Source organism: Callorhinus ursinus, unplaced genomic scaffold, assembly GCF_003265705.2.
Source record: "Callorhinus ursinus isolate GAN/ISIS: 27379988/994484 unplaced genomic scaffold, GSC_fseal_2.0 scaffold10, whole genome shotgun sequence".
In the NCBI taxonomy this organism is placed as follows: Eukaryota; Metazoa; Chordata; class Mammalia; order Carnivora; family Otariidae; genus Callorhinus; species Callorhinus ursinus.
In genome coordinates, this window is record NW_027397072.1 from 21,221,647 (window position 1) to 21,291,956 (window position 70,310).

Below are 70,310 nucleotides of genomic sequence, written 5' to 3' on the forward strand. Positions count from 1 at the left end.
TCCCCTGGGAGGTGTAAGGCGTTGGTTGGGCTCTGGGGACTCTGGTTGCCGGGAGAGGCTGGGAGTGACGAGCGAATCTTCCCTGCTGCACTGAGGGCAAAATCAATTTATTCCTCTAAGTCATTTTCACTGAGTTGTTTTTATTACCGTTTCCACTGCATCTCATCCTGCTAGAACAAAATGCAATTAAATATGGATTTAATTTGACAAGGGGAAAGGGCCATGAACACCTGTAAACTGTCAGTGCTGTGGCAGACGACAGCTCTGATCTCTGCAAGAACAAAGATGAGTCAAGCAGCTTTTGCAGATTAAAGAGAGCTGTCAAACTGCTCCAGGGAGGAAGCTTAGGTGTGGGGGGAAGCATATGAAACACAAGTCACTCCTTCAAATGCTAGCAAAACATTGAGAATTCCCTGTTTAAGAAATTCCATTGTTTTAGCATTCAGCCATTGTTTTAGCATTAAGTTTCAAAAGTTAAATAATAATAATAGAAGGAGAAAGCCTATTTTTTCGTTGCAGCGGTGACATTGAGATTCTTGCACCAGTCCAAAGGATTAAAGGTCAGCTTTAACTTCCTTTAGCTCCCAAGACCTGGAGGGCTCGTGTGGGGCGTGAGCACAAAGCACTTCCTGCTGAGCTCCCTCTCATCTCCCATCGAGTCCTTGCTTGCCGGGCGTTGTCCTCTTCAGATCCTGGGCTTTCTAGCTGAGGTTCCTGGAGAGCTCTCTCGCACCTTTTTTTTTTCCCTCTCTCCTGCAAACCCATTTCTCTCTAATAACGTCTCTTAACCAGGCAAATACAAAAGCAGCCAAGTTGCAGAACTTTAGTAGTTTTTTTTTTAAAGATTTTATTTATTTGAGAGAGAGAATGAAATAGAGAGAGCATGAGAGGGGGGAGGGCCAGAGGGAGAAGCAGACTGTCTGCTGAGCAGGGAGCCCGATTTTTTAAAAATATATTTAACTATTAGTTCTATGTTCTCAGTTCCTCATTGAAAATGTACATAAGTGGGGCGCCTGGGTGGCTCAGATGGTTAAGCGTCTGCCTTCAGCTCAGGTCATGACCCCAGAGTCCTGGGATCCAGTCCCCCATCAGGCTCCCTGCTCCTTGGGAGCCTGCTTCTCCCTCTGCGCCCCCCGCCCCGCCTCTCTCTCTCATGAATAAATAAATAAAAATCTTTTTAAAAAATGTACATAGGGCACCTGGGTGGCTCAGTTGGTTGAGCGACTGCCTTCAGCTCAGGTCATGATCCTGGAGTCCCGGGATCGAGTCCCACATCGGGCTCCCTGCTCAGCGGGGAGTCTGCTTCTCCCTCTGACCCTCTTCCCTCTCGTGCTTTCTATCTCTCATTCTCTCTCTCTCTCAAATAAATAAATAAAATCTTTTAAAAAATGTACATAAGTAAAATGTATTAACATTCTCAAAAATAGGGAAAAAATCTTTTTTTTTTTAATTTATTCTTGTCTTGTTTTTAAATTACGATTTTATCCCCTGTGGGTCACTGACTGGGGCGGGGGAGGGGGGGAGAAAGAGAGGTGGGGAGGGAGGGAGGGAGGGAGGGAGGAAGGAAGGAAGGAAGGAAGGAAGGAAGGAAGGAAGGAAGGAATGGAAGCTCTATGCACTTAGATTCCTTTCTGTGGGGGCCGCCTAATTGTGTCATCAGACTTTATGCCTATTTTTAAATAAAGATGTTATTTAATCATCTACAATCCAGTGTTGGCACTAGCTCAGGAAAGGGAGGTCACACAGACTGGGCATCAAAAATGAACGTTTGTATGAATATGTAGCTCTAGAAATTGTTCATCCTCCCCTTTGGAGAAAGACCAAACAGATGGCTGGGTGAGGAAGCATGTGTTCAAAGGGCATCACGGAAAGAAGAGTGCTAGCCAAAGAGAACACACTCCACACGGTACCAGATGCGTGGCCAGGTGCCTATACCTGTGTGGGTGCGCAGGAGGGCCTGCGCATGCGCACCCCTCACCCCTGCCACAGGCTCGGCCGCCCCCCACCCCCGAGGGCTGGAGAAGGTCCGCCTGCCATGAACGGCAGCCTGTGAACTGAGCACAGCCCCGGAGTGGGTTGGGCAGCTCTTAGCTTCCCGTTCTCAATAGTCCCCCAAATACATAGATCAAAATGTTAAAATTATTTGTCTAGGTATCGCTTAATTTCTTGTGTATATGTGTGCATGTATGTGTATGTTTATTTATTTCAAATTTTCTGACTTGGCAGGTATTGATCTTTATAATTAAAAAACTAATTTCTGGTGCACCTGTCTGGCTCAGTTGGAAGAGCATGCGACTCTTGGTTTCGGTGTCGTGAGTTTGAGCACCACATTGGGTGTAGAGGTTACTAAAAAAAACCTAATAAATAAACAAACAAAAAAAATAGCTTCACATTAAGCAATTTTTCCATGGGGATACTTGCCTCTTTACGTTTTCTTTATCCGGAGGAGAGTGGTCTTTGGAATGGCAGTTGGGGGGTGAAGTGCTAAAGAGGGGAGGGCAGAAAAACCAGGGCTAAGGTACCAAAGGGGAATGCAAGGTTGCTTTCTAACTTGAATCACTTTGCCTTTAAAAGCTCTGCCCTATGGCTGCAGGGACTGAGGAAAATTTATTCAGAAGCTGCTGAAGCTTAAAACCCTAGGACACCCCTGCTTGCAGGGCCCAGTGAGGAGCCTTAACAATGTATTTATATGGTCATATGAACCTTAAAAAAATTCTAAAAGATGGGGCACCTGGGTGGCTCAGATGGTTGAGCGTCTGCCTTTGGCTTGGGTCATGATCTCCAGGTCCTGGGATCAAGCCCCACGTGGGGCTCCCGGCTCCCGGCTCCCGGCTCGGCGGGGAGTCTGCCTCTCCCTCTCCCTTTGCTTGTGCTCTCTCTCTCTCAAATTAATAAATAAAGATTTTTTTTTTTAATTTCTAAAAGAAATTTTAGGGGCGTCTGAGTGGCTCTGTCGGGTAAGCGTCTGCGCTTCAGCTCAGGTTATGATCTTGGGGTCCTGGGATCCAGCCCATGCTCAGCGGGGAGTCTGTTCTCCCTCTCCCTCAGCCCCTCCCCTGCTCCTATTCTCTCTCGCTCACTCTCTCTCTCTCTCAGTAAATAAAATCTTAAAAAAAAAAAGATATTTTTACTGGAGTTACTTAAACCACTGTCTCTTTCTACTCCCACTTCCTTCATACCTTCATGGCATGGCTGCAGGCATTTTTGAGATCTAACTAAAGAGAAGTTGAGTTGGAGACAAATTTAGTTTGGTTTAGTGGGATCTATTTGTATGGTTCACAGTCACATGCATGTATAGATACATTATTGCTTGCTGACCTAGTGCAGGAATGGCTGCCAGGAATATGCCTATCATCCACTCCCAACTCATCTGGTAGCAAAATGTGAAGGTGCAAGGCCAGACATTATAAATGGATAACGAAGAGTCATGCAGTGTCTGGCACCAGACGTTGGTGGGTAGTGAAGGAGAGACAAGGCTGACATTTACAGAGCCAAAAGCTAGTCTGCAGAAATTTCTTCCAACTCTCAGATGTGCAAAACAGTGTAACTGGACTGTTGGGTTCTCTGCAATGCCTGATCAAAATGGAAATTCCCTCCTGTTAGGAATGTACATGACAGTGTATATAATCATAAGCATAGGGGTGCCTGGGTGGCTTAGTTGGCTAAGCATCTGCCTTTGGGCTCAGGTCATGATCCCAGGGTCTCTGCTCAGCGGGGAGCCTGCTTCTCCCTCTCCCTCTGCTGCTCCCCCTGCTTGTGCTCTCTCTCTGTCAAATAAATAAAATCTTAAAAAAAAAAATCATAAGCATAAAATTCATTATTTTTCCTTTTTGATGGAAATTGTGCAGAAGAGAATTTATCAGGATTCTTGTGTTTACAGGCACAATCTTGTAGCCATACTAAAAGAGCTAGGACATCTGTGTACATGTTGTATTTTTTCAGCAACCCCACAGATACTGACATGTGCAAATAATGCCAAAAATTCATATGAAGCCATCACAATTAGAACATTGTCAACAAACTGGTTAATAAGCATTATTATTGGGGCGCCTGGGTGGCCCAGTTGTTAAGCCTCTGCCATCAGCTCAGGTCATGGTCCCAGGGTCCTGGGATTGATCCCCACATCATGCTCCCTGCTCCGCGGGAAGCCTGCTTCTCCCTCTCCCACTCCCTGCTTGTGTTCCCTCTTCCGCTTTGTCTTTCTCTGTCAAATAAATCAATAAAATTTAAAAAAAAAAGCATTATTTCAAACAGTGTTTAAGATTAGTTACTGCACACACACAACTTGGAATACCCTGAAATCTTATAGCTCATAGATGAAAAGAAATTTGATAGAGGTTTTCCCAAATTTAACCATAATTCTAAGAATTTACATGACATTACCGATAAAGATTTGAAGTGGAAAGAAACTTCTAAACTCTCAATTAGAGAAAGACTGAATTATTTTTCTATTTTTTGGCTAGAAAACATTACAAAATTGCTGTCAAAGGCAGAGGCATCCAAAAGATGCACAGTAGAAAAATACAGGGCAAAAAGTTTTAGAGAGGTCTGTCAGGTATTTAAATAATACCAATATTGTATTATTTTTCTAAATTTTGCAATGTGGTATTTGTCAGCTCTTAAACTGTAATACGTTGTGATTTATTTTCTCATTTTAAACAAATATTCACTTTGATATCTAATTTTGTTTCATAATATTTGTTCTTTTTCTTAATAAGCGCTCTCCTTCCTCTCCCCAAAATTGTATAAGGTCCAAATCCTGCAAACTTTGTCTCTGCTGTTCCTGGCAGAGACACACCTGGACTTTGTAGAGGCCCTTATGAAAAGCCCAAAGAATACAGGGCAGGGGCTCCTGGCTGGCTCAGTTGGTGGAGCATGCAACTCTTTTTTTTTTTTTTAAGATTTTTATTTATTTATTGAGAGAGAGAGAGAATGGTAGAGAGAAAGCATGAGAGGGAGGAAGGTCAGAGGGAGAAGCAGACTCCCTGCTGAGCAGGGAGCCCGATGCACTCGATCCCGGGACTCCAGGATCATGACCCAAGGCAGCCGCCCAACCAACTGAGCCACCCAGGCGCCCAGGCATGCAACTCTTGATCTCAGGGTTGTGAGTTCGAGCCCCACATTGGGTGTAGCGATTACTTAAAAATAAAATCTTAAAAAAAAAAAAAAGAATACAGGGCATACCCTGTGAACAGGAACAGGGCCAATACATGCAACAGTACCATAATAAAATCCCTGATAATTAGCCTCTTAGAATAAAGACAGATTTCCACCTTGAAGGTAGGTGTGGCAAAGTTCTGGCCAATAGGATTATGCAAATTCCAGGTTCCTGTAAAGGAACAGGGCATGCCCTCTACTTCTTTTTTCCCTTTCCAGTGACTGGAAAGCCGATATGGTGGTGAGCGTCTCAGCCACGTGGACAAGGACAACACTCTAAAGATGTTCAACCAACAATATGCAAGGAGTATTGGTCTCTAGTCCCACGGAACAGCCCTATCAGTCCCCAAACTAGCCTTGGTCCACTTAGACCCATAATACTATGTGAGGGAGTAGTAAAGTTTCTATCTTGTTTAAGCCCCAGTTATTGTGGATTGCCTTTAGGCAGCTGACCTTATATCCTAGCTGATAGAACAACCATAATAATAACATAGGGTTCTTTGGGCGCCTGGTGGCTCAGTCGTTAAGCGAATGCCTTCTGCTCAGGTCATGATCCCAGGGTCCTGGGATGGAGCCCTGCATCGGGCTCCCTGCTCAGTGGGAAGCCTGCTTCTCCCTCTCCCACTCCCCCTGCTTGTGTTCCCTCTCTTGCTGTGTCTCTCTGTGTCAAATAAATAAATAAAATCTTCAAAAAAAAAATAACATAGGGTTCTTTATTCTTTATAAAATTCTGGTGTCTCTCATGATCAGTAACTGCTGGCGAGGGGGTGGGGTAGGGAAAGGTCATCACTTTGACCTTTTCTATGAGGGTCCTGAGGCCCAGGTTGTTGACTGACTTGTCTGGGAACATAAGGGAGGGTCCCTAATACCACTACCTCCCCAATGGGGACAAGTGCCAGGTGGAAGCCCATGTGGGCACATTGGGCCTCAGTGTGGGTGATGAGCACGCTGGCTCTTTGCCTTTTTCTTTTCTTTTTTTTAAAATATTTTCTTTATTTATTTGACAGAAAAAGAGCGAGAGAGGGAACACAAGCAGGGGGAGTGGGAAAGGGAGAAGCAGGCTTCTTGCTGAGCAGGGAGCCTGATGCGGGGCTCGATCCCAGGACCCTGGGATCATGACCTGAGCTGAAGGCAGACGCTTAACGACTGAGCCACCCAGGCGCCCCTCTTTGCTTTTTTTAAGATTTTACTTATTTGAGAGGGAAAGAGAGAGAGAGAGCAAGAACAGGAGGAGGGAGAAGCAGACTCCCTGTTCAGCAGGGAGACTGCCCTGGGACTTGATCCCAGAAAGCTGGGATCAAGACCTGAGCCAAAGGCAGGCACTTAACCAACTAAACCACCCAGGTGCCCTGGCTTTTTGCTCTTAACATTCACACCTATTTTATTTGTAAACCCCTAGAGTAAGGTCAGTTTACATCCTTGCTTTTCTCGTCTTATACTTTTGGAAATTTGCTACAGCACATGGAAAGGGATGTAAAATCGAGGAGGGTTCCTGCTTCAAATATAATATGTCTCTCCCCTTGTCCTTCTTTATTCCCTCCTTTCCTTAGGGATTCAGTTAAAAAACCACCCGGCATGGCTGCAGAGCAGGGCGTGGCAAAAGTGGATACCCACAGGAGGAGCGCAACCGCATGGTGGCAGTCCTGCGGGGGGGCGTCAAGAAATTAGCCCCCTACAAGGGGAATTGGGCAAATAAGTAAATACACTGGGGTTAATGGGAGGCAGGTGTCTCATCTGTCAGGGAAAGGAGTTACAAATATGAAAAACGGGAACACCAAAACCAAGCCTGAGATGTTGGGTTGAAAGCGGAGGAATTGGGGGCACCTGGGTGGCTCAGTCGTTAAGCATCTGCCTTCGGCTCAGGTCATGATCCCAGGGCCCTGGGATCGAGTCATACGTCAGGCTCCTTGCTCAGCAGGGAGCCTGTTTCTCCCTCTGCCTGCCAGCTCCCCCTGCTTGTGCTCTCTCTCCCTCTAATGAATAAATCAAATCTTAAAAAAAAAAAAAAAAAAAAAGGAGGGCGCCTGGGTGGCTCAGTTGGTTAAGCGACTGCCTTCGGCTCAGGTCATGATCCTGGAGTCCCGGGATTGAGTCCCACATCGGGCTTCCTGCTCGGCGGGGAGTCTGCTTCTCCCTCTGACCCTCTTCCCTCTCATGCTTTCTATCTCTCATTCTCTCTCTCTCTCAAATAAATAAATAAAATCTTAAAAAAAAAGAAATTGAATTATTAAAAAAAAGGAAAGAAAGAAAGTGGAGGAATTGGTGTGAACTCATGATTAGACAGATATAAGGTAGATACAATTGTAACTGTACGAATAGACTATGTGAATACAACGTGTATATATTTCCAAGCTCTGTGCACTGAGAGTCTGGGAGTAGAGACCACCATTAATAATAAGGGCACAACTCACCACTAAAAGGAATTGGGTTTTCTTGGGTGAGTCTGGAACACTTTTTTTGTGCCATGAAGTAGGGAAGTGCACAAAGAAGAAAGGGAATATTTCAAAAGAACACAGAAGCCTGCTTGAAGGCACTGCTGCTGACCAAATCTGGCATAATTTGAGCATCGAAACAAATACAACTCTTGATCTTGGGGTCACGAGTTCGAGTCCCACGTTGGGCATAGAATTCAATGACAATAGTGGATTATAACCCATTGAATAAAACAGGAATCCATGAGGCCACATTGATATAAACAAGCAAAAAAAATGAGAAGAGAAAGCTGTTTCTCACATTAATGTCAACTAATAAATGCAGAAGAAATAATGGAATTAAAAAGCCACCATTCAGCAGCCGTATAACAAGAATTAATTCAAGCAGGAAACATCAATGTGTGTTAAAACTAGTGAGTGAAACAAAAGAGTGGGATATTTACATAGTTCACAGTATCTCCTCACAAAATGCTATTCATTACAAAAGGATAAGGAGGAATTACTTTACAACAGAGAAGCCTGGTAGACACACTGCTTTAATAAATGATCAAAGTTAAGATCACTAGTAACAGGACAAAGCAATGTCATTACCTGCCACCTGATGGGGTACAGTGAGAAGGCCACAGCGTCACGTCTGTCTGTGCTTCACCTGGATCTAATCATGAGGAAACAGCAAACCTTAATTGAGGGATGGTCCACAAATTAACTGGCCTGAAAGAACGAAAAATGTTAAGGGTGCAAAGGTCAAGAATGGACTAAGGGGGTGGGGTGCCTGACTGCCTCAGTCGACGGAGCCTGTGACTCCAGATCTCAGGGTTGTGAGTTTGAGCCCCATGCTGGGTGTAGAGATTACTTAAAAATAAGATCTTAAAGGAGCACCTGGGGGGCTTGGTCGGTTGAGCAGTAGACTCTTGATCTCCCCTCAGATCTCGATCTCAGTCTTGAGTTTGAGCCCTGCATTGGGCTCTGCGCTAGGCATGGAGCCTACTTAAACAAACAAACACATTTAAAAAAAACAAGAGTATATATATGGCTGTTCTTAGTACAATTCTTGCAACTGTTCTATGAGTTTCAAGTTATTTAAAAAATAAGAATAAAACAGGGGCGCCTGGGTGGCTCAGATGGTTAAGCGTCTGCCTTCGGCTCAGGTCATGATCCCAGGGTCCGGGGATCGAGTCCCGCATTGGGCTCCCTGCTCCTTGGGAGCCTGCTTCTCCCTCTGCCTCTCTCTCTCTCTCTCTCTGTCTCTCATGACTAAATAAATAAAATCTTAAAAAAAAAATAAGAATAAAATCAACACGCAACAGAAAATATAAACAATGAATTAGATTAGTAAATCCTATGCCTTTCAGGCCCATCTCACCTGCTAACCATTTGTGTGACTTTGAGAAATCATTTTCCTTTTCTGGGTCTACATTTGCTTATTGGCAAGTGGGAGCTTTGGATGTGAACAAATAATCACTTTGGTTTTCTAGCCCAAAGGAGGTAGCACCCTACCCCTCCCTCTACCCAGTTGTGAAGAAAAAATGATGCATGACTGAGCACAGGGGCTCCAGGGGCTCTGAGGGGCCTCGAGTGGCTTTGAGCCTTCCTCCTCTACCATCCTTGAGCATGGTCCTGGTGTCTACACAAGCCCAGGATCCCAGTGCCGGCAGGTGTTGAAGGGCAGGCCCACTGTGAGCGTGACTTGGAATTGCAAATGGTTGAAAGGAGATTCTCACACTTTAGTGAGTATTCACTGCAATCACCTGGAGGTGCTCATTTCAAATGCAAATTCCTGGCAAATCCCACTAATACTGGCTTAAACCTGTAGGGATTTGTCTGCCACCATTCTTTTTTTAAAAGATTTTATTTTTAAGTAATCTCTACACCCAATGTGGGGCTTGGATTTAGAACCCCGGGATCAAGTGTCGCAGGCTCCACTCCACCGACTGAGCCAGCCAGGCGCCCCCATCTGCCGCCATTATAAATCCGGAAGCGGAGAGACCCAGGCTGGTAGAGCAGCACAAACGTCATCAGGAACTTGGTTCTCCGTGTCTTCCCCTCCATCAGCCTTTACATGTTGTGCTCGCAGCCTCAGGGTGGGAATATGGTGGCTGCTCCTTGAACAAGCCTGACATACTCCCACCCACGAAGTTTGCATTTGCTTTCCTCTCCTGGAGTCCACTTCCGTACCTCCAGAAATGTGCTCAAATATCACCTTCTTAGTAAAGGCTTTAAAACTGCAACTCCTCCCGCCCCACCCCAACCATCTGGGAAACCCCCGTCTCCCTTCTCTGCTCACACTATCACCATCTGACATGCAATGTGTTTTTCTTGTTCAATGTCTTTTTCTCCCCACCCTAAAGTGTACGCACGAGGCGGAGGGGCGGCGGAGGGCAGGGGCTTCTGTTTATTCCATTCACTCCTGTATTCCCAGCACTTAGAACAATGCCTGGGATGAACATATGGGTAACAGGTGCTCAATAAATGGTTGTTCAGTGACAGAATGCACTTCCAGGAGGTACATGTGAGTTTTAGGAAGGAAGAAGAAAGGGGAAGAGGAAAAACATTTCCAGAAATTCCTAACCGACTTCCATTTACGTCTGCTTAGCCAAAACCATGTCACATGGCCACCTGTTACAGCTGGGGAGTCTAGGAATATGCTTATTTTTAGCTGGGTACACTGCTCTCCTTGAACAATTTTTGTCAATAAGGAAGAAAGGAAGAACGGACATTGGAAAGACAACCTATCGTGTCTACCCCGTGGATCTATCGTCGACCTAATGAAGTAGACTCTCTGAGGGTGTTAATTTTGATGCAGGTGAGCCATGGACCACGTTGTAAGAAGAATAGCCAGAATAATAGGATGAGCCCAGGGCAAACTTTTTTTTTTTTAAAAGATTTTATTTATTTGTTTGAGAGAGAGAGAGAATGAGAGATAGAAAGCACGAGAGGAAAGAGGGTCAGAGGGAGAAGCAGACTCCCTGCTGAGCAGGGAGCCTGATGTGGGACTTGATCCCCGGACTCCAGGATCATGACCTGAGCTGAAGGCAGTCGCTTAACCAACTGGGCCACCCAGGCGCCCCAGGGCAACCTTTCTTAAGCCTTCGTGGGTGATGGATGCACTGGTCATGGACGGCTGTTCTGTTGGCTGTGCAGAGCATACTCCATCCCCACTGCCACCCCCACCATCTTTCTTGAGAAAAATCTTTATTTCCACCCTTCCTCCATACACATGGTTACAGCAGCAGAACTTTCGAAGGTCTTGATCAGATATCATGTTTCATCCACCTGACCCAAACCACTGAACTGGGATCGCATTCCCTTGCATTTGGCACTGGGACTGAGATTCGCAGTCTCTCTGGATGAGCTGCTGCTAGCTGCTCGTCTTCTTCTTTTTTTTTTTAAGATTTTATTTATTTATTTGACAGAGACACAGCGAGAGAGGGAACAGAAGCAGGGGGAGTGGGAGAGGGAGAAGCAGGCCCCCCGCTGAGCAGGGAGCCCGATGCGGGACTCCATCCCAGGACCCTGGGATCATGACCTGAGCCGAAGGCAGACGCCCAACAACTGAGCCACCCAGGTGCCCGCAGATGTATTTTCTACACCACGAACTGGAGTAGCCGAGGCGAGCACGAACCCCACACGGAAAGAAGGTCGGTGAACTAGAGAGGGTCTTTGTGGTGTTTGAGTGCCCGGTACTCGATTATTCCCGAGGACTGGTTCTGTCCTTGCCCCTGGGGTCCGTGGCACACTTTTCATTCAGGCCATCTTAAATGAACCTTTAGTAGTGGCCAAGAGCTTCAACTAACACACACCCCAGCCTCTGGAGATCAGGTGCCCAGCCTTGGAGGAAGAAGTGAAACATGGCAGCTTCTTTATCAACAAACAGATAACAAAAGACCTGGGCACCAAGGGAAAGTTCCTACCCTCTGGCTTTTCTGTGAAGCTCTAGAAATCCACTGGTGTCAGCCATACAAGTGACCTCACTGCTGACAGGAGAAACGAGTGGCTTTATTTATTTTTTTATTTGACAGAGAGGTAGCACAAGCACGGGGAGTGGGAGAGGGAGAAACATTCCCCCCCACCCTGAGGAGGGAGCCCAATGCGGGGCTCGATCCCAAGACCCCGGGATCATGACCTGAGCTGAAGGCAGACGCTTACCGGACTGAGCCACCCAGGCGCCCCGAAATGAGTGGTTTTAAAAGAGGACCTCTACGTTCAGGTTCTGAAGATTTGGTTTTATTTCCGACCACTGCCCTTCTGTCCCTGGCCTTCACTACTTATAAAACACACAGGGTGCCCATCAGTTTTCTTAAGGTACGGCTGGGCTCGAGGGGTGGCCCGGAAGGAAAAAAAGCGGGCATTAGGGTGGGGAAATCCAGCCTCGTCGCTAACCACACGTCTTTAGCCTAGTTAGTTCATTTTCCTAAATCCCGTCTGTAAACCAGTGACAATACCTTCCACGTGGGAGGATGAAGTGAGTGTGCATGGGGTAAGTGCCTGACACAGCACCTGGCAGATCTCAAATAGCAGAGCCACTCCAGGCCTGGCCCTCGGGGCAGGGCACCCCTCCAGGAGAAGTGTCAGTGTCCAAACCTGCTGCGTGCACCAGGCCAACCACAGCACTCCCCTGGGAGTCAGGGGCTTTGTGTTTGTTAGCAGCAACTACTTTTCATTTCCCTTAAGACCTCCCGGCTCCAGGGAACCAACAGCCAGAACCCAGAAGGAGGGGAAGAAGAGAGCCCAATGGGATGTTAAGTCTTTGAAACTGTTTTAATTCAGTGCCCACCATGTGCTGGGCACATCTATGTGCTTTACACACATTATTACGCACTTTCATCTCTCCTGGCTGATCAATGCAGGAGCAGAGCTGTCAGAGGATATCGACAGCTAATCTGGACATCTAGGCTGTCTGGACATCTGCTAATAGCTCAGAACGAACGGGGTGGGGACCGTTCGCCCAGAACACAAACAGCTGTTGCCATGGGTCTGGCACAGACTTCAGAGCCTGGGACCTGCTTCTCAGCTCTCCTGCGCAGAGGAGCCCCTTTTAAGCAGCCCGTTCTTCTCCAAGGTCCTGATAGCTGCCGTTGAGCTCCAAATACTCTCCCACCCCGCTTGGAAAAACAAGGAAGAGAAAGGAGAAAGTGCATAGGAGAGTATAAGTAAGAACAAAGGGAAGAGAAGGCAGTCAACCAATTCTGTGACGATACTCATTCCTTTATTATCGACTGTGTTAATTTGAGCAGGGCTGGGCTGCAGGCTGCAGGCAGCACCAAGCTGCAGGTGCATTTCAGCTCAACAGAGTGGCCTCATCTGAAGCCAAGGAGACGGAGGGTAACTTTTTTTATATATATTTATATATTACATATGTCCCCGTATAGTCATATGTATAGAGTGACAAGAATGGGCCACTGCATTCACTGTTGTCCTAAATAAAGACCATAGCAACAGACATGGAAATTTGGTCCTCATCAAGGCCTTCACTTTGTCAATCAAATGTTTGATACATCACAAGGGAAAGGAGAGAGACAGAGAGACAGATCCAACCGCCTCGGTGGTCCTGTTCCCAGCATATCTTACACCGAGTGTAGAGTGTCCCCCGAGTGTAGAGCGGAGGTAAACACACACACAAACACGCACACACAAACGCACATAACACACGTACAGAAAGCCGCAGGCAAGAGCTCCTCCTCTGACACACCTCGGGCCCAGCCCTCAGACTGGGGGTGGTGGAACTGGGTATTTTGTGCTCTAAGACTGTGAGGGTCAAGTGACCAGATGATGCAGTCGATGTGTCCAAGTGATGAATGGGGGTGACACGTGCTGTTTCATCCACAAACAAGAAAGGTCAGTGGGAGAGGTTGCTCAATGTAGGCATGAAGTCCCCCGGTGTCCAGGCCACCTGGGGGATTTCTACACATAATTCCTGTCCCAGACACAGCCAAACCTCTGATCTGAATCCTGAGTCTCAAATAATCTCTTGGGCTCTGATGAAGAATGGTACTTCCTAGGACAGGAGTAAATGGCAATTGAGTTGTCCAACCATCTAGTCCAGTAACTATGGCAGAAAGGACAGCATCATTGAATTAAACCAGACCATAGCTTGGTCCTTAGAGCAGAACTTGAACTGTGCAAGAAGGGTCCACTTCCTGATGGAAAGAGAAGAACCAGGTAATCAGCCCCCACCCCTCGCCCCCACCTCCCACTCACCAAATTCAAGCAGCTCCATCAGTTTCATGCTTTTCTCCCAATGACTAAAATCCTTATATTTCTGGGAACCAGAGATTCCCACTCTTAGGGCATTTTGAGATCTTAAATCACTGGTTTCTTTCATGATTACCTCTTCACTCCTCTACCAAAATATACACTTAAAAAGTAAACCAATGAAAATTCATCTCTCTCTCTCCTTTTTTTTTTTTTTTTTGGTAGAAATTTACTTATTACTTGAGATACCTGGAGACATCTTGGGATGTCACAGAAGGAGGTGGGGAGTACTTCCGTAGGGACCAATTTTCACAATGCTGAAGAAAGGATCCGTTTTCAACAAAATAGTGCTCAACAAATGTGATGCAGAAACAGGAGTAATAAGCAAAGCTGCCAGATTGTGCCTGGGTCTCTGTTGCCTGTGCTAAATGAAGGGGGAAGCAACAGATTCCAATACCTTTGCGTAGCCAGGGGGAGAATGACATTGATTCCTCCCACTATGAACTGGGATCCAGGCAGCTGCAGAGGAAAATGACCAAAGCAGGAAGGAGCAGCATCTCAAAAATGGGCAGTTGGCTTGATCACTTGTTGACCCAAGTTACTTCTCCAAGGGGACAGAAACAAAGGGACTCAGAGAAGGGACTTCCTTTGATGACTGTCCATGTTGTCTCCATTACTGTTTCATTTTCTGCAGGTCCTGAGGAGGCAGCAACCGTCTGGTTCACAATTCCCATCCAAAGGTTGGGAAGGTGGCCAGGAAGCAGAGTTGGTAAGCCACGAGTTCTTGCCAAAGCCGAAGAGCATGGGCTGTGTCGGTGAGGTCATGTTAAGTCCTTGAAAAGGAGCCCAAGAGGCCAAAAGAGGTTATCTGAGGTCCAGAAAGTGAAGTGTAGGGCTCTTTTCACTGGGAGCATAGGCCCAACACTGGCAGGACATCTCTGGTCCTTTGTGGACATCTAGCATTTTTCTAGTCCCAGAAAGTGCTTAGGAACTGCTCACCATCAGCGTAGGAGGAGACGGATTATGGAGTGAGACAGGAAGAAAAAGTACTCTCTTCCCAGGCACTGGCTACCTTCCCTTCTGGGAGCAGCTGACAGGGAGGAGCTTGAGGTCTGACATGGGGGGGCGTCTAAAGTCAGAAGGAAAGGAGGCTATGCAGTGACCACGGCGGGCTCAGGCGAGGGCGTCTCCCCCCAACAACTGAGCTCCACAAATAAATAACATTAATTAAATAAAGGAGGCTAAGAGGAGCAGGCTGACGCATGGTCTGCCAGACTCTCACCCCCTCGCACACACGCACGCGCACATGCACACACGCGCACACACACTGAGCGTCAGGTGAGATGATCCAGGGTTGGCTCCCCATCCCAGGAGGCTCTTGGATGGGCAGCCTGACTGAAGGCTGTCACTCATGGTCTAGCACTGTTGTGGGGCGCCGAGCAGCGGAGGCCAGTGAGGCCTGTGTGGTAGAGGGTGGAGGCCGCTGAGGACTCTGGCACCTGCAGAGGGTCGGGATGAGGTGGGTGAATGGGGAGGTTGGGAAACAGCAGGAAACAGAGAAGTGAGGACTTGCTTTTCCCTCATCCTGTTGCTGTGGGAACTCCTCCCCGACGCCCCCCAGTTACCCCCCCCCACCCTTAATGTCTCGCAGGTACAACCCAAACCCTCTTCAGCCTCAACCAGCCCATACGGTCTCCCTGCCTCTTAAGTCCACTGCCCACTCTGACCACAGTGGTACTGACCAGGACCTGGACTTTCGAACTTTAGATGTGGAAGGTCTTTCCAGAAAGCTGTCCAAGCGCATGAGCCTCTCCATGTGTAGCGCACGGGGGTCTTGTTCTTGGTCATGAGAGAATTCCATCTCAAAGACAGCTGGAGGGGACACATCCAACTCCAGAAACATGATGTTTTCAGCCTGTGGTGGGAATGTCAGACCAGACGTGAGCAGTGGTGCGGATGATTCTGTGTCTTGGGCACTCAGTAAATATTGGTTTACAGCAAAGGTGATGAGGTGGGAAAAGCAAGCAGAGATTATGAGCATCGCCTCCCTTGGGTTCTCTCTCCTTTCCCCCCTTCTATTTCCCAGCTTCTTACCCTGTACCTGGGGTGGGACCCCATTGCCATAGCAACCCGAGCATACTGGCTGATAGGCCTCTTGTAGCCCACTGCAGACGTTGGCCGCTTCTTCATTTGGCTGTTACTGCTGTGGGGAAGAGCCTATATTAGAGCGGATTTCTTTGGAAGATGGGGAAAATATCGTGAAGAATTAAGTATCGTTCAAAGTAGGCAGGAGGCTCTGCAGCTGGTTCACAGGAATTTTCTTCTCATTTCTTCTAATTCAGCTGGACAACTAAAAACTATTGTAACACAAGAAAGCATATATTTCTTTACTCTTATTTTTTTCTATTTTCTTTCCACAGTAAAAAGGTTTGACTAAGGGCTGAAATGAAGAAAGGAAATCCAATCTTCTTTTAGCTTTCAGATTCATATGCTGATTTCACACACTATGCAAAACCATTGATGATTAGTGGTTCCTCTTTTTATTTTTCTTAAGAGTTAGGACAAAAAGAAATGATTAAAAAATCAAGCTTGAAATGCAAGGGTCTCAAAATAGCCTAAATAATCCTGAAAAAGAACAAAGTTGGAGGGTTTGCGTGTCCCAGTTCCAGAACATAACACAAAGCCTACAGTAATCAAGGCTGTGTATTAGCATAAGGACAGACATATAGACCAATGGAGTAGAATTGAGAGTCTAGAAATAAATCTTTATATCTACAATCAGTTGATTTCCTATAAGGGTACCAAAACCATTCAATGGGGAATGAACAGTCTCTTCAACAAACGGTACTGGGACAATTGTTGGATGTCCACAGGCAAAAAAATAAAGTTGGATCCTTATCTTGTATCATCTATAAAAATTAACTCAAAATAGATCACAGATTTAAATGTAAGAGCTAAGAAAAAAGTCTGCATATTCAACAAAATGTTAATAGTTACTATCTTTGGATGGTTTCATTACAGGTAACTTTTATTATCTTTATGCTCTTCTGCAAAATCTGAACTTTTTTGATAATGAAAATATATCACTTTATATTTAATTATCTCAGACATTCAGAAAAGTATAGAAAATAACATATATGTAAACTTACCATTCAGCTTTGTCAAATCATCTTTTTAACATTTTGTTATACTTACATCAAAATTTTTTTTTTCCTTAAGATTTTATTTATTTATTTGACAGAGAGAGAGACAGCGAGAGAGGGAACACAAGCAGGGGGAGTGGGAGAGGGAGAAGCAGGCTTCCCACGGAGCAGGGAGCCCAATGCGGGGCTTGATCCCAGGACCCTGGGATCACGACCTGAGACGAAGGCAGACACTTAATGACTGAGCCACCCACGTGCCCACACCAAAATTTTTTTAAGAAATAAAATGTAGGCAGTTTTTAAAACTCCTATCTCTCCCCACCCCCCCCCCCCCGGCAAGTTAATTACTCTCTTGAGCTTGGTGCTAATCAACGCAGTGCATGTTTTTAGCTACTTATATATGTGGATATTCATAAAACAATATACATGGGTATTTGTATGCCTATTTCTAAAATTTGAACTGTGTGGTATACATACTGCATGTTTTTTGTGCTCAACAAACTTTTTTTTTAAAGATTTTATTTATTTATTTGAGAGAAAGAATGAAAGAGAGAGAGAGCACATGAGAGAGGGGAGGGTCAGAGGGAGAAGCAGACTCCCTGCTGAGTAGGGAGCCTGATGCGGGACTCGATCCCGGGACTCCAGGATCATGACCTGAGCCGAAGGCAGTCGCTCAACCGACTGAGCCACCCAGGCGCCCATCAACAAACTTTTTTTTTTTAGATTTATCCATGTACCTCTAGATTAGATTATTACAGTTTGCTTATATGAACTATTTTAAGGTTGCAACATATCATATATATATGTATATGTATAATATTATCTTGTTGATGGCCACCTGGGTTGATTTTTTTCTTTCTTTCTATTAAACACAGTGCTGTAGGGCCCCTGGGTGGCTCAGTCATTAAGCGTCTGCCTTCAGCTCAGGTCATGATCCCGGGGTCCTGGGGTTGAGCCCCACATCAGGCTCCCCGCTTGGCGGGAAGCCTGCTTCTCCCTCTCCCACTCCCCCTGCTTGTGTTCCCTCTCTCTGGCTGTCTTTCTCTCTCAAATAAATAAAATCTTTAAAAATAAATAAATAAATAAACAGTGCTGTTGTGAACATTTCTGTACAGGTATCTTCAAGTACATATCCAACAGTTTCCCTGGGGGATATATCTAGGAATGGAATGGTTCCACTGTAGGGTATGTACATTTTCAACTTTACTAGATATTGTCAAATTGCTTTTCAAAGTGGTTATATGGGGCGCCTGGGTGGCTCAGTTGGTTAAGCGACTGCCTTCAGCTCAGGTCATGATCCTGGAGTCCCTGGATCGAGTCCCGCATCGGGCTCGCTGCTCAGCGGGGAGTCTGCTTCTCCCTCTGACCCTCTTCCCTCTCATGCTCTCTATCTCTCATTCTCTCTCTCTCTCAAATAAATAAATAAAATCTTAAAAAAAAAAAACAAATTGGTTACATGTATGAAAGCTTCCATTGCTCTCTATCCTAGCCAACTCACAGTATGTCAGCCTTCTTCCTTTCAGCAATTTGATGAGTGTGGTGTATTGCTTTTATTATCCAAAACAAAGAAAGATAGGAAAGAAATCAAGAAAGTACTTCCACTAAAACAAATTAACACAGGTTTTACAGTAAGACATATCTGAGTTTGAATGTTGGCTCTGCCCCTTAAAGGTTTGTTACCTTGGGAAGTGGCTGGCTACCTCTGAGACTCAGCTATGACCCGTCCACCCCCACCCCCCGCCCGCCCGCCCCGGGTCACCCAGAACTGCGGAGATGAAGCAAGGCAAGCACTTAGCACAACACAGGGCAAAGGCTCAAACACCCCCCCATCCCCACCCCCCCGCCCCCGCCCCCGCCTCCGCCCCGCAGCTGTGATGATTATTCTTGATTCAACTTGCTAATTTCAAGCAGGGATACAAAGGAGCAATGCAAAAAAAAAAAAAAAAAAGCCAAAAGGCAGACAGAAGACGGAAGAGAAGAAGCAGGCCGAGTACTTCACAGATAGGACATCCTGTCTTTCACGAGTGGAACGAGTGGAACGAGCAGAGCAGTGCAGGGGCTGAAGGAACAGTGCCTGCCTTCTGCAGCAGAGTACCGAGAAATCCATTCTTGTGGTTCATTTTAAAAAGCACACGAAAGAGTGCTGGACCCCACCTAGGGGGTCCCTTCGAGCCCACTTTATGGATAAAAACAGGGAAGGATGACACTGTAGAAGGCCCAGCTCCCTCTGCAGCTGTGTGGTCCCTGGAGCAGGGGAGGGAGGGGGGAAGTGGGAGGAGGGGGGAGGGGGAGGAGGGGGTGGGGGACATGGGAGGCTGTGCATGCGCACAGCAGGCCGGGACAACTCAAGGGGAGAGGGGGAAATTAGTAACATCACCGCTTATCATTTGTAAGCTGCATCTACACATCCCGTTTGAACTTTGCCACAATCTCCCGAGGTGTAGACAGGGCAGACAGGGAGCCTGAGGCTCAGACAAGCAAAATGCCTTTTGTGCCTCAGGTCGACCGATTAGGAAGACACTCGGAACTCGACCTGCCCAAATACTCTTTTTAGGATATGCTGTACCGTCTCTCAGAAGCACACCCCGCCAGGGTGCAAGCTCTGAGAATAGGACCGGGGGACAGGGCTGGGCGAGCGGAGCAGTGGATCACTGTGAATTGGCAGCCTGACCCAGTAAAGATGCCAGGGCTATTCTGGGTGGCATGCGGGAAGAAAGGTTGGGGGAGGGGAGTCTGTAATTGGGACACCAAACTTCCCATCTATTCCCTCTTCTGCCCCAGGCCTACTTTCCATGATTGATCTCTCTCTAGTAAGCAGATTGTGGCTGACAGCCCAGAGCAGGGGCCTGGCTCTGCCTGTATCTGCCCCTCCCAACAGAGACCCACAATAGTTTCGGGCTGAACAGATCCCAAGAATTGTCATATGACCCACCCTGGCTGCTCTATGGCTGCTATCACAATAAATTTTTCCCCCTTAATATTAAAAAGTGATCTCTCAGCTCTGTCTTAGGGGCTGACCCCAATGTCATTATTATCGGCTGTCTGATCTCCCTCTTTTGCTCTTCTGTGCTGAAAACTGGCATCCTACATCATAGGGGCAGAGGAAGAGGGAGAGAGAGAAAATCCTCAAGCAGACTCTCCACTGAGTGCAGAGCGGGACTGGATCCCAGGACCCTGAGATCATGACCCAAGCAGAAATCCAGAGTCAGGCGCTCCTCTGCTTACTTTTCTCCTTCCCTCCGCACTGCCCTACCCTGCCTGGGGAGGCTGCAACTTCTCCCAGTGTCAGATTCAACTCAGTTGTCACAGACCTGTGAATCAAGCTATGGACTCAACCCAGAGCTGAGAATGTTCTTACTGAGGTAAACTTTGCCTCTATCATGAACCCAGTTTAACTATCTTGATTCTATTTAGAGCAAGGAATGCTCCCTCTCTAAACTTGGAGACAGCCTGAATAAAAAATCGCAATCTAAAACAAAAACAGTAAACCAAACTGCCCTTCTCTGGCACTTCTAAGGGATGAAGGCAAATTGGCTTCTCTGGAGTCCCTGTGATTATAATATTGGCTTATTGGTATGATTGCAACCATTTATTGATCATCTCTTCTGTGGCCTGGAGCCTCCCATACATTATCCCATTTCAACTTCAACAACCCTACAGGGTACATGTACTATCCCAACTTTACAGGTGAAGCAATTTAGGTTCAGAGAGGTTTAAAAACCTTTTCTGGGGCGCCTGGGTGGCTCAGTTGGTTAAATGGCTGATTCTTGATTTTGGTGCAGGTCATGATCTCAGGGTCCTGGGATCCAGCCTGAGGCCAGGCTCCACGCTCAGCAGGGAGTCTGCTTGTCCAGCTACCCCTCACCCCACTCGCTTTCGCACTCTCTCTCTCTCTCAAATAAAATCTTCTTTAAAAAAAAAAAAGATTTTATTTATTTATCTGACAGAGACAGCGAGAGAGGGAACACAAGCAGGGGGAGTGGGAGAGGGAGAAGCAGGCTTCCTGCTGAGCAGGGAGCCGATGTGGGGCTCGATCCCAGGACCCTGGGATCGTGACCTAAGCCGAAGGCAGACGCTTAATGACTGAGCCACCCAAGCGCCCCAAACTTTTTTCTTTTCAAAGATTTTATTCTGGGGGCTCCTGGGTGGCTCAGTTGGTTAAGCACCTGACTTCAGCTCAGGTCATGATCTCAGGGTCCTGGGATTGAGAGTCTGCTTCCTCTCCTTCTGCCCCTTATTCTGCCCCTGCTCTCTCTCTCTCTCTCAAATAAATAAATAAAATCTTAAAATTTTATTTTTAAGTAATCTCTATACCTAACATGGGGCTCGAACCCACAACCCCAAGATCAAGATCCAGAGTCGCATACTCTACCACTTCAGCCAGCCAGGCGCCCCTATTAAACTTCAATGGAGGAACTCTTCTAAATACAAAATCAATAACCCTACAGATCAGAAGCCTCACCAGCATCTCCCTCCAGCAGAGGGCACTAGAGTAGTGGCTTTCAAGCTTGGTTTCCTTGCAGAATCACCTGGAAGCTTTGCATAAATTCCAAAGTGACACCATTGAAAAGTCCTCTACTCTTGAACTTGCCCCTTACAAAGCTGCATAGTGTCAGTTTGGGTAGGGTCAGCCTTTTAGACAGTAGACAGATTAAGTAGGCATCTGATGTGAGAAGCCAGAGACCTTTATAGCTAGCTTCCCACCCAGTGTTGGGGAGAATCCTGTGCTATCTTGTCATTAATATTCCTAAGATAGAGAGAGCAAAGAACCTCCAGGGAAGTGCTTTGGTACCCAGCCTCCTAAACAGCTCTGTATACAGATTTTCAATTAAGGGACAGTGTGGCCCAGCTGAGTGAGGCAGTCCCTCTGTTGGGTTTGAGTAGCACCTTATTCTTCATGGCCACCAGCAGAGGGAGCTACATACCGAGCTGGTGGATGCAAACTATACCTAAGAGCTAGGCTATATGGAAACAGGTGGAAATGCTGAATCACCAAGCTGAGCTGCATGAGGTTATAAAGACTGGGTCACACCTCTATCATTTCCTGATCTGATCACTTCCCTGCATTCCTCACTGGAATGGGAGCTCTGACTATGTCTGATTTCCCTTCTGTCTGGAGAGTCCTGTACATAGTGCCCAACACAGCAAGGCAAATATTAACTATTGTTGCTGTTTTGGGCACCCGACGAATGAATATGCATGAATATGCACCAGACTGACCGAATGTTATCACTCACTGGGATTGCCAAGAGGCTGAGATGCTCTTCCCCTCCTTAGGTCCCTCGCGGGGCACCTGAGACATTTTGTTTTGGGCAGAACACCCTTCGTGAAGACCCCTACATTGGAGAAATCCATCCTCCACCTGCATCTTTCCTACCCGTCTCCAAATCTACAGAAACCTCTGTCTCCCTGCAGGCCCTTGGCCACCCCCGACCTGGGGTGGGCCCAGACCAGGCGGCGAGAGACTCACACTCCGGCAGACACAAGTGGCTGGAACTTCCACTGCTCCTCCTCACAGTCCAGGAAAAGCCGGTTCATGATCTTGTTCTTCTCCTCAGGGGGGATGAAGTTCTCGATGATTAGGTACCTGGGAGCAGGAATGAGGTAGAGATGGGGAACTGGGGAGTGAGAGACCACAGGGGTCGGGACACGTGAAGGTTGCAGCAAGAAGCAAAGAGGCAGAGGGAACAGTGGAGAGGGAAAAACCAGAAAGCTGGACGAAGAGAGGATCCCTACGGCAATCACAGAACTTGAAATCCCTGCTTCCAGTGCAAAGGCTGTGGGCTCAGGGCCTTAGGGGTTACTCTTGGCCAGCACCCAGCATGCACTTCGGGGGCCTCATCATTACGGCAGAGCAGAGGAAGGAGAAGGAAACAGAGGAGATAGAAGCAACTCTGGAACTTAGACCTCGTCCTCAACCCTCAGACACATTCTATTCCTAAGGGACGTGGACTCCTGGGGGACTAGACGCCTGGAACGAGGCCTTGAGGAAGGAAATAAGCCCCTCAGGGAGAGGCCAAGCAGTGAAGGATGGCTGTGAGGACCCGGACTGGGATGAGGAGGGGGCCTACTTGAGCTTGAGCTCCCGGGTCTGCTCATTCTGCGCTTCCTCCAGGTCCTGCCGCACGCGGATGTACTCATCATGCTGGTCCTGGATCTCTGCCTTCACCGCCTGCAGCTTGGCGTAGAGCTGCGTGGGGACAGGCGCCGCTCAGAGGCTACGCAGTGTGGCGGCGAGGCCCCTGTCACCCGGCCCGGGGCCCTGACGCTGCAGGCTCAGGCTCCACAGGCCGAGTCCAGGCGAGGCCCCGGTCTGAATCTCCCTCCTGCCCCACCACAAATGAGGGCAGGTTCTTCAACGGGCTGTCCTCTCCCTCCTACCCTAGGGCCTGTTACCTGCTCCCCCTCCGCTGTTGTCAGCCTTGTGGAATGTTCAAACTGAAAGGGACCCGAGAGGCCTTTTAGTCCCAACACCCTCTTTTTATAGAAGAGGTGACTCAGGTACACAGTTGCTCAAGGTCACACAACTTGTTAAGAGAAGAGTCCAATCAGGACCCAAAGACAGAACTGCGGTGCAGGGCTCCGGGGGTGGGGGGTGGGGGGTGGGGGGTGGGGGGAAGGGGGGCCTAAGCCAGTTTGGAAGGTGACCCGCCCCACTCCTGCCTCTCTAGGGGCTCTCAAGTATGGGGGTGTGGAGCGCAGCAGAGAGCCTGCTGTCCGGCTCCTCACCCGCCAGGAGGTACGCATGTCCCTGGAAACTGCCGCTGTGGCTGGGCCTCTGCCTGGCCTGCTCTGGGCCAGTCACGTCGGCGACCCCGTGGGCTTTCCAGGTGCTTCCCAGAATCTGGGCTGGAGTTTGCTGCTTCCTGTCCCTGTACGTGCCCTTCCCTGGCTGTGGACTTTGCAGGGTTCTGGAGATCAGACAGTCTCATCCCTTCCCATGTCCACGGGGGCCTGCAGCTCCCCTCCTGAGCTCCCCCAGGCTTGCGTCTCCTCAGGCCTCCTTGACACTCCTGTCCTGGGCCTGGCTACCCAACCGTGACCCACTGATGACACTGTGCAGGGGACGTTACCCAGCGCCGTGAAGATGGCAACGGGAGACTGAAGTGAAGGCCTTCCCAGCCCACCAGGCCCGGCCTGGCCCGGGAGAAGAGGCTCTCATCCCCTCCAGCACCAGACCCCCCACCTTCCCCTACTCCTCACCCCGGCAGCCCCGGCGAAATCAATCAGGCGTCAGCAGTTCGAGCAACGCGGGGAAGGGGCCCTAAAGCACAGACCCCTCGGGTGGGTAAGTGTCTTGGGCAGAGGCTGCCAGGCCCTCAGCCCCCTGCGGCCCCTCACCTTCTTGAGTTTCTTGGTTTTGACCTCCACCTCCTGCTGCAGGGATGTGTAGGTGCCCCGGAGCTCCATGGTCTCCTCGTCACGGAGCATCATCTCCTGCTGCATTTCCCGCTCACGGCGTTTCTAGGCCAAGGCAGGGCACAGGGGATCAGTGGGGCGGCGTGTACCAGGGAGGGCCAAGGGAGCTCAGGGGACAAGCTCACGCTGCCTATCAGGGAATCTGGCTCCACAGTGGCCACAGAGGCCAGGAAGAAGAGAGCGGCCCATGGCCCACGGCCCCCGCTCCTGCCTGTCATCAGCAGAGCCTCTCTGAACCTTCTTCTTAGCTCATATGGCCATGTCTTTGCCAACACTGCCCCCCCCGCCCGCCGGGGGATGGAGACCCCAGCCCAAATAGCTGGCGCATTCTAGCAGGGTCGAGCCGACATAGATTGGCATCATACTGGCTTCCCAGCTGCCTCACCCTCTCCCCACGTGGTATCACAGACGACTGGTAGGACCAACTAATTGTGGTTCTTGAAGATATAGGACATCATACAGTTGGCAAAGAACTTACACCCTTATGGAAGGCCCAGGAATTAACACGAGGCGCCCTGTATCGGCTGACATCATGGAGAACCACCACTTCCTCTCACCCCTTTGCTGGCAGTGCCCTTGACAGAGGTAGGCTCCTGGATCCCTCCAAGGGATCCAGGGTGGCATGTCTTAGGTTCTTAGCACTATATTCCAGGGATGTTGAGTCCATGATGGCTCACGGCCCTCTGTCCTCCAGATGAGACCTCAAGGCCATGTGCTCCCGTGAGACCTGAAGCCCCCCAGCCCTACCTGCTCTGCAATCTCCTGCCTCTTCAGTTCCAGCATCTTCTGCTGCTCATTGGTGTGATCCATGATGTTCCTGCCTCCGATGAGCAGCTTGCTCTCCATGGCCTGCGGACACAGAGGGGTTAAGAGATGGGCTTTTCAAAGATGGCCAGAGCATCACCAGCTTGAGAGGTTTGGCTTCCCTGCTCTGCGGTCCTTCCAGGAGTGGACAAATGATGTGTCCCAGAGGCGGCCTCGTGGCCCCACTGAGAACGAAGTTTCCCCTCCAGCCTCCTGGGCTCTAGCCCACTGCCCCCATTGTCGATAAGACCATAAGGGAGGGCATCCCTCAGGCAACAGAGGCACCTGATCTGTTTGCTTTGGATACAGATGGAAGGTTGGTTCACCATGCCTGGGAGGGGTGCGCAGGAGGCTTTTGAATCCTGGCACTTAGCTCCCAGCCAGTGCTCAAGAGTGGGGAGCAGAGATACGGTCACTGGGCAGCCCAGCTCTTGAGCTAACTGGCTCCTGGCTCAAGAAGAGGGCTCTCAACACAGGTGTAATCTTCAGCTGACATGCAAAGCAGAAGAAAAGCCAAGGGGACGAGACTCTGCAGCACTAAGGGGCAGTGTAAGGCCCCAGAAGCTGCATGAGCTTTGGAGACGGCCAGAGAGACCGGGGTTTGGCCCACTAAATGCAAGGCCTAGACCAAGGTATCCCCTTCGGCTGTCACATCTGTAATATTGGAACGGCCTCTGTTCCAGGATGGCTGACAACTATTGCTGAGTACTGTTTTCGAGGGGCTGAATTAAGCCCTTAACAAACACTATCTCCATCCTCACCCGAAGAGAAGGCTACTATTACTCTCCCCACTTAAATGAAGAAATTGAGAGTGGCCCAAGGTCATGCTGCTCGTTAACGAAGAAGTAGGATTTGAACCCACCACCCCCGATCCCACTCCGGGAGCCCCTGCGCCGTGTGAAAGGCCCCCAGCCCGGAGTTTGGCACAGACGCGCCACAGGTGCCTGTTGAATCTGGGGCTTCACGGATAATGGATTTGTATAAACTGGGTAAACTGTGACTCCGTAAAATGCATTTTCACTCCTGCTCATCAGAGGGTGCTGCCCCAGGGCACTCTAGCTGTCCTCTGATTTCATTGCCCGCTTCCCGGAAGGTTGAAATCACCTTGAGCCACCAGAAGATACTGGCTGCCTCCCCATTGGAACTTTTCCCAGGGGAACCGGGTGACCTGCTTGAGGGCTTTCAAAGCAGGAGGTGCTGTCACAATGTGGGGCGGGGGGGCCCCCCGCCACCTGTGGAAGCCCCGTCACTGGGGACAGAGCGGGATGGGGGTGGAGGGCTGCTTTTGGGGGTGTCAGATATTGGGCTGTGTAAGGATGCCATGGGCCCCTGCACGAAAGCAGGCCAGCCAGAGTGGTCCCACGCAGCCTCAGAGGCCAAGGGAGGAGCCACTGCAGAGCCCGGGGCCCTTGAGAGCCTCCTGTCCTCCCCGCCACACCACTGCCACCTGCAGGCCTTGCTCTGGGGCAGTGTCTCAGCATCGGGCCCAACCCCCACAGCACAGGCCTGAACTCATCCCAGATGCTTCCTTCTCCCTTAAGACCAGCACCTGCACGATCCTTTGAGTGAACAATTCTTTAAATTTTGTGCCCTATGCACCTTACCTCCTTTGGCCCAGGCCCTGCCCTGCGTGCGTCTCTTGCCTCGGGACTACGCTGGGCCGGTCATCAAATCCCATCCCGTCTTCCTTCTTGCTAGGGCTCCCACCAGTCCCAGCCGCGAATACACCTGCCGACTTCACTGCCGTCCTCGTGAGTCACCTGCACTGTTCCTGCCTTCAGCTCCCCCTTCCATGCATCTCCACATGACACCCAGGGGCATTCACCAGAAACACAAGTCAGAGCGTGCCTCTCCTCTGCTGCAAAGTACTCAATAGCCCTCCATTCCTTGCAGGTTGAAACCCAAAGTCTGCAGCGGCGCTCTGCCCCGTGGGCTGGCCCGGCCTCCCAGGCTCCTCTTACTGCTGACTCCCCATGCGCTCTGCGCTCCAGCTTCGCCTAAAGAATTCCAGCTCCTGGAATGTGCTGGGCCTTTTCACAACACTGGGCTTCTCTTCCCACTCCATGTCCGCCTGGAAAACCACTACTTACCCTGCAAGACCCAGCTGGAGAGACTTGGGATGTGTTCTCCGAGTCCCTCACATCTGCACATTTCCCCCTTTGGGCCTCCTCAACAACCAGGACATGTTCCTATTCTTTTCCCCTCGTGGAACATTATTGCTTATATCCTGTCTCCCCGGTGAACTCCTTCAGGGCAGGTATCATGTCTTACTCAGGTCTTAGGGTCCCAGGGCTTAGCACAGTGCTTGGCACATAGTAAGTGCTCAGTAAATGTTTGAGGACCTGAAAGGAACCCCTGGGGTCATCGCGGTGGGGGGTTCCAAGTCCTTTTCCTGGGGTCTCTCTCTCTCTCTCTTTTTATTTTTTTTTAATTTTTTTATTGTTATGTTAATCACCATATATTGCATCACTGGTTTTTGGTGCAGTGTTCCATGATTCATTGTTTGTTCATAACACCCAGTGCTCCATGCAGAACGTGCCCTCCTCAATACCCATCACCAGGCTAACCCATCCCCCTACCCCCCTCCCCTCTCTCTCTTTTTAAAGATTTTATTTATTTGAGAGAGAGAGAATGAGAGATAGAGAGCACAAGAGGGAAGAGGGTCAGAGGGAGAAGCCGACTCCCTGCTGAGCAGGGAGCCCGATGTGGGACTCGATCCTGGGACTCCAGGATCATGACCTGAGCCGAAGGCAGCCGCTTAACCCACTGAGCCACCCAGGCGCCCCTTTCCTGGGCTCTCTTATCCAGAACAGAACTGACACTTTATCCCAGCTTCTCCTCCTTCAACGGACCAACCCACACTCACTGTTGCAGGGCGAAAGGTCAGAGCAGCAGGGTCTGAGCATCTGGGAAGCCTGACAGAGGGAGGGGATGGGTGTGAAAAGGGAGGAAGGAGACAAGGCAGGAGACCCCCACCTGCTGGGGCCACGGATAACCGATCCCTCTAACTACTGGGGTCATGAGATCTTGGGGACCTGGTGTCTGGCCTGGCTTCCTATTCTGGGACACTCCAGCCCTGAGTCTTTGCACCGCCCTTGGTAATTTACGGCATTCTAGCGTTCTTCACTCTTCGCCATCTCGCAAAGGCACTACTTCTCAAGCTTGGTTGCTGTATTAGAATCACTCGGGAGCTTTGGCTCCCTGCTCAGCGAGGAGCCTGCTTCTCCCTCTAACCCTCCCCCCTCTCATGTGCTCTCTCTCTCTCTCATTCTCACTCTCTCAAAATAAATAAATAAATCTTAAAAAAATAAATAAATAAAATTCCCACTGCCCAGCCACATCGAGTTATTATCTTGGGCCCCTCCCCTCATGAGTGGCTGCAGGAACTCCCATGCCAGGTGCTCTGGGGTGGAGTCTAGTAAGGAAGGCACGGGGCAGCTGCTGATGCCCTGGTCTTTTCTTTTTTTTAAAGATTTTATTTATTTATTTGACAGAGAGACAGCGAGAGAGGGAACACAAGCAGGGGGAGTGGGAGAGGGAGGTGCAGGCTTCCCGCTGAGCAGGGAGCCCGACGCGGGGCTCAATCCCAGGACCCTGGGATCATGACCTGAGCCGAAGGCAGACACTTAATGACTGAGCCACCCAGGTGCCCCTGGTCTTTTCTGACTGACTGAAGGGCTGGGGACTAGGGTGGAGAGAGAATAGGGCGAGGAACCAGGAGGAAGAAAACCATTGTTTTTTTTTTTGCATGTCGGCTGTTTCACATTTACTTCTAATTATACCCTTTAAGAAGTGGGTCTCAGGGGCACCTGGGTGGCTCAGTTGTTAAGCATCTGTCTTCGGCTCGGGTCGTGATCCCAGGGTTCTGGGATCGAGCCCTGGACTCCCTGCTCGGCGGGAAGTCTGCTTCTCCCTCTACCACTCCCTCTGCTGTGTTCCCTCTCTCACTGTGTCTCTCTCTGTCAAAATCTTAAAAAACAACAACAAAAAAGAAGTGGGTCTCAGACTCGGATGCATATTAGAATCACCCGGGGAGCTTTTACCAGGCCCAGTGCCCAGACTACACCCCACGGCTGATCAAACTGCAAACGGGCCAAGGAGTCCGTGATGAGGTCCAGGCATCAGCGGTTTTTAAAGGTTCACATTAAAGAATCACTGCTTTTGGCTCAGGTCGTGATCCCTGGGTCCTGGGATGGAGCCCTGGGTCAGGCTCCCACCTCATCGGGGGCAGGGAGGGGAGTCTGCTTCTGCCTCTCTCCCTGCTTGTGCTCTCTTTGTCTCTCTCTTTCTCAAATGAATAAAATCTTAACAACAAAAAAGAATCACTGCTGGGGCGCCTGGGTGGCTCAGTTGGTTGAGCGACTGCCTTCGGCTCAGGTCATGATCCTGGAGTCCTGGGATCGAGTCCCGCATCGGGCTCCCTGCTCAGCGGGGAGTCTGCTTCTCCCTCTGACCCTCTTCCCTCTCATGCTCTCTCTCTCCCTCTCTCTCTCATTCTCTCTTTCTCAAATAAATAAATAAAATCTGTTTAAAAAAAAAATCTTTAAAAAAAAAAAGAATCACTGCTTTTTGAGGTCCCCCAGAATCAGTATTACCTGGGGACTTGTTAGAAATGCAGGATCTCACGGGCACCGGGTGGCTCAGTCGGTTAAATGTCTGCCTTTGGTTCAGGTCATGATCTCAGGGATCAAGTCCCACGTCCAGCTCCCTGCTCAGGAGGGAGTCTGCTTCTCCCTCTGCCCTTCCCCCCACCCCCACTATTTGTGCTCTCTCTCTCTCTCTCTCAAATAAATAAAATCTTAAAAAAAAAAAAGAAAGAAATGTAGGATCTCAGGCCTTCCGCAGACCTAGTGAATCAGAATCTGCTTTGTAACGAGATCCCCAGGTCGCCTGTGGGACATGCTTTAAGGGGCATATACTAACACCATCAGTTTCCTCATATAAGCTCAGACAGGGTAAGTAATCCATCCAAGGTCACACCATGGCCACTCAATTTAAATGGAGAATCCAGGTCCAGGTCGGCCTGGCTCCAGAGCCCGTGCTCTTTCTACTCCATACATTCTTTCTGTTCAATGTTTTAGGAAACAGAACCTGCTAAAAGAAAAGCAACACGTTTCCAGCAGGAGGAAATCACGTCTGACTAATTAATCTCCACGGTTAGGTTATTCCCGTACTTGGGGAAGCAATGAGCAGCCCTTTAGGGGTTAAAATGCTCCTGGCATGGTTTTACATCAGAGGTTTGTCAAAGTTAGATGGGGGTGGGGTGAGGAGACAGAGACAGGGAAGTACTAGCTCATAATGCAGGTGGGGGTTTGGGGGGTGGATTGGGGAGAGGAAACAATCAAACAGGCATGTCTCTGGATGGAAAAATGTGCAAATATGAAAAGACAGGACTGATCTCCATTAGAAATCATGCAAGAAAGAGCAATGGCCAGACTACCCAGCTCCACAGATGCCCCCAGATCCTCCTAAGTGATGATGTTCGAGAGCATTTCTAGGCCGTGTGAGCCGACAAAAAATGTCAGATGAGCTTCAGTTACAGTTTTATGCTCTGGGAAAAAGTAATCCTAGCTCTACTCGTTAAATGATAGCTGTGAGCACTGTCAGTTATAAGCTAAAAAATAAAATAAAATAAATTTAATTTAATTTAACATTTAAGAAAGAAAAAAGAAAAAGAAAAGCATGGGGTGGGGAGTAATTCGCTACTGTTCCCAGAAGACATTGGCTTAATATGCCGCCAGAGCTAAAAAGGCCGCTAGCATCTGGCCAGCCACCATCATGAAGGCTTTTTGGAAGCAAAACAAAAATCATTCTACCCTAAAATAAATTGGTGATGCAGCTGAATCTGGAGTGCTGTGTGTAGTCCCTCACTGCGTCTCTGGGGACAGGCAGGAGCGAGAAATTCAGAGAAGGACAGCTAAAACCATTCAAGGGCTATTAAAAATTAGGACTCTTTAGTGTGCAAAGACAAAGAAAGGTTAAGAGGATAGACCTGGAAAGTATATGATCAAAATAGGTGTGGGGGCACCTGGCTGACTCACTCGGCAGGGCATGTGACTTTTTTTTTAAAGATTTTTTTTTTTAATTCATTTGAGAGAATGAGATAGAGAGAGAGAGCACGAGAGGGGGGAGTCAGAGGGAGGAGCAGACTCCCCGCTGAGCAGGGAGCCCAGCGCGGGACCGATGCAGTTGCTCAACCAACTGAGCCACCCAGGCTCCCAAGGGCACGTGACTCTTGATCTCAGGGTTGTGAGTTCGAGCCCCAGGTTGGGTGTAGAGCTCACTTAATTAAAAAAATAAAATAGGTGTGAAAAGGAATGATCCAGACTTTTCCAATCAATCCTGGTACACAGAGGAAGAGCTTATACTTTGGACTTCTAGGACAAATAACGGGACGTTCTACTGTTTATAGAAGGTAATAAATTTATGGAATTTGTTATCTCAGGAGGACTGTATTAAATATCTAAGAGTTTATTAAGGGATTCTAGAGACATTTTTTTTTTTAAATGAGTTCTACGCCAAAGTGGGGCTCGAACTCACAACCCGGAGATCAAGAATTACATGCTTTATCGACTGAGCCAGCCAGGAGCCCCACTAGGGACTTTTTTTTTTTTTTAAGATTTTACCTATTTAGGGGTGCCTGGGTGGCTCGGTCAGTTAAGCGCCTGCCTTCAGCTCAGGTCATGATCCCAGGACCCTGGGATCAAGCCCCACATCGGGCTCCCTGCTCAGCGGGAAGCCTGCTTCTCCCTCTCTCACTCCCCCTGCTTGTGCTCTCCCTCTCTCTGTCAAATAAATAAATAAAATGTTAAAAAAATAAAATGGTGTCATTTAAAAAAAAAGATTTTACCTATTTACTTGACAGAGAGAGAGAGCAAAAGCAGGGCAAACGGCAGGCAGGGGGAGAAGCAGACTCCGCACAGAGCAGGGAGCCCGATTCGGGACTCAATCCCAGGACCCTGGGATCATGACTTGAGCCCAAGGCAGAGAGCAGACGCTTAACCGACTCAGCCACCCAGGTGCCCCTGGGGACATATTTTTAACCTTTTATTGTCTTTCTTTTTAGAAAAAAAAATATGAATATCAAAATAACTACAGAAATAAAACAAAATTAGAAAAAAACTTCACATATTCCTCACCTAATCAGGTCTTTTATTTTCCTTGTTTTTCCAGAGTTTTCCAAATGCACACATTATTTTTTCATACCAATACATATGGTATAAATATAAGCTCATGTCCTGCTATTTCCATTTTATCAAATCTCTCCAGAATTTCCTGTTACTTCCTTAAGGTTTATGACTATAAACCTAGTGGTTGCATAGTATTTACAGTGGATAATTTAAATATTTGATTAACCCCTATGAGAAGATATTTTGGTTGTGTACAATGTTTACAATAAACACCCTTATAAAAAAAAACCCTTATACATATAATTTTTTAGATGACTTTTTTTTTAAAGATTTTATTTATTTGACAGAGAGAGAAAGAGAGCACACAAGCAGGGGGAGAAGCAGAGGGAGAGGGAGAAGTAGGCTCCCCGCTGAGCAGAGGGCCCGATGTAGAGCTTGATACCAGGACCCTGGGATCACAACCTGGGCGAAAGGCAGATGCTTAACTGACTGAACCACCCAGGCTCCCCTAGATGACTTTCTTAGAAGGAAATTTCAGGATCTGATGAAGGATTATAAACATTTTGTCTGTCTTAGAACATATTGCCAAGTTACCTCTCTAACAGATTATACCACTTAGGCGCATCCCTTTGGCTGCCTTCGGCTCAGGTCATGATCTCAGGGTCCTGGGATTGAGCCCTGCATTGGGCTCCCTGCTCAGTGGGCAGTCTGCTTCTCCCTCTCCCTCTGCTGCTCCCCCTGCTTATGCTCTCTCGCTCACGCTCTTTCAAATAAATAAATAAAATCTTAAAAAAAAAGATTATACCACTTAAATTACTGCCAGGAATAAATAATGGAACAGCTTTTATTATAGTGTCATAGGCATGATTATCATTATTTAAAAAATTTGCTATAATAATAGATAAAAAATTGAGCCTCCCCATTGATTTTATATTCTCTATACCTTTGAAGTAGACTTGTGGAGGTCTGATCTCTCACAACATACCCCTTTATGCGTTTTTTAAATTATTTTTTTCTTGGTGATTTTTTTTTTTTTTTTTTTTTACGGATTTGACACTCAACTGACGGAGCCACCCAGGCGCCCCTCTTGGTGATTTTTAAGTAAGGAGACAGACCTCTGATTCAAACAATTCTTTGTTCAGCCTCCACCTTCTCCAGCTACCCACACCTGGTCCCATGTTCTTCTCATTCAAAATTCTGGATTCAAGAAACCCATTTGGACACAGTCAGGCAGGATTTGAGCTGCCAATCAGGCCTGGAATCTGATGTATCAGCCAAGACTACCAGGGCCCCCAAGTTCTAAGCCTCTCCCCACCCCCATGACGTGATCCCCAGGACAAGTTTCTCTCTGTTGGCTCTGGCTCATTGACGTTCAGGTTAGATCCCCTCCTTGGACCTGGAACTCTGCTTCAGGATCTCTCCTTCTGGCTGGGTCCTGGGCTCCATGAAGAGAATTCTGGATGATGTCTGACTGTCCAGTATCACCCCATTCCATCTGTCCACTGCCCCTATGCTTCTCTACTAGTCCCGCCGAGACCCAGCACAGACGTGGTCTGAATGACAACTGAATTTGCCTTTCTGGTGACTCGCCAAGGCTTGCCCACTTGCCTAGCCCACACTATCAGCCAAGCCTGCCTGACAGAGCCTGTCTTGTGCTAGAAGAGGGGGCTGGTCCTGGCACGAAATCTGTGGGTGGGCCCCAATCCAGGTGCAAGGTCTCAGCCCCCACTTTCTCCCCAGTCTCAACCCATGCTGTCTGCTTCACCCCCATGCTCTAAAATACATCATGCACGACTTCAGTTCTTTGCTTAGAAACAGGGTTTGGTTTATTTTTTTTTTTTGCTGTTGCTTTTAATTTTTCCCCATTTTTCTGAGGATACCCGTGGCCACTCCTCCTTTGCCTCAGATCTCTGTTCTTACTATCATCTGTGGAGGGCAGGGAGGGACAGGGATCTCAAATCTCTAGGTCCCCCTTCAGGCTGGGGGATACTAAGCAGAGGGGCTGGGAATATAGGGGTCCTAGTCCCCAGGAAAAGTTCCCTGGAGTTCTTAGCCCCCGGAGTTAATGATGCCTTTGTGATCCCTCAAGGCAAAAGATAGGTGGGTGGGGCCTGCAGACAGGACTGGGCTTGGTCCTACTGGTTCTAAATCAGTCCAGTGTAGCTAAAAGGCCAGCAGCAGCTGTGGGGGTGGAAGAGGCAGGGCGGAGAGCTCCGGGGCCGTGGTCTGACTCTTGGGAGACCACCACAAATCACAGCATAACTAAGGCGACCTCAGCGAATCCTCGATCCCAATCCCCTTTGCTTTACAAGAGTAGGAAACTGGCCCAGAGATGGAGTAGTCTAAGCCTGGAGTCTCATAATTAAGGAATTTTTACGTGTATCTGCTCCTACATTGACTATGTTCTTTCCGAATAATTGCCCAATTTGATCAGGGTCTTGATTCCAGGTATTAGAGGTGGGTCAGCTGCTGTGACAATTAACAGCCAAGCTCATTACAGGGACCATGTCAGTCTACAGACCCAGCTTGGGATATCCAGAGGCTCCACCCCTTCCTGTTCCAGGAGCAACTGGGGTGCAAGACCAGGAGAAGGAAGGAGGCCCCAGGACTCATTAAGTGCTGATCTGAAAAGCCAGAGTGGAGACAGCCAGGCCCAGCCAGCCACTTGTCTGAGAAGATACCATCAGGTCTGATTTCACAGAGAAGCCAGACAGGCTCTGCTCGGCCACTGCCAGCTAATTGCTCACACACGGCAGGAGACAGGAGTGTCAGATGCAACTTGTCATGTTGCCTGTGGCTGGGCTAGGTCCCTTTTAAACTAATCATCCTATTTAATCCCCCTAAGAACCACGCGAGATAACAAGTATGATCCCCATCTGATGTAAAAGAAAACCGAGATTCAGACAGGTGAAATGACTCACTCCAGGTTATGGAGCCAGCAAACGGGAGAGGTGATATTTGAACACCAGCCTCTTAATTCCACTGGGGTCCCTTTCCCTGGGCTACAGCTTTCTCCTGGGTTCAGGCAGGAAGGTGCCTTGGAGAACAGCAGCAGCATTTGGTATTTGCACCTTTGCCAATTCAGGAACCATCAGGAAAGCTCGGGGCACCATTTCTTTCTCTGCGCGCGAAAGCAGGCAGATCTCTGCTGAAGATGCTTCTGAACCTGAGGCATCTTATGGGGACCTCTGAGATGAGTGGGTTAGAGCGTTAATCACGTGCTTGGGGGAGGTTGTCAGGATCGCTAGCATCCCGGAGAGAGGCTAAGTCCTGGGATGCTCATGGGAAAGGGCCATGTACCCTGTTCCATAGAGGGGCGACATCTAGAGCACTGGGCAATGTCAGAGAGCCTGAACGCTAGTACACCCTATGTGCTATGAACTCTAGGGCATCAGCCCCTGGAATTCAGTTTTCTTATCTGTAAAACGGAAGAGAAGATCCACTAACCTTGCAGGCTTTGGGTAAGAAGGGTGAGTTGGATAACAGACGTGAAAGTACTTGGTAAGTGATAAAGTACAATCACATGTCAGTGGTTACTCGTCAATCAGTATCTGATTGACAGGTACTCAAAACTCATCACAAAGAGCCAAAAAACCCAATTCGCGGGCCGATCTTTGCTTCTCTCTCTTATTACAGCCACTCCAACTGTCACAGACCTATTTCTCCTTTTGGGGCTCCCTGGTTATAGATCTCAAGGAGCCAGTAGTAAGGGAAAAAGAAACAAAAGAGACAATGGTAAAGGGAAGGAGAGCACTATTTTCAGTGATTCTCTGTCCTGCAGGACAGAAATCGGGAGGCCCAGTCTATTTCCTGCCTTGAGTCTCCTTGGTTGGCTCGAAACACAACAGAAATGATGGGTCTCTCCAATGCTAGGAATTCTCTCATCAAGAAGGAAACAATTTGGGATCAGGAAACGTGTAGGCTGGGGAGTGAGGTGAGCTGGACTCCACTTGCAGCCTTGTCCTGGACAGCGTATGGATGCCCGGTAGCGCTTCGATGCCCCTCGGAGAAAAGCAGGAAGAAAACAATCGGCCCCCCTACCTCGGTGAGAAAACCACGAGCACCTCAGACCCCATTCCTATTCCCTTCCTTCTCTCCTATTCCCCTCTGGCCAGACAGTAGAGTGCTACAGTGTCAGAACTGGCTAAGAACTAAGGAGGCATCAAGTGCAGACTCAGCCTTTGACAGCCTAGGCACAGGGCCCAAGGGCTTAGGTGGGTCATCCGGGGTCGTATGGCCTGCAGCTCCGGGCAATGCTTGGTCATCCCGCTCCAGTTCCCACTGCCCGACATTCAGGCTGACCTCTGACCCTGGGCTCCTGACCTGCTGCTTCGGAGGTGAATCAGCAAATCGTGCAGAAAGCAAGGAATCACCTACTGATGATTTCTTACAGTCTCTGGAGGGAAAGGGATTTGTCCAAGGTCACAGGATTGCCAATAACTGGGTATCACTGAGAATTATTATCAACCCTGGATCTCCCTCAATTATTCATTTTTTTTATAATTTTTTAATTTTAATGTATTATTTTTTAAGATTTTATTTATTTATTTATTTTTTAAAAGGTTTTATTTATTTGACAGAGAGAGACACAGCAAGAGAGGGAACACAAGCAGGGAGAGAGGGTGAGGGAGAAGCAGGCTTCCCGCCGCGCAGGGAACCTGATGCAGGGCTCGATCCAGGACCCTGGGAACGTTAGCTGAGCCGAAGGCAGACGCTTAACCATCTGAACCACCCAGGCGCCCCAAGATTCTATTTATTTATTTGAGAGAGAGAGAGAGAGAGAGAGAGAACAGAGAGGGAGAGGGGGAGGGAGAGGGAAAAGCAAACTCCCCACTGAACGGAGAACCCAGCGCAGGGCTCTGAGCAGAGAACCCAGTGAGGGGTTTGATCCCAGGACCCTGAGACCATGACCCAAGCCGAAGGCAGATACTCAACCAACTGAGTCACGCAGATGCCCCAATTATTCATTTTTTAAAAAAGATTTTATTTATCTGCGAGGGGAGGAGGAGCAGAGGGAGAGGGAGAAGCAAACTCCATGCTGAGCCCGACGCAGGGCTCAGTCCCATAACCCCGAGATCATAACCTGAGCTGAAATCAAAGAGTAGGGCTCTTAACCAAATAAACCATCCTGGCGCTCCAGTTATTCATGATTTTTAAGCCAACCTTCCAACCAGGTGTTAACACATTTCTTTTATATTTTTTCTCCCTTAAATTTTTTAGATTAGTTTTTATTTAACAAAGTAATACATGCTTACGTAAAAATGAAAAGATAAAAGTAAAAAAAAGGATAAAGTGAAAAATAAAAGCCCCCTCCCCCATTAAAATTCCTAGAAACAACCACTATTAGTCAATTCTCATGATTCCTTCCAGAAATTTAAATAATTTGAAGAGTTCGTTAACTATGATTACTGATTTATGTTCTTGGTCATGGGTACTTAAAAAGATTTGCTGATTATATGAATGGATGGAGCCAGGTGAGTCAGAGGCTGGGGGTTTGCATCATATGGAAGGACAGAGATGGGTTGAGTTAAGTATTTCAGCAGACAAGAGCTCCCACTGGGGCCTATTAGCCAGGGGTCTGGTATGAATCTTTCATTTCCGAAGCTGGTATTACAGTGTCGAGGTAAAGATCATGGTTCTGGGATCAGGCACACAGAGGCTGCTATTCTGGCCCTAACACTTCCTAGGCATGTGACCTTGGGTTGTTCCTTCCTTAAGGCGGCTCAGTATCCTCCTTTGTCACATGCAGATTAAAATAGTACTACTTCATGGTGCTATTGTGAGGATTCAAGGAAAACAATGCACATAAAGAAAACAGCGGCATGCTTGGTGTTAGACATGCATTAAAGAAATGGTAGCTGTCGGGGCGCCTGGGTGGCTCGGTTGGTTAAGCGTCTGCCTTCGGCTCGGCTCAGGTCATGATCGCAGGGTCCTGGGATCGAGCCCCATGTCGGGCTCGCTGCTCGGGGAGCCTGCTTCTCCCTCTCCCTCTGCCACTCCCCTCTGCTTGTGCTCTCTCACTCTCACACTCTCTTAAACAAACAAATAAATAAACAAATATCTTTAAAATAAAATAAAAAATAAAGAAATGGTAGCTGTCATCATCATTACCATTGTTGCCATTAATATTCTGCAGGCTCACCTCGAGAAAGGAGAAAACCTGCAGGTCCATTACCTAGTGCTATAGAAACAGACCAGCCCAAGGCCTGGTCCTCCAGGGCTGAGTACATCTGGCAGGAAAGGGAGACAACTAAAAAGTAACTCTTTAGTCTGACCAGGAGTTAATGCCCAAGAATTTCTCAGGATAAAAAATTCTAGATCCACCAAACCACAAGAGCAGATGCCCTATGAACTCTGAGCACAGGGGTGTGCCTTGCACAGAGTGCAGGGCTGAAGGGCTGCATTTGTGGGAAGAGGGACCATTTTATCTTCTCAGGCCACCTGGCTCAGCAGCTCTCGGGCCCATTAGCCTCCAGAAGTGTGCAAGACTGGCCAGGTGCAACGCGCTAGCAGGGCATGGCCAGAGAAGGGTGCCCTTCTCCAGCTGAATTCCAGGCCCTTCCTCTAGTCCTCAGAGCACAAAGAGAACATTATTACAGCCACTTCATCCAGTCTTGTGCTATCTGGGGGCTGGCAATGACTAAGGGCAATGTATAATACACTCCTCCAGCCAACGCACATCGGGAGAAACCCAACCCTGGACCAAAAGGCCTGCGGAGCCTCCACGTAACTTGAAGCCCAAAACCTCTGATGGAAATGTATTAAATGCTTCCTGCCAGTCAAATCTTTATATCACAAAATGCCCGCAACTCGTGATAGTTCTGTTAAATGATCACACTGCCAGTGATGAGTATTTAACTGTCCTCTACAGCACTTTCTCTCCTATTGGGGCTTCTCCCCAGAATCCCTGCTGTTCACCCCCTTACCCACTCTCTCCCTCCTTCTCCCTGCCCGTAGGACTCCACTTTCCCCTTCCCCCCCCCCCCCGCCCCCGTCCCCTTCTGTTTCTTCCCTGTTTTTCTCCCCATTCTCTTCTCTCTTCTTCGTCTCATTGTCTTTCATGTCATTGGCCATGAGAAAGAGCTGGAAAATTATTTATTATTGATTGAATGCATACATGAAAATCTAAACCCTCTGATCTTAATTTTCAAAAAGATGAAGTGAGCATTTTATATTTTGCTCTAAAAAATAGTATTTCGGGGGCACCTGGTTGTTCAGTTGGTTAAACGACTGCCTTCCACTTGGGTCATGATCCTGGAGTCCCGGGATCGAGTCCCGCAGCGGGCTCCCTGCTCAGCAGGGGGTCTGCTTCTCCCTCTGACCCTCCCCCGTCTCGTGCTCTCTCTCTCTCTCATTCTCTGTCAAATAAATAGATAAAATCTTTTCAAAAAATAAAATAAAATAAAAAATCATAAAAAATAGTATTTTGGGGGCACCTGGGTGGCTCAGTCAGTTAAGCGTCTGCCTTCAGCTCAGGTCACGATCCCAGAGTCCTGGGATCGAGCCCCGCATCGGGCTCCCGGCTTGGCAGGGAGCCTGCTTCTCCCTCTGCTTCTCTCTCTCTCTCTCTCTCTCTCTCTCTGTCTCTCAGGAATAAATAATAAATAAAATCTTTTAAAAAAATAGTATTTTGGGGGCACCTGGGTGGCTCAGTCAGTTAAGCATCTGCCTTCAGCTCAGGTCACGATCCCAGGGTCCTGGGATCGAGTTGCGCATCCGGCTCCCTGCTGGGCGGGGAAGCCTGCTTCTCCCTCTCCCACTCCCCCTGCTTGTGCACTTTCTCTCTGACAAATAAATAAATACATAAATAAAATCTTTTAAAAAAATTAAAAATAGGGCGCCTGGGTGGCTCAGTCATTAGGCGTTTGGCTCAGGTCATGATCCCAGGGCCCTGGGATCCAGCCCCGCATCGGGCTCCCTGCTCAGCAGGAAAGCCTGCTTCTCCCTCTCCCACTCCCCCTGCTTGTGTTCCTTCTCTCGCTCTGTCTCTCTCTCTGTCAAATAAATAAAATCTTTAAAAAAAAACTAAAAATAAAAAAATAGTATTTTTAACAATTAAGGATTTTTAGGAGGAGGGGACTTTAAAGACGATCTAGTTCAATGGCTTTGCTGATACATGAATCCCTTTAGAGCGACTCTGACACTCCATTTCTCCTTGAGCACTTCCAGGGTTTGGAGTCTGCTACCTCTAGAAGCAGCCCATTTCTAGGTGTCAAGAAATTCTTTATATTGAGCCTAGTCTGCTCCCATAATTCCCACCCCCTGGCTACCAGGACAACCTAGGATATAAAAACAGTGCCATCAGCAGAAAGGCAGTGAGGTGCATATTAGGTTCAAAAGATAGGGGTAGATCAGCTGGCTGTGAGGTTCTCCTATTAGAGTAGCTTGCTTGGATGGGGAAGATGGAGGAGATATATGGCAGCCTGTCTCTGGTAGGTCTTGAATGCCAGTCTAAAATGTGGTGTGTTTGACTTATCAAGGTGAAGCCAAGTGAAACTGTCCATTAGGCAGTAATAAACAGCTGTGCTTACCTGCTAGGAAGTGTGCAAAGTGCTTTGACATTATCTCATTTAATCCTCTCAATAACACCGACGTCGGTACTGTTATTATTTCATTTTATAGATGAGGTAACTGAGGTCTTAGAGCTAATAAGTCATGAAACCCAAGCCTGTCTGTGTCTGATACACATGATCTGAAGACAGCACTCTACAAAATAAGGTCAGCAGAGATACCAGAATGGGAGACTCTGATCTGGGACTCATTTCCTAGCTGGAGAGTGTCAAGAACAGAGGGCATGGGTCTCATTTGAGCTCTCTTCTACAGACGGGCCTCCAATCTCCATCGCTAGTCTTGTGCTTGCTCTTAAACTCCACCGATCCTTTTCCAGCTGCCCACTGGATTTTGTCACCTCACATTCCACGGCACGAGCTTCTGCCAGTTTCACCACCTTCCTAGCAACCAGTTCCCAAATTGATATTCCAAGTCTTGAAGCATAAAAGAAAATCACATTTTGTGTTAAACCAACCTGGGCTCAACTAGATTTGCCACATACAAACTATGAGGCCTTGGGCAAGTTACTTAGCCTCTGTGGGCCTTGGTTTTCTCAGCTATAAAATGGGAAGATTAACAACACCGTTCTTGGAAGGTGTTTGTGTGGATTAAATTCGATCATGTGTACATAATATGTAGTATAGGCTTTGGCACATAGCAAGTGTTAAGGAAACAGCATTATTATTGTGATTACTGCTGTTTCTGGGGCTTGACACTCCCTCCTTGCATACCTTTTTATGGTTAATGCCAATGCTGAGAGGTAGGGGGAAGAAGAGGGAGCCACACAGTGGGCAGTAAACATTCAATGCAGTTTGTATTCTCTGCGATTACCTCATCCCTTTGGCTGTGGGGGCTACTTCTGCAGGGTCTCTTTTCTACACCCACCAGAGACAGAGCTGGGCTCCAGCCAAGACCCGCCTGCTCTTCTCCCTCCAGACCTACTTATGAGGGGATCAACAGGCGGGGCCTCTTGCACTCCTCTCTTTAGTTGGAGCCTGCATTTGGTGCCATCTGCAGCCCTGACCTCCCCTAGACACTCTTCTTTGCTTCTAAGTATCTACGATCAAAGTTGTAGAAATCACCTGGTCCAATCCCTCAAAAAACTGGGTTCAAAATTAAAGCAGTCATTTAAAAAAACGTCTCGCACAACGAAATGTGAGTAAAGTGGGCCTTCTCCCGACCCACCCACACGCCTTCACCAGTCCTCACTGTGGTCCGTGCACTGTGCACAAACATTTGAGCTACAGCCTCCGTTGTGCAGTTGACTTTCCCTGCACCCCCTTCCTCATCGGCCTCGCATGCTATCAAGCCCCCTGGGGATACTACGGAAGGAAGGGTTGCTAATGATTAGTGAGAAACCGGGCACTGATCACAATCACACATTTGCACACCCTCACATCCCCTGGGGCCCACAGTGAATATGGAAGGAGAGATGAAAGGAGACTCCAAGGAGACAGGCATGGTGTTTGTACACAGTGAGGGGAGAACAAAGGAAACGGGGAGCCTGGAGGTGGCAAGCAGGGGAAGCAGGCGAGCTAGACTGTAAGATGAGTCAGAGAGTGAATGAGGGCAGTAGGTCGTATCAGCTATGGCTTAGTTGCCCCCAGAGGGTGGCGTGAACCGGAAGAAGGGAATGGGGGGGAGGCGATCCGGGGAGCTCAGAAGTGGGAACCGGAGAAGTGCGTTGCAGGTGGGCAGCAAAAACTCAGTTAATTTCCAGGAGGGACCCAAGCTCCTGTCTTCCGAGTTCTCCTAGATCTTTCTTGCCTGGTTCGGCTTCCGGAGCTGTAGGGTTATGGAGAGAAGCTGGGATTGGCCGGGGGGGGGGAGGGGGAGAGTCAAGCTAACAACTAAGATGTCAGTCCCCCAGATCACTGGACCCCTGCTTGATTGACAGAGGCCACCCTGTCGCTGCTAATGCCCCTCCATTTATTTGGTACTTTCAACTTACTTCAAATGCCCTCCCACTAATGATCTCATTTCATCTTGGGCACAAACCTGTGAAATAGGCAGGCCTGGGATTATCTCTAATGTGCTCCTCCCCTCTTTACACTGTGATCCCTCAGGAGCCCTCAAATTGTTTCCTCCATCCTAGAAAGATCCAACACCGAACGAGGCAGTGCCTTGGGGGTACAAAGAGGTTGGGTTGGGGTCCTCTGTCTGGGCTCCACTCCAAGCTGCTTGTTGCTGTTTGTCCTGGGCTGGGTGTGACAAGAAGTCACAGGATACAGACTCATTCCCCTCCTGGAATTTCCCAGCCACCCCGCCCCCTTCACTAATGTCTGAGAGCCTGGCACATAATGACCATTTCACCCAGTCCCCAGGGAGATATGTCAGACTTCTCCTCATTAGGAGGATAGAAACCTGAGGCCTAGAGAGGCAAAGGCCTTTGCCCTGAGTCACACAGTGAGCAGACATGGAGAGATGCTGAGGACTTGGGAAGGGTCTGGGAGCATGAGGAGCCCCGGGTCCCAGTCCCGGCTCCACCACCACTTCTCAGCCCGGGGGCATGGAGATAGCCACTCCAGCTCCCCAGTCTTGGTGTTCCTAACTGTCAAATGGGAACAGGAATACCCATCTCTTGGGGTTGCTTGAGATGAAGATGTCAAAGTTATATAAAAATGAATTAGTCTTATTATCAAGTAGCACAGGTAACATCAGGACTCTGGTGTAATGGAAAGAGGCTGGATCAAGCATGAAGAGTCTGGGACCTCCTTAACTCACCTGTGTGGCCCTGGGCAAGTCCAGGCCTCAGTTTCCCAAGGCCCCTGCCAGCTCTAAGAAGAAGGGTTCTGTGGACCATGCCTCCAGTGCAAGAATTCTGGTGCTAGCTGCCCTGAATTCTTGACGGTCCTATTATCTGTGTCCCCCATTGCCTTAGATCCAAGAATCTTACTGAGGGAGCCAGTCAGCTGCCCACAATGGGAGATCCCATTGTTCCCAATGGGAAGGATCCACTGGATCCTTCACACCAACCCCTCTACCCATTTCCTCAGGGCTGAAGTGTGCTTCTGTACTGTCTGGGCCTCCACTACCTCCCAGCTTTAAGGGGAATGAGGGTGGAGAAGGGAAGGAAGGAGGAAAGAGGTACCCTTGGTAATGAAGCCAATGACAGACTGCCCATGTAAGATTTCCCAGTGGAAAGCACAAGATTGCCTGGATTCCTTTCCTCCGAGAGAGGGCTGAGTCTAACTATTCAGCTAATATCTTGCTTCTCCCCGGATGGCCCCAAAGGTGCCAGGCCCCTGAGCCATTCTTTGAGGAAGCCCCCTAGCAGAACCCTTGCTGAGCTCATGGAGGTGAATTAAATATTAAAGATGCAAGGCCAGAGCCCCCGATGCAGCAGCACATTCCCATAACACAGACAATGGCATTACAGCTCATCTGCCCGGCTTCCCAGCAGCTGCCGCTCTCCCTCCCCAGGCTGGGTTCCCTGCTCCCCAGCCCACACTCTTGAGAGGGCATAAAAAGATAGCAATGTTTTGTTCTCTCCAGCAAGTGATCGGCTCCTGGTTCCCTGTGTCCTTCCTCCAACCCTCAGCATTGAGGAATCCAGGGACCTGGAAATGCCTGGAACACTGAGTTGTGGTATCTGCAGCAATGAAATTTAACAGGTCTGTGGCTGTGCCTGGCAGCGGCCTCTGTAGCTTAGCCCCACCTTGGGCCTAGGGGGCCCCCATCAGGAAGGGAACGGCTCAGGATGGCCGGATAGCTCTCAGGGCAGTGGGAAATTAGATCTTGCTGGGATGAGGCCTGGGTGTGGGGGCCAGTTTGCTTCTCAGGTTGGAAGAGCTTCAGAGATCACCCAGGCCACCTCAATTTTACAAAAAGGGAAACTGAGGCTTCAGGGAAGGAGGAAGCAGCTTACACAAGGTCACTCGATGAGCGATAGAATACCTAGGCCTAGACTCTGGTTCTCCAGGGTAGAGCCCAGTGCTCTCGCCTCCCCTCTCTGTGATCTCTGAATCTCCTTCCTAATGCTCCCAAGCACTGGGCCCTGCATGGGTCCCAAGGACTGCTTTCGGGGGGAGCGGGATCCATGCCTAGTCCCTCCTTGTCATCCAAGCACCAAAAGAGCACAAGGTCCATGTGCTTCGGCTCAGCTCTGTTGCCTGGTAGGATGGAAGCTTGGTCATGCCACCCCTGAGCCTCAGTTCCTCCCCTATAAAATGGGGATTTAAGAACCAGTATCCTGGATGGCTAAGGATCAAATGAGATCCTGTCTGTGGGGCATTTAGTAGATTCGGAAGTGCTATCCAAATGTCAGATATTATTAAAATGGTGTGAGGTGTGAAGGTGCTACAGGGGGAGGAGGTCCCAGGGGAGGTGGCCATGCAAGAGAACCCACACCCAAATGAGGCAGAGGACCTGCCTGGTCATCCTGTGGACCTGATCCAGAGGGCCACCAGCAGAGACAGACAGGCTGTGGGTCAGGTCAGCCCAAGCTCATTGGCTTGAAAGACCACCTGCCTGCTTTGCTTCGTGTGTGTGTGTGTGTGTGTGTGTGTGTGTGTGTGTGTGTGTGGTTTGTCTGTCCTCCTAAATGCTCCTGGGAGGCTCCGCCCGGCAGCCCAGAATCACAGGGATTTATTTGCCCGGCTGCTCCAGGGGAGTATTTGGCAGGAGGGCAAGTGTGTTGTGCTGAGGGAGGACACCTTGCTTCAGGTCAGATCATAGACCCTCAAAGAAAAGCCTGCCAGTCCAGATCCCCCTGGCCACCTCTGGAGTACTGCGGTCTGGGGCCCTTACCTTGTACTTGGCTGCGAGCAGCTCTGTGGCCTGCTGCTCCCGCCTTAGGTCTTCTAGCATCTTCTCCTTTTCCTCCAGCAGCTTCTGCTTCTCCTCGCTCACCAGGCTGCGGTCATCCTGGATGGCTGCCTTCTCCTCCTCCAGGAGCTCTTTTTGCTCCTGCAGGTAATTCTCCATGTTCTTATCCAAGGCTGACTCCAGGATGGGCTGGGGCGGGCGGTGGTTGTTGTTGTTGTCATCTTCCTCTTCAGCCACCCAGGCCTCGATCACCGGCCCCTCAGGGTACCCGGCGGGGGCTGACACGGCCTTCTTCCTGCGGCTGCTCTTCCTCCGGAGCCGCTTTCCCAGCATCCCCTTCTTCTCCAGCTGGGCCTTCAGGCGGGCGATCTCCTCCTGGAACTCCCGCAGCAGCGTGTCCTTGGGGTCCTCGTTCACCCGGGGCTTGTTCTTGATGTTCTTGGCCCTGTTGGCAAAGCGCAGGGTGGAGAGGCTCTCGTCGTAGCTGTGAGAAGCCGGGCCCAGAGTGGCCACCATGATGGTCTTGGCGTTCCCCCCCAGAGAGTCTTGGAGCAGCCGGGTCAGCTTGGAGTCCCGGTAGGGGATGTGGGTGCTCCTGTTGCCTGCCAGAGCAGCGATCACGTTGCCCAGGGCAGACAGTGAGAGGTTGATTTTGGAGGCTTCCTTAGGCCTCTCTCCACCACCACCACCACCACCACCACCACCACCACCGCCGACGCCGCCGCCACCGCCGCCACTACCCGTGGACTGTGTGACCGCCCCTCCGGTGGAGTTGGGGCCGGCCTTGTTCTGCCTCTCACTGCCAGCCAGGTCCACCAGGTTGAGCTTGCCCACACGGATGTGGTCCTGGCCATCTGAGCCGCGCTCGCTGCACTCCACGGTGATGACGAAGATGGCATGGGAGCGGGAGCTGACCTCATTCATGTGTGTGCTGCCCACCGCCCGGGTCTGGTTCCCCAGGTTCATCACGTGCTCGATCTCCTTGACATTCTTGGTGACGAAGGAGGAGAGGTCCTTGATGTAGACACCGGTCTCTGGGTTCTCCTTCAGTTCTAGCCTCTTGCCAGGCTCCTTGGAGAGCAGGTCCCGGATCTCCTCCTGGTAGATCTCCAGGTAGGAGGCCCGGACCAGGTACTGCTGGTTCTGGGAGCGAGAGATGTGGGTGAAGATATGCTCAAAGGCATTGGGGATGACCCCGCGCAGCTCGGGCTCCACCCAGGTCCCCTGCATGGTGTAGGTCTTGCCGGTGCCCGTCTGGCCATAGGCAAACACCGTGCCATTGAAACCCTGAAGCACCGAGTCTACCAGGGGCCTCACGGTTTCATCATATAAGTCCGCCTGCTTGGAGCTGGCATCATACACAGCATCAAAGGTGAAGGACTTGGGCAGCTCCCCTGGGGCAGCGCGAGGGTTCCGCAGGGTCACCTGGCCCAGTTTCACGTCCATGGTCAGGATCTGCTCGTGACCAGCAGCCTCCTCCTTCCGGCTGAGGGGGCGGCACCGGGCCACCACCTTCAGGGCCTCGCTGGCCTTGGTTTTACTGGCCATCTTGCTGCTCTGTCCTTCCTGCCCCCAGGACCCCTCCGCAGCCTGGGCGGTCCTGCTGTCCTCCCTAGGTCCGGATCAGCGGGGCCAGCCCAGCCCCCAGGCGCCGCTCTTCAATCCGCATGCAGCCTCCTAGGGTGGGGATGCTGGGAGGTGGCCCCGCCGCCGCTGCTGCAGTCCGGGCCTCCCTCCACCGCTCTCCGGTCCTCGCTGCACCGGCCGGGCAGGGGAGAATTAGGCAGAACCCCCCGGCAGCCGCGGGAGCCGCGCCGGCCGAATGGCAGTGCCCGGAGCCCGCCCCATGCTGGGGCAGAGGGAGCGCTGCCGTAAACAGCAACGGCAACAATGAGATAAAGGAAGAGGAAAATGGGATGGGGGTGGGCGGCGAAGCTGTCTTCTCCTCCTCCTCTTCTAGGGCTCCATGGCAGGGGCTGCCGGTCCTGGGCAGCCGGGGGTCCCGGCCCTCCCGAGGGCAGAGGCTCACCTGGAGTCCTTCCCCCGCGCTGGGGGATCATTCATTGCAGCCAGCGCGGCTGCTGCTGCCCCTGCCTCCACCTTCCCCGCCGCTGCCACCGGAGAATGAGAGAGAAAAACAGAAGGGGATGGGGCGGAGCAGCGGCGGCGAGAGTGATGTTGCCGCCGCGCTGCGGCCCCAGCTAAACCGCCCGGCTGGGGTGGGGCAAGGGGCGGGGCCGCGGCGCGGGAGGCGCGAGCCCGGCGCGGCGGCTGCGCGGGGGACAGGGGTACATCGCCCGCTCGCACCCCCGCAGGCCCCTCCGGAATGACAGGCTCGGGTGCCGACCCAGGTCCCGCGCCCACCAGGCGGGTGCGGCGCAGCCACCGCCCGCCGTCACCCCACTGGGCCCGAGCATGCTGGGAATTGTAGTCCTGCCTTTGTTAACCCGGTTCTGGCAGGTTGCTGATGCCTTCTCCAGTCCGGGAGGCCCCTCCCTCTCTGGCACGCAGCCTACGAGGGACTGCTGAGGTTGCAGCCTACCTGGGACGGGGCTATCCACCACCCAACTTGTTCCCTCCGAAGGTACCGTCCTCCATCTCTCCACTGCTCCTGCCTTTCAGCCTGCGGACGTGTTCATGTCACCCCTTCCCTTTAGAGTGTTGCTAGGCACCTTGACTCCTGAATGTTTCTTGACTCTGCCCTTCCCTTTCCCTAGCCTGTTTACTTCTGGCCTTGCTCTTGACTCCTGGTACCACCTTCCAGCTGATTCTCGCCTCACGTCTTCTCTGCACATGCACCCGGGTCCCCCTCCCTCCTCTTCCTCTAGGCTTCCATATTGTATACAAGCCCCTCCATCTTCTGACCCCGGCCTAATTTCCCAGCCTCCGTTCCAGGTACTCTTCCACAGAGAACCTACGTTCCAGACATTCATTCCTTCAAACAGTTACCCGGCGCCTGCTGAGCCCCAGGCCCCATTCTAGGAGCTGGACCTCTTGTCCGCAAGGAGCTCACATTCTAAGAACCGTGTTTTGTTTTCTTAACTGGCTGTGCCGTGTTGCATCCTTGTGCCTTTGCCCAGAGGGAGCTGTCACCCTTCTACATTTGGTGGCCTGCCAATGGCGCAGTTCAGGCACTTCCTCCTCTGGGGCGCCTTCCCTGATCAATTTCTTTTCCATAGCAGAAAGAGACACAGAATTTGCATAAAACAAAGCTTGGGTTCAGCTTGCACTTCTCATCTCCATCCTGCGGTGTGACTTTGGGCAATCTCTTAACCTTGCTCTAGGCTCAATTTCCTCATCTGTTTAAAACAATTAGAGGGTGCCTGGGTGGCTCAGCCAGTTAAGCCTCCAACTCTTGATTTTGGCTCAGGTCATGATCTCAAGGTCCTGGGATGAGCCCCCATCTGCTTGGGGTTCAGCGGGGAGTCTGCTTGTCCCTCTCCCTCTGCTCCTCCCCTCCCTAAGTTAAATAAATAAATAAATAAAAATAAATAAATAAAATCTTTTTAAAAAATAAAACAACTGGAGAGGGGGAGAGGAATAATACTCTGTAGAGAGGCTGTGAGACTCAAATGAAATGATGAATAAACTATTTTGCCAATGAGAAGACTTTTTTTTTCAAATTTTATTTTTGAGTAATCTCTACAGCCAACATGGGATTCAAACTCACTACCGGAGATCAAGAGCCACATGCTCCACCCATTGAGCCAGACAGGTGCCCCTGAGAAGACTTTTTTAAAAGATTTTATTGTATTTATTTGACAGAGAGAGCACAAGCAGGGGGAGCAGCAGGCAGAGGGAGAGGGAGAAGCGGGCTCCCCATGGAGCAGGGAGCCCAATGTGGTACTCGAGCCCAGGACCCTGGGATCGTGATCTGAGCCGAAGACAGACACTTAACCAACTGAGCCACCCAGGTGTCCCTGAGACTTATTTTTAAGTAAGCCCTTAATACATGCTTGTGGCCTGGCTTGGTTTGCCTAACAGCTCTCACTTTCTTGAGTATCCTTGATAGACCAGGTCCGTGTTTGGTGTTCCTCTTTGGGGGTCTTTGCGTTTTTCCTCTAGGATACAAATCAGGTATAATTCCTCAAGTCCAAGGACCGAGCCAGTGTCCTACCCATGTTCTACTCTGCAGAGGGCAGTTGCATCTGTGGACTGAGCCTGAGTTGTCCTTCCTCTCTGAGATCCAGACTGAGGAGGTAGTGTTATCTGAAACCTCAAGGCCCCTCTCCACAGAGACGCCAGAAGAATCTTTGCACAAAACATTTCCGATGTTATTCCCTAGAGGACCTTTTGGTTTAGTTCTTCACCTCCTCCCCATCTTCAAGTTCCCAGGACCTGCAGGGCAGCTCGACCAGAAGCTTGAGACTGAGCCGGTGGCTTGCCTACTTGTGAAGTTTCCTGGCTTTCCACAACCCTCTCTTTGATCAAGCTCTGCAGCTTGTGATTAACTTGGCTTTTGGGCCAATTACTGGGTGGGGTTTTGGCTTTGTAGACTAACCTCTCTTGGCTCTGGCAACCTGACTTCTGGATGGACCGATCATTTGGCTCTTGGACTATTTTCTTGTTGCATTTGGCTTTGGTTGTTGGACTACCCTTTCTCTGCTTTGGCTAACTCACCTGACACCATGGAGCTGCTGGATGAAAGGGGTTTTGGCCCCATTTTTGCCACTTGATACCACCAGCTGGCAAGACACTTGCCCAGATCCTTCTGCATGGGAAGGAGTCTGGAATTCCATTGCTCACAAGATGTATGATCCTCAGTAAAGTAAAACTTCTCTGAATAGCTTATTTTCTCAGTGGGAAAAGTGAAGATAAGAATTCTGCCATTACTCACAGGGTTTACATGAGTATTCAGTGAGATAATGTAAAAACTCCCAGAATGTGGAAGGTGTTCAAGAAATCAGAATTTTCCTTCCTTTTGTCCTTCATAGTCAAGGTTGTCACATCCTGTGTTTCCCTTTTCAGCATCTTTGTCAGCCATTCTTCCTTCCTTCTCCCTGTTCCACACTCAAGTCTCTGGCCACTGGGGTTTGCTTGAAGTCCTCCAAACACACCATAATTTGGGGGGCCTCCATATGCCTTTGCTCATACGGCATCTCTGTCTGCAATGTTCTCCTAACTTTGTTCCTGTCTACACAGCCTCACCTATTCGTTCTGCAACTCCATATAGCTTCTACAACCACTGCTCACTAGAGATTCCTCTTGCCAAGGATATCAGTAACTTCAAGGTGCCATTTCTAGCGGGCCCTTTTCAATAGGAGCCTTTGACAGATCTTCCTTCTTTAGCAAATTCTCAGGGTTTTCAATACCTTACACTTACACTTTTCTGGGTTTCCTCCTCCAGCTCTCATGAGTTCTGGTTGCTCAGTTTCAGTCTTCCTAACCAATTGACCTCATTCAACTCCAACATTACATGGTGTTCATTAAAGTCCTAAGCCCTCTTTTTCTTTCAATGTCACCCTATAATGATCACCATAGCTCATGGCTTCAGTTAATGTCTAAATGATTCCTAAATTGGTATTCCAGCCCAGGCTTCTCTGAGCTCCAAATATATATATATATCTCCAATTCTCTAATGGACATAGCCACTTGGATGGCTCCCATGTGCTTGAAATTCTATTTGTTTTTACTGAACTCATCATCCTCCCTTCCAAATTTTGTCCTCCAAGAATGATCCCTAGCTCTGTAAGCAGCTCCTCCCCAACCCTCCACATATCCCTCCAAACACCAAATCCTATCAATTCAACTTCCTTAATATTTGTCAGATCTATCAACTTCTTCTCCCCTTCCACAGCCAATATCATGACCCAAGACACCACCTTTCTGGCCTGGTGTCCCACAATGGCCTCCAGTCTGGTCTCACTAGATATGCTCTTGCTTCCACTCATCCATTCTTTACAAAGTAATCTTTTAAAAACACACGTCTGATCATGTCACCCCATGCTTAAAACCTCTTAATGCTCTAAACTGCTATTAAGTTAAAGTCCAAATCATGAATGTAGCCCCCAAAGACCTATACAGTCTGGTACCTGCCATATCTCCTGTCACATCTCATGCCACTCTTCCCTCGCTCCCTGGGCTGTAGTTACAATGGCCTTCTTCAGCTCCCTTCCACCTTCCTACTGCAGGGCCTTTACACAGGGCCTGTTTCTGCTACATAGAACATTTATCCTCACCATCTTTACCTAGATATCTGCTCTTCATCCTTCAGCTCTTAGTTTGAATGTCAATCCCTAAGGATATATCTCTTGACTTTCCCACTTAGTTTATATCCGTTTGTAATATGTTCTTATTGTTCCCTGCACTTTCTTTCATAGAACTTAGCATGATTGTAATTAAATAATTATTTGCCCGCTTTTGTTGTTCTGTGAAGATATAACATGACTGTTTCATTCATTTTCTTTTTTTTTTCTAAGTAAACTCTATGTCCAATGTGGGGCTCAAACTCACGACCCTGAGATCAAGAGTTGCATGCTCCATCAATTGAGCCAGTCAGGTGCCTCTGTTTTGTTCATTCTTTTTTTTTTTTTTTTAAGATTTTATTTATTTATTTGACAGAGAGAGACACAGCGAGAGAGGGAACACAAGCAGGGGGAGTGGGAGAGGGAGAAGCAGGCCTCCCGCTGAGCAGGGAGCCCGATGTGGGGCTCGATCCCAGGACCCTGGGATCATAACCTGAGCCGAAGGCAGACGCTTAACGACTGAGCCACCCAGGCGCCCTTGTTTGGTTCATTCTTGTATCCACCATGACTAGTCCAGTTCCTGGCACACAGCATGTGCTCAGGAAATATTTTTATAAATAAATGAAATAAATGAAAGCCCTGTATGAATATCACTTCTTCTGGGAAGGCTCCTTTGACTCCCCTAATTCTATCTATTCTAATTAATCTTTCCTTTCCTCATAATTCTATAGCTCCTTGTTTAATTAGCCTTATAGTACTCATCACAGGCTGCCTTGTACTGTGGTTACTTGAGTCTGTCTCCTTCCCCATAACGTGTGCCCCCCAAAGACAGGAGCTAGCCTCTGTGTCTCCTTTCCCCGTACCTAGCATGATACTCTATTCACTTCAGGTGATCAAAATCGGTTGTTAAGCAAATGAATGAATTAATGTTCCAAGACCTTCAGAGTAAGGAAATGGGGAGGCAAAACAAAGAAGCGATGGGAAAAAAAATTCCTTATACCTATAGAATGATTTACAGTTAATAAAGTGTTATCACACTTATTTCTCACTTAATCCCCACATCAACCCCAGGAGAGGGGCAAATATTAATATCCCCACATTAAAAGGAGGACTCTAAGCTTCAGGCTAAGTGACTAGGGAAGGACACCCTGCCACCAAGTGACACAGTCTTCAGACTTCAAACCTTCAATCCTGGTGGTCTGTCTCCTATGCCACAAGGCGAGCTTCCTGTGGACATGGCAGGATGCTTGCTTCTCAGTCGTGGTTTGAATAATGGTTTCACAGGAGTCCAGACCCATCGTTGGCTCGGTGGGAGGAAGAAACTCCCTTCCACGTGTTTTCTGTGACAATGACAGTTCTTTCCCAGGGGATTCCCATAAAAGCATCTTCTTCCAGTGAGGTCCCAGAAACCAGTCAGGGTGGGATTGTACCAAGAAGACAGTGTTAGCTCTTTAGTAATCCTGGGGCCTGCAAATTTTTCAGACCCAAGTTATTCAGGATTTGGGGTTACCCTGCAAAACCAAGTTCTGCCAGCAGAGGGAGACATGACTATGTGACAGAATCACTGGCTGAGTGCCAAGTCTCCAGACTATCCATCGCTGTGAGATTAGCTAACTCTAGACCCCGGCTGTGTCCAGGTCTAGATTACTAGCAGCTCTCCTTTTCCTAACAGTTTATTTTTTCCTTTCTCTGCGGTATTTTCTGGTAAATGGGAGTTGAGTCAACTACCCATCCCCTCCACTCAAAATACAGAAAAATCTGAAAATTAAAAAAAATCTGAATATTAAAAAAACACTGTCCTTAGTAGCTGTCCTTTACTGGGCACCTAATAGGTGGATTACAGACGTTTTCTCTAACTTCCACATTAATCCGGGTGGTACCTGGCAGCCCTGGGACTTGAGCTGAATGTCTCTGAATCCAAAGTGGGTGCTCTTTCTATCACTCTGTACTCGGCTAAGGCTTTGCAAAGCCAGAGGCTTTGCTTTCAATGGGTCCCCTATGTGGACCAGATCCACTTTCTTCTTTCAACACCCATATCAGCTCCTGCCTCCTCAGTGAACACTTTTCTGCCTTCTCCAGGCCTGGGGCAGGGCGGTGTGTCTCTTTCCTTACCTCCTGTGGCCATTTGTACTATGTGTAATTAGCATTGGCTTTTTAAATGGTGTTACCCATCCAGTGATGAAAATTTTCCATCTCCCCAACTGCCTTTCTTCTACTTCTCCATACCTGAGCTTCTTATTACGAAACTACTTTAAGAACATGTTTTTTTTTTATTTTTAATTTTTGTTATTTTATTTTATTTTTTTATTTAAAGATTTATTTATTTATTTAGAGAGGGAGAGAGGGCATGTGAGCAAGCAGGAGAAGAGGGCATGTGTGCAAGTAGGGGGAGGGGCAGAGGGAGAGGGAGAGAGAGATTCTCAGGGGCTCCATCTCACAACACTGAGATCATGACCTGAGCCAAAATCAAGTCAGTTGCTTAACTGAGCCACCCAGGCCCCCCCCCATAAAGATTTCATTTATTTATTTATTTTTAAACCTCAGTTTGTTTGTTTATTTATTTATTTAAAGATTTTATTTTTTTATTTGACAGGGAGAGACACAGTAAGAGAGGGAACACAAGCAGGGAGTGTGGGAGAGGGAGAAGCAGGCTTCCCGCTGAGCAGGGAGCCCGATGTGGGGCTCGATCCCAGGACCTTGAGATCATGACCTGAGCCAAAGGCAGACGCTTAACGACTGAGCCATCCAGGCGCCCCTAAAGATTTTATTTTTAAGTAATCTCTGTACCCAACGTGGGGCCCTTACAACCCCAAGATCAAGAGTTGCATGCTCCTGCAACTGGAGCCTGCCAGGTGCCCCAGAACATGTTTTGAAGAGTTTTGGCTCTATATAGAATTGTGTGTCCTAATTTAAAAAAATATACACATTATCAGGGTGCCTGGGTGGTCCAGCCAGTTAAGCGCCCGACTCTTGGTTTCAGCTCAGGTCATGATCTTAGGGTTGTGAGATTGAGCCCCTGCGTCAGGCTCCACACTCAACAGGGAGTCTGCTTGAGACTCTCTCTCCCTCTTTCTTTGCCCCTCCCCCCTTCACTCTTTCTCTCTCACTGAAGTAAATCTAAATCCATCTATCGATCATCTATCTATCTATCTATCTATCTATCTATCTATCTATCTATCTATCTATCTATCTACCTACCTACCTATCTAATCTATCTATCTATCTATCTATCTATCTATCTATCTATCTATCTATCTATCTATATTTATATTCGACTCTTTTTCTCCTTACTTTCCATGCAGTCCATCAACAAATCCTACCTGGGTTCTACCTATAAAATCTACCAGTCCTGACTCCCACCACTGCCACCCTGGTCTCACCTTCCCTCTCACTTGGACACTGCAGTAGCATTTTAACAGGAATCCCTGCTTCCACGCCCCTACTTCCCCTTTGCTATGGAACAGCCAGAGTCTTCCTTCTACGCTCCAAATCGAATCATACCACTTCCTGCTCTCAACCTTCCAGTGGCCTCGCATCACTCTCAGAATAAAATCCGGAGTCCCTTGCCTGGGCACATGGGCCTTCCGTGACGGGTCCCTGGTTCCTGCTCCCGTGTCATGTGTACAGACTCTGCCCTTGCTGCGCTCTGATTCAGTAGCACCGGCCTCCTTGTTCCTCAGCCCTGCCGAGCACATTCCAGTCATGGGGCCTGTGCACTTGCTCTCTCTTCTGCCCTTGGGCGTTTCCTCCCGTGGCTGCACATGGCCTCTCTCCTCCACTTCATTCACTTGCGTTTTCAAATCCATGAGAATGGGAGCACCATGACAGAATTCGATTCTCTAGTCCAGTGCCTAGAAGTATGCCTGATTCATCATAAGCCCTCGGGAAACATTTGTGGTTTTTTTGTTTTTTTGAACGTTTGTTGAATAAATGATGGGCGCCTGGGTGGCCCAGTCACTTAGGCGTCCGACTCTTAGTTGTGGCTCAGATCGTGATCTCAGGGTCATGGGATCAAGCCCCTGCACCCTGTTCCGCGCTCAGCCAGGAGTCTGCTTGAGGATTCTCTCCCTCTGCCCCTCCCCACCCACTAGCTCGCATGCACTCTCTCTTCCTCTCTCTCGCAAATAAATAAATAAATCTTTAAATAAAGTATATAAGCAAATGTAGTTATTAATGGCCTTTACAATCATCATTTTGAATGGCTGCTTATCTTCATGTAAACTGGGTTTTATTGTGAAATATTAGGTTGAACCATCTGAAATTGCCATTTTATAGGTTGAAAATGGTTGATATTGGCAATTTCACATAGTTCAGTCAAAAAAAAAAACACACCCAGAAGGTTGCATTGCCTGAATATACCGCTTAAAGAATTATTATAAAACAATCTCCCCCCCAAAAATACAACCCCCCCAAAAAAACCAACATCCCCATGCCAACCACCCACGCTAAACACAGAACATTGCCAGCATCCCAGGAGTGCCCAGCAGGACCCTCTGCAGTCACATTTCTCTCCTTCTTCTCTAAGGAAACCACTCCTGATTTTATGATATGCACTTGGTTGTTTTTTTTTTTGTTGTTCTTTTACCATCTAAAGATTATGGTTTTGCTTTGCCTGTTTTTTAAAGTAAACTCTACGTCCAGTGTGGATCTTGAACTCACGACCCTGAGACGGAGAATCACATGCTCTACCAACTGAGCCAGCCAAGTTCCCCAGTTTTGCCCACTTTTGAGGTTTATATAATTTTATACAGTGTGTATTCTTTTGTACCTGGCTTTTTTCTTGTTTCTTTTATTTGATAGATTCACCCATGTTGTTGCGTCTGTTGTGTATAGTGTTATTCTGTATGATATTTCATTGTATGACTATACCATCTATCACCTACTCTTTTTTTTTTAAGATTTATTTATTTATTTTAGAGCAAGAAACCGAGAGAGCACGAGAGGAGGGAAGGGTAGGGAGAGAGAATCCTCAAGCCGACTCCCCACCGAGCACAGACCCTGATGTGTGGGGACGATCTCAGGACCCTGAGATCATGATCTGAGCCAAAATCTCGGTCAAGAGCCAGATGCCTAACTGACTGAGCCACCCAGCACCTCCAAATTATCATCTATTCTTGATGGACATTCAGGTTGTTTCCAATGTGGGGTTATTATAGGTTTTGCTGCTATGAGCATTCTTGTTTATGTCTCCTGTGCACACTGAACCCATTTCTGTTGCACGTATCCCTAGGTGTGGAGTTGCTGGGTCATAGAGCATGCAAGTTTCAACTTCAGTTGATGGTGTCAAATGGTTTGCCCAACTGGGTGTAACGGGTTGCCCTGACAGCAATGTATGAGCATTCCAGTTGCTTCACATCAGAACCAACACTTAATATTGGCATTCTCAGTTTTGGATACTTGATATCTCATCGTGGCTTTATTTTGGATTTCCCTGGTGATAAAGTTAAACATCTTTTCATATGCCTGTTGACATTTCGTATCTTCTTTTGTGAATTATCCCTTCATATCTCTTGCTCATTTTTTTAAGATTTTATTTTTAAGTAATCTCTATGCCCAACATGGGGCTCAAACTCACAATCCCAAGATCAAGAATCTCATGCTCTTCTGACTGAGCCAGCCAGACGCCCCTCTTGCTCATCTTTCTGCTGAGTTACCTGTCTTGTTCTTATTGCTTTATAGGAGTTCTTTTATATTTTGGCTTTGAACTTTCTGTTGCTTATATGTGTTACAAGCATCTTCTCTGTGGCTCGATATTTCATTCTTTTCGTGGTGCCTTTTTATATCCAGGATTCCTTAAATTGAATGCAGACATACTTCTCAATCTTTTTCTTTGATTAGCCCTTTTCATGTTTTGCTCTAAAACTCTTCCTCTACCCAAGGGCACAAAGATATTTTCCTATATTATTTTCTAAAACTGTTGTTTTATTTTTTTTACACTAAAAAATTTGACAATTTTATACAGAAACTGCCAAATTTGGGTGTTTAATATTTAGCAGCGTAACTGACCAAGGTCCAAGACGTGAAGTTACCATGTTCAAGAAACTGGGAGGAATCACTCTATAAACTCACTAGACAGTATGTGATAAGAGAAGAATGCACACTTTATCACAGAAAACCTGTCTACCCATAGTAGTTGCTTCAAAAAGCCTTTCAGTCTTCTCTTGGCTTGTAAAAATGGTGTTCCGGATTTCAGTGTAAATTAGCAACCTTCAGCTCTTTGGTGTGGCAGCTTATCTTGTCTTTACCTGCCAGTTCTTCCAGCCCAGCCTGTGTCACGAGGTCCACAATGTTTTTCTCCAGGTCGTCAATGGGACTACTCATGCCATCAGTTCTTCCCGTGATCTGGTCGGACACAGTCTGACATTTATCTTGCATCTGTTGCAGGAGTGTCTGCACGACCAAGGTGAGATCCTGCAGGTGCAAGAGTCAGTCTCGGCCATCTGCCCCATTCCCAGCTTGGCAGTGAAGTCTCAACCATCACCTAGACTCTAAAAGCATTATTTTTGGGGTGCCGGGGTGGCTCTGTCAGTTAAGTGCCTTTGGCTCAGGTTATGATCCCAGGGTCCTGGAATTGAGCCCTGCACCAGGCTCTCGCTCAGTAGGGAGCCTGCTTCTTCCTCTCCTCCCTGTTCATGCTCTCTCTCTCACTATCTGTCTCTTTCTCTCAGATAAATAAAATCTTAAAAAAAAAAAAGCGTTATTGTTTTAGATGGCCACTTAACTTTATAATTTATTTCAGACCATTCTCCCTATTGTTGCACATTTACGGTGACCCTTTTGTTTTTCTATCTTCAAACACTATTTTAAATGTGGGAACGACCTCATCCAAGCCCTCTGGGACTCAGGAAAAGGAAGTGAGGGTGAGGTGGGGTGGGAGGTATTGCCCACTAACATTCTAGCCTTGCTCTGCTCCTGAATTCCAGATGGTTCTCCCCATGCCTGTCAGCCAACCCTAAGCTGGGAGGTGCCTAGAGGGGAAAGTCAGGAGACCTGAGTTGAGGCGAAACTCTGGCCACCCTGGCATTTGACCTTGACAGGAAAAGCACCCGACTCTCTCTGCCTCATCCGACTCGTGTGGAGATCAAGGCACAGAATCCTGCATCTGCAGACTGCCCAGTCTGGTGCCCTTTCCCCTGGTCCACCACCACCAATCGGCAGTCAGACCAAGGTCTTGGCTTCTGCATCCTGGAATGTTGCAGGGGCGGTTTCCTGGTGTGATTCACAAACTGCAGGAATGTTTCAGTCTGACACAGTGACTGACTTGGGGGAAGGGGGAACGCGGGTGTCCTCAGCCAGGAAGCTTCCTCAGTGTCGCCCTGCATCCCCGGGGATCTCTGCTTTTCTGAGCTCCTAGTGTCTCTCATCCTGGGGGGAAGTCACCGTGTCTCCCCCCTTGAGAGGGCACTCACACCATCCTCTTGACTTGTTTCTCATGCGATGCTGTTTCTGCCGCTGTGAGTCAGGGAGCATGCGCTGATTGTCTGCCTCTCCCCAGACCCGCCGCTGGACACGGAATACGCTCTCTAGCTGTGAGAGAGAGCCATCAAATGGTGTCGGGAGGAAGGATTCCAAAGTGGTCCAAAATGCGAACCTCTGGGGGCGCCTGGGTGGCTCAGTAGTTAAGCTTCTGCCTTCGGCTCAGGTCATGATCCCAGGGTCCTGGGATCCAGTCCCGCATCGGGCTCCCTGCTCAGCAGGAAGCCTGCTTCTCCCTCTCCCACTCCCTCTGCCTGTGTTCCCTCTCTCGCTGTGTCTTTGTCAAATAAATAAATAAATCTTTTTTCTTTAAATTTTTTATTGTTATGTTAATCACCATACAATACCTCATTAGTTTGTCATGTAGTGTTCCATGATTCATTGTTTGTGCATAACACCCAGTGCTCCGCGCAGAATGTGCCCTCTTTAATACCCATCACCAGGCTAACCCATCCCCCCACCCCCTCCCCTAAATAAATAAATCTTAAAAAAAAAAATGCGCACCTCTGGCCTGAGTGCTGGCTGACTGCTGTCACCGAGGAGTGACAAAGGAGTTGGGACAAATGCCCATAGGCCAGGCCAAATAGATTTTCAAAACCCAAGCCTGTGTCTCTGGTAAAGGCTCAGGTGTTCTCTTCGATGGGGAAGTTAATTCCCTAAGAAGATCCCTTCTGTACCCTCTGAAGGTTTAGAATCGAAAAAGAACAACAGCTGTTATGAGCGGGGGGAGCGGAGTGGCCCCAGGAGCTGGGAGCAAGCTCTGAGCTGGAGTCAGGAAACCTGAGCTCCAGCCTGGCTTGGCCACTGTGTGCCCCGTGACACTGGGCCTCCTGGTGACTTCACCCCTCTGAGCCTGTGCCCGGATAGGCCCAGCAAGGGGCAGTCCTGCCCAGCCCCTGCACCGTGACGGAATCGGAACAAGGGACACAATGTATATAGAAGTACTTGGAAAAGCTTAAAGTGTTGTAATGACATGAGGGTTATTAGACAGAAGAGGGGTAGGCCGCTGACACTTCTCAAGGTACTTTACTCTGTAGTAGGAACAATCCTTTATTTGTTCAGTACTTGAGAATTCACAAAGGGTTTCTAGGCTCTTTATCTCACCTGAGCCCCACAATAGCCAGTGAAGCAGGGCAGGGATTATTCACCCTGACCACTGAGCGAGTGAAGAAAAGGAGGCTTGGAGACCATGATTTTCTCACGGTCCTACAGTCATAGAGCCAGGACTAAAACCCCCTTTTCGGAGCTCTCTATGCTCCTTAGGATGGGCCTATTACCGTGCTCCCTGTTTTAGTTGCTGCAGCCCCATGGGGCAATTTCCCACAAGTCGTGTGAACACATCCTAGCAGGCCCCAGAACCCCCATATGACTGGAAGGGGTGGGGAGATCCGGGAGAGGGTAAAGAAGGCTGTGGTTATCTCATGAGCAATGGGAAGTTACTAAAAGCGGGGGAAATACTGTGATCAGATCTGTGTTTCGTTAAAAAATGCTTTCCTTCTCTACCTCTTCCTTCCTGACCTGCTCTTCTTTTTTCCTTCTCCTCTTTATTCTTCATTTACTTTGTATAATTCCCCAGTAAGAGAAAGAAAGGAAAATTCTGGGACTTTCCATCACCAAAACCCTTGGGTGTTCAAGCAGCTGGAGCTCTAACTGGGTGGCTCTTCGCATTTATCTAAGATGCCAGGGTCCCGCCCAGAGTCTCCCGTCTCCAGGGGCGGGGGGGGGGGGGGGGGGGGGGGGGGGGGGGGGGGGGGGGGGGGGGGCGGGGTGGAGCTTCAGCTTCAGGAGCCAGGCCAGGATTCAGTGAAGGAATACGATGTCGCAGGCATGTACATGCTGGAACCAGGTCCCTGGGTCCCTCCCTGGCCTTCTGGAAAGAGCCTTGCCCCCAGGACGGCCTGAATTCGCCCAGAACCCGAGACCCTGGCAGGGTGCTCTTTTCCACGGGGTGCCTGCCCTTCAGAGTTACACACTCCCCAGGCCAGGCGGCTGATGTGTACATCTGGGGTACCCCCTCCAGGATGCCTGACCCCTCTTCCTCCCCAGCTGCCTTAAGTTACAGGCCAAACTTCCTCTCCGTTTGTGTGTGTCCCACAGAGATCACATGCTCGGCAGGCAGCTGGGTTCCCCGTCAGAGGCTTTGGGGAAGATCTGCACCGAAAATGCCAGCACAGACGCCTGCGCACGTGCGCATGTGCGTGATGAGCGCGTGGCGTCTTGGGAGGAAGAGGTTCACGTTGTGTCTCCAGACAGCGCCATGCCTCGTTCATCTTGCTCAACATCATAGCCCCCACCACCGGGCGAGTAGTTGGCACCTAACGAATATTCTCTGAATAAATGGGTGAATGAACGATGAATGAACTGGAGGGTATCTAGGGCCTGGCTAGCGCAACCAGAAAGCTGGAGACTTCGCTAGCACGTTACTTTTCTTTTTTTTTTAAGATTTTATTTATTTATTTATTTATTCATGAGAGGCAGAGAGAGAGGCAGAGAGAGAGGCAGGGAGAGAAGCAAGCCCCCAAGGGGCAGGGAGCCCGATGCGGGACTCGATCCCAGGACCCTGGGATCATGACCTGAGCCGAAAGCAGACGCCTAACCATCTGAGCCACCCAGGCGCCCTCGCTAGCACGTTTCTAAGGAGTCCCTGCAGAGCAGGCTGCGGGGGAGTGGGGGCATCTTTTAAGGAGTCTGGAGTGAAGGAAGGGAGGCTGCAGGGCAGAGGGAGGGGTGGGGGTGGCTTGGGAATGGGAAAGCGAGGATCCTGGAGAGAATGTCCCCGGCCTCAGGCCCTGTGGCGCCCTCACCCACAGCAGCGCTGCTGGGCTCCGGTCTTCCCCTGCCTCTCCTTCCCCGGCTGAAACCAGTCTCTCTTTTTCTTCTGCTTTTTTCAAACGCCGACCTTAGAGCTTGCCCACACCAGGACCTGTTTGTCACCCAGGTGGTTACCTCTAGACACTATTGTAGTTCCCTGTCATGTATTGACTGTCTGAATTTAAATATACTGCTAAGCTTTCTGAATCAGGACCTTTTTTAAAAGATTTTATTTATTTATTTATTTATTTATTTATTTGAGAGAGAGAGAATGAGAGAGAGAGAAAGCACATGAGGAGGGGAGGGTCAGAGGGAGAAGCAGACTCCCTGCTGAGCAGGGAGCCCGATGCGGGACTCGATCCTGGGACTCCAAGATCATGACCTGAGCCGAAGGCAGTCGCTTAACCAACTGAGCCACCCAGGTGCCCCTGAATCAGGACTCTTTCAATAGCAAGTAACAAAAACTAAATTCAGACTGGCTTCAATCAAGAAGGAAATGTAATGGCTTGCTTCTCTGAAAAATCTGAGGATAAGACTGGCTTCAGGCACAGCTGGATATGAGGACCCAAACAACGTCACCAGGAAATGGTCTCCTGGCTCAGGTGTCCTCTGTGTTGGCTTTATTTTCTTCCTCAGTTGTTCCATCAAATGTTCTGGATTGTCTCATTGGCCTGCTTGGGTCACGTGCCCATCCCCGAACTACTGTGGTAAGTGGTGGGCCAGCTCTGGTCGGAGTCTGAGAGTGGAGAAAGTGCTTTCCCAAGGAAAAGTGGGGTCCCTGTTACAGAAAATGGGAGACAGTAAACAAGATCAACAGATATTCTCCAGTTCTTGCTTCCCTTGTGAGTGGGAATCTCTGTTCTGCCAAATGCTGAAAGCTACTGGGAAAATCAAAAATACATCAGGGCTATGAAGACTGTATGAAAACTTTAAAAGTCAAGAGAAATGGGAGTGATTTTGAAGGTGATGATTTCTTTGCCTTTTCTCCACGCTGTTCCCCTGTCCAGAATGCCCTTTGCTTCTTTATCCAAAGCCTGTCCTCCCTTCTGACCCCAGCCCAGTGACAAGTAGAAATTTTTCAGCACCTAGACCCTCGTGGGGGCCTGTGGACCCTCTCAACCCACATAGTTTAATATTTAACTAGATATGGTCTTTGTTGTATTGTTTATTCGTTTTTTTATTTGACAGTTCACACAAGGATCATCAACACTTATGGATGAGTGGGAAATAATTTTGGGCCCCAGGATAACTCCTCCTCTCCGCCCTGTATGCTTAACTCTTACTCTTGCCCAGCTGGTGTCTGCTCAGGGAGTTCATGATCATTTTAATTTTGGCTTAAAAGAGAAACAAAAAATCCTATCAGTTGCACTGTTCCTTAGGGATTTCCCAGGCCTTGTTCTCCTCTCTCCAGTTACTTAGTAGCCTCCTTGAGGGGAGAAACTGTGTCTTTGTTCTCTACTTCTCCTCCTCTGACCAAGCCACAGTGAACACATTTTGAGTGTGCTGAATATCCCTCTTAGTTGATTTAAAAGTTGATCTTGGGGCTTCTGGGTGGCTCAGTCAGTTAAGTGTCTGCCTTTGGCTCAGGTCATGATCCCAGGGTCCTGGGATCAAGCCCCTGTTGGGCTCCCTGCTCAGCAGGAGCTCTCTCTCTTTCAAATAAATTAGTACAATCTTAAAAAGAAAAAAAAAAGTTGCTCTTGTGGAAACCTGGCTGGCTCATTCAGTGGAGCATGGAACTCTTGATCTCTGGGTTGTGAGTTCAAGCCCCGTGCTGGGTGTAGAGATTACTTTAAAAAAAAAAAAAATCTTTAAAACATAAAATAAAATTAAAAAAAAAAAGTTGACCTTGCAGGGGCACCTGGGTGGCTCAGTCATTAAGCGTTAAGCATCTGCCTTCAGCTCAGGTCATGATCCCAGGGTCCTGGGATCAAGCCCCACATTGGGCTTCCTGCTCCACAGGAAGCCTGCTTCTCCCTCTCCCACTGCCCCAAGCTTGTGTTCCCTCTCTCTCTGTCAAGTAAATAAATGAAATATTTAAAACAAAAAAAAGTTGACCTCGCAAAGAAGCGGAAAAAGAAGCCAAAAAAAAAAATGGTAGGTTGGAAAGATTTCTACTTATATCATAGTTAACTCAGTCTCAGGCCTGCAAATCTCCCACTACCTTCTGGTCTCATGATATTTACTCTAGTCTCAGAATCCTGGTGTCACTTCGGGCACTTTTCCTGGGTTCCATGTCCTGGCTTTTGTCCCCTCCTTGGGGATGTGCCAGCTTACCACTTGTTTCTCCACAGCTACTCCCTTTGTAACCAGAGCCAAGAGAGTCTCCTTCTGACGTTCCTTGGAACTCTTCCAGCCGTCCGGTCTCTACTTTACGGAATACATGTTGTTCAAGTAACTGGACGGAAGGCAGAGCTCGACCATGAACCTCACCTTCCAGAAGAGACCCTGCCTTCTCTGGTCCACGGGGGATAGTCCATTCCTTCCAGCCGACGGGGGGCCTATTTCAATCATCTAATGCCCTGAACAAGTGTACAAGACACACATACATACAATGTGTAAGGAGGACTTAGGGACAAAGAAGGTCAACCCAAAGAATCTCTTTCTTTTGGAGGGAGACCCTTCATTCTGGCAGGCCATGGGGAAGATCTGTGGGGACCCAGGGATTTTCCTTTCACTTTCTTGTGCTCCCAGAAACCACCCCTGGTGACTCAGTAACATGAACCTAAGGGTCACGTAGGTGGGGCAAAATTTCCCATCCACGTTTACCCAGTTTTACCAGGCCAAGGAGTGTGCTGAGGCTGTAGGCAAGAGAGGAAGCCCAAAATAGAGGAAGGACAGGGCGTGGGTTCCTCGACTTGTTGAGACCAGAGTTGTGTAGCAAGACAAACTGGAGTGTGCTCAGCATTTCTGCTTCCTGACTTGGGTTTCACCTTAGCCCCAGTTCAGTGGCAGCCCTGTTGGTTCAGGGGGCTGAGGGATCCAAGAGGAGGAAGCCTGTGCAATCCTTCTTCTAGTAAGGGTGGGGGTGAGGGGACTTTTAAAGTAAGCCCCTGGCAAAATCCAAGTCAGTTATGTTGCCCCAACTCTGGATATATCTTCTCCTGCTTCTTTACTCTACCCACTCTGCTGTCAGTTGTAACAAATTTCTTATCATTCTTGACCATGACAAGGATGGCTGCTGTGTACAGATTCATGGGTTGTGCACTGCACAATTCTTGGAGGTGACATTTCCATAGACAAAGGAAAGAATTGTGCACAATTTTACCAGGCAGCCCTGAGCCAGGTCCTTTTATGACTTCCTTCCCATATATTGCTTCCACTGCCAAGAATGCCCCTGTTGGCCTTTCCTCTCACCATATATTCACCTCTGAATCATCTAACACTTAGCTTTCAAATTCTGCTCAAATAATGTTGATGAACACAAATGTAACAATGGAATGCTTTGGGAAATGCTCACAGGAGTCTCAAACTGGAACACCATTCACTCATTCTGCCTGGTCGTTTTAGTATGCCCATGGGGTGTTCTGAAAGGCAATGTAAGTAAAATCCATCAGAATGATTAAAATGAAAAAGACATAGTAACAAGTGTTGGTGAGGATATGGAGCAACTAGAACACTCATACAATGCTAATAGGAGTGTAAATTTGGGAAAACTATTTGATGGTGTCTACTAAAGTGGAAGAGATGCCTAGCCTATGAGTCAGCAGTTCTGGTAGAAATACATACATATGTATACACACACATACACACACAAATGTGCCAACATGATCATAGCAGCACTATTCATAATAGGTCCAAACTAGAAATAACTCAAATGCCCACCAGTGGAAGAATAGAGGAATAATGTGGTATATTCATAAAATAGAATGTTACATAGCAATTAAAATGAATTAATTATCGCTTCACATAACAACATGGATGAATCTGACAAACATAATGTTGGGCAAAGGAGCCAAACATAAAAGAATATACATGCGACATCATTCCATTTATATAAAACAAGCACTGTGGTGCTAGAAATGAGAATAATGTTTACTCTAGAAGGACAGGTAATGATTGGAAAAGAACATGAAGTTTCTGTAGTGCTAGCCATGTTCTATTTATGAACACGGGATAGTCACACAGATGTGTTTATTTTGTGAATTTATTGAGTTGTACACTTAGGATTTGGACACTTTCATGTGTATATGCTCTGCTTCAATAAAAAAGATTACTTAAAAGAATAAAAGTAATGTCTACTTTGGGCAATGATGCAGTCACAGAATCTAGATTTATCCTCTGCCTTAGTCAATTATAAGATTGAGCAAAATATAGGAAACAACGATTTGAAGACATTGGATAACAGGCACCTCAGGACAGTGATCCCTGAGAGAAGGGAAACAAATGGGAAAAGAGTCTCAGCTCACTGCCTAGAGAGAGCTTCCGGGCGACAGCACAGAAAGAGAGAGAGAGAGAGAGAAGACTCTTGGAGATCTGCAGAGGAGTCTCCTTGAATTTTCCCTGGGTACCAGTCAGTACATGTGTGTATAGAAATGGCCACCACTGGGGAAAGAAGCCCTGTGGAGGACAAGGAGATAGAAGAGCCAGCAGAGCCTATGCAAGGCTGGGAAGAGTTGGTGTCCCACCAGCCAGAGTAGGAAGACCTCCCAACACAGCAGGCATGGAGTCCTCCGGAAAAAATTACCCCAGTAGTCATGCCAAATTAGTCTCATTCTAGGAGTTGCTCTGGACCCACCCAACAAAGCTGAAAAGCAAGCCTTACAAGGATCAAACTGTTTCTAAGTAACTTAACTGCATCCTATACTAAAGTCACCAAATATTTAAAAGTTTTTAAAAAGTTTACTTCCCTAGACGAACCATGAGAGACGATGGACTCTGAAAAACAAACTGAGGGTTCTAGAGGGGAGGGGGGTGGGGGGATGGGTTGGCCTGGTGATGGGTATTAGGGAGAGCACATTCTGCGTGGAGCACTGGGTGTAATGCACAAACAATGAATCATGGAACACTACATCAAAAACTAACGATGTAATGTATGGTGATTAACATAACAATAAAAAATAAAAAAATAAAAAAAAGTCTACTTCCCAAAAATATAAACTTCAAAGTATCTGGTATCTTATATGATTTCACTAATATGGAATCTAAAAAACAAAACAAATAAACAAACAACCCCCCAATCAAAAACAGACCCATAAATATAGAGAACAAAGTGATGGTTGCCACAGGGCAGTGGGGTGGGGGAATGGGCAAAATGGGCAAAGGCGAGTGGGAGGTGCAGTTTTTCAGGTATGGGATAAATAAGTCACGGGGATGAAAGGTACAGCATAGAGAATACAGTCAATGGGATTGCACTAGCGTTGTGTGGTGCCAGATGCGAGCTACACTTGCAGCAGGCATAGCCTAATGTATAGACTTGTCCAATCACTATGCTATTTAAAAAAATAGTTCTTGGATGTTAACTAAACTTTTTTTTAAAGATTTTATTTATTTATTTGACAGAGAGAGATAGAGCCAGAACACAAGCAGGGGGAGTGGGAGAGGGAGAAGCAGGCTTCCTGCGGAGCAGGGAGCCGGACGCAGGCCTCGATCCCAGGACCCTGGGATCATGACCTGAGCTGAAAGTCAGACACTTAACTGACTGAGCCACCCAGGCACTTATTCTTCTAATCATTTCACAACATACACATGTATCAAATCTTTATGTTGTATACCTTAAACTCATACAATATTGTATGTCAATTATATCTTAATAAAACTGGAAAAATACACAAAATATTTGGTATCTAATAAAAAATGATCTCATTCAAAGGATAGAAAAAAAATCAATCGATAGAAACAGATCCAGAAATGACACAGCTAATAGTAGACAAGGGCACTGAAACAGCTGTTACAAATATATCCCATATGTTCCAAGAGGTACAGGAGAGCATAAGCATCAGGAGGAGTGAATAGAAGATATAAAAGAAATATCAAAATTCTAGATGAAAAATATAGTGAACAGGGGCGCCTGGGTGGCTCAGTCGTTAAGCGTCTGCCTTCGGCTCAGGTCATGATCCCAGGGTCCTGGGATCGAGTCCCACATCAGGCTCCCTGCTCAGCGGGAGGCCTGCTTCTCCCTCTCCCAGCTCCCCCTGCTTGTGTTCCTGATCTCTCTCTCTCTCTGTGTCAAATTAATAAATAAAAAAAAAATCTTTAAAAAAAAGAAAAATATAGTGAATGGAATGAATAGCAGATCAGACATTAAATAAGAAAACTTCTTTTTTTTTAAAGATTTTACTTATTTATTTGACTGAGACAGACAGTGAGAGAGGGAACACAAGCAGGGGGAGTGGGGGAGGGAGAAGCAGGCCTCCCGCCCGGCAGAGAGCCGAGAGAGCCGGATGCAGGGCTCCATCCTATGACCCTAGGATCAGGGCCTGAGCCAAAGGCAGATGCTTAACCACTGAGCCACCCAGGCACCCAAAAACAAAGAATCTTAAAAAAGAAAAAGAAAGGAAAGAACTAGAAGAGGAGATCTCCAAACTGTCTACCCATATTGTGGAGGTTCCCAATAGGGTGGAGGCCAGCAGCGTGGGCGGTGAAAGAATTCATACAAGGGAGAACGAAGGAGATAGAAGTTTATTGAATACACCAGAAGGGAGCGGTGGGCAGGACAGCAAAGGAGGGACTATCTGCATGAGGTGGTGGTGAGGGATCACAGTTGTAGGGCAGAGTGAGGGAGTATGGGAACGCATGGAATTTTCCCTTTCTCGGTCATCTTAGGAACTGTGCCTGGTTGTGATCAGTCAGTTAGTGCCTATGGCTATTTTAAGGTGGGTCACTTTTTTTTTTTAAGATTTTATTTATTTATTTGACAGAGAGAGACACAAGAGAGAGGGAACACAAGCAGGGGGAGTGGGAGAGGGAGAAGCAGGCTTCCTGCTGAGTGGGGAGCCCGATGCGATGCGGGTCTCGATCCCAGGCTCCTGAGATCATGACCTGAGCCGAAGGCAGACGCTTAACGACTGAGCCACCCAGGCTGGGTCACTTAATGAGCCTGTTTGCATTCAGCTGGGTGGTCACTGTGGGCCCTTTTGCCTTGATCAAGTTTCCAATGCTCAAGCCTGTTGCCTAAAAGCAGACTTTACACATATCTCTGACTGATGCTTGAATCACACATGCATGGGACAGAGAATGAAGAGGCTGCACAAGAAGTGGGATTTGCCGTTCCAGCCTAGCCAAGAAAATTTCCTGCTAAAACAAAGGAAATAATACTCATTGGTGAAAAATAGCTCTATTAGTCAGGGTTCTCCAGGGAAACAGAGCCAAATCTGTGTGTCTGTGTGTGGACACGGGGAGAGAGGGAGAAAGAAATTGATTTTAAAGAAGTAGCTCTGCTGGCAAAATTCCTTTTTGCTCAGGGGAGGTCGGTCTTTGTTCTGTTAAGACCTTCAAATGATTATGTAAGTCCCACCCACATTGTAGAGGAGAACCTACTTTACTCAAAGTCCACCGATTTCAATGTTAATCCTTTTTTTTAAAGATTTTATTTATTTATTTGACAGAGAGAGAGAGAGAGAGCGTGCACGCAGCAGGGGGAGTGGCAGGTAGAGGGAGAGGGAGAAGCAGGCTCCCCACTGAACAGGGAGCGCAATGTAGGACTTGATCCCAGGACCCCAGGATCATGACTTGAGCTCAAGGCAGAAGCCCAAATGACCAAACCACCCAGGCGCCCCTCAATGTTAATCTTATCAAAACAAAAACAAAAACAAAAACAAAACAAAACAAAACACCTCCACAGAAACATCCAGAACAGGCTGACCCATAAAAGTGACCATCACAATAACTGTCTCCAACATCTCCACAAATTCACATTCTTAACACTCATAAAAAAAGCAATCCAAAATTACTTGCAAATAAAAGACCGAGAAAATAAAACATATTCTCAAGAGAAAAATCAAAATCGAAGCAAAACTGATAGAATTAAAGGGAGAAACATACAATCCCATAACAAGAGTTGGAAGTTTAAACTCTCCCTTTTGGCAATTGATAAAATGACTAAAGACATAGAAAACTCGAATAGTTCTGCATATGGTAAAACTGTCTTTATTTGTAGATGACCTTGTTGTGTATGAAAAAAAAAAAAACAACAACCCGTAAGAATCTACCAAAAAGAACTTACTACAATAAATAAAACTTACCAGTTGGACAGGGCACATAGTCAATAGGTAAAAATTAATGGTATTTCTATACACCAGCAAC

General features: G+C 48.3%; 1 protein-coding gene across 3 annotated transcripts; it reads right to left on the bottom strand.

The window, feature by feature from the left end:
• Positions 1-12,773: 12,773 nt before the first annotated feature.
• Positions 12,774-47,927, bottom strand: KIF3C (kinesin family member 3C). Of its 3 annotated transcripts, none has more exons than XM_025867872.2 (8): positions 45,577-47,926; positions 25,091-25,192; positions 24,266-24,388; positions 22,996-23,114; positions 22,395-22,511; positions 15,876-15,981; positions 15,524-15,696; positions 12,774-15,280 (listed from the first exon to the last, which is right to left on the bottom strand). In XM_025867872.2, the coding sequence occupies exons 1-8, from the start codon at positions 47,140-47,142 to the stop codon at positions 15,187-15,189; spliced, it is 2,400 nt and encodes a 799-aa protein (XP_025723657.1). In that variant the 5' UTR covers positions 47,143-47,926; the 3' UTR covers positions 12,774-15,186. The 3 variants fall into 3 exon arrangements, with proteins under 3 accessions (XP_025723657.1, XP_025723656.1, XP_073753209.1); XM_025867871.2 differs by having other exon boundaries at positions 15,876-15,984; positions 45,577-47,925; XM_073897108.1 differs by lacking the exon at positions 15,876-15,981 and having other exon boundaries at positions 45,577-47,927.
• Between the last annotated feature and the right edge of the window lie 22,383 nt (positions 47,928-70,310).

Coding starts and splice junctions, on each gene's coding strand:
- KIF3C (XM_025867871.2), bottom strand. CDS start 47,142: ATGGCCAGTAAAACCAAGGCCAGCGAGGCCCTGAAGGTGGTGGCCCGG. Junction 22,512..22,995: donor ACCCGGGAGCTCAAGCTCAA/GTAGGCCCCCTC, acceptor TCCTGCTCCCAG/GTACCTAATCATCGAGAACT. Junction 15,281..15,523: donor GTTCGAAAGTCCAGGTCCTG/GTCAGTACCACT, acceptor GACCCTCTGCAG/GTGCCAGAGTCCTCAGCGGC.